The sequence below is a fragment of the Aegilops tauschii genome, chromosome 6 (assembly GCF_002575655.3).
Source record: "Aegilops tauschii subsp. strangulata cultivar AL8/78 chromosome 6, Aet v6.0, whole genome shotgun sequence".
Classification (NCBI taxonomy): Eukaryota; Viridiplantae; Streptophyta; class Magnoliopsida; order Poales; family Poaceae; genus Aegilops; species Aegilops tauschii.
Genome location: NC_053040.3, coordinates 113,344,346 through 113,416,434, shown reverse-complemented (window position 1 = coordinate 113,416,434; position 72,089 = coordinate 113,344,346). Strand labels below are relative to the sequence as shown.

Below are 72,089 nucleotides of genomic sequence, written 5' to 3'. Positions count from 1 at the left end.
TTTATAGATACGTTGGAGACGTATCAGCTAGGGAGAGAGATCGGGCAAAAATGAGCTTTGGAGCAATAATGGAGCTTGGGGGAAGAGAGAGGTGGTCTTCTTGGGGAAGAAGACCCCCTTTATATAGTGGGGAAAAGAATCAACCCGTTACCCCCCACTTTCAGCTCGTGCACTGCGGTACTACCGCACCATGTCGCGGTACTACCACACCATGTCGCGGTACTACCGCACCACGTCGCGGTACTACCGCAAGAGGTTGCGGTACTACCACTGCCTGGTGCGGTAGTACCGCACGCACGGTAGTGACTAGAGGATGGACTACTGCACGAGGCAACATGCGGTAGAACCGCTGGATCGATACTACCACAGGCCCTTACGGTACTACCGTAGGGTAGTTTCCAACGGCCACAGGAGGTACACGGAAGTAAAAAATTACTTCCGTGTCAACCTTCGCTGAAGTGGAGACTGTGCAAAAATCCGGCACGGTAGTATCGGATGCAGTTTTGCGGTACTATTGCTCGAGAGCGGTAGTAAAGAACTACATCCACAACTACTACCGTAGGCGCACGCCACAGGTGCTGGCGATAGCGGTACTACCGCTGGCACCTGCGGTAATACCGCTCTCTTGAGCGGTACTACCGCTAGCCACTGAAAACATGCACCTTGTTTCCTTCAATATGCCCAGACTGGAAGACGGACTGGAGCTCCAATGAAGCGAAGGAAAGGTGGTGCAAAAGAACAGATGTGTATGTGTGATTCCACCCTAACCTTCCGAAGCAGACTCCCTCTTAATAATGCGGCTTTCCTACGACTCAAATCCACCGAAAAGAAATGTAGAAAGCAACCGTCTTTGATAGGCTCCGAGGGGCACCGAATCGTCTTGTGCCTAGACATAAGATATTTGAAATGCTCAATGCACACGATTAGTCCGCAAAAGCATGGTCATCAATCACCAAAACTACTTAGGGAGAAATATGCCCTAACATCCGGGAATTTTAAAAACGGTGAATGGCTAGAAACAGGGGTCGCGAAACAGAAGAGAAACAGAGAGATAGATCCAATCTCGAGGGGCTCCCGCCCCTCCGCCACCATGGAGACCATGGACCAGAGGAGAAACCCTCCTCCCATCTAGGGGGAGGTCAAGGAAGAAGAAGAAGGAGGGGGGCTCTCTCCCCCTCTTTCCCGGTGGCGCCGGAGTGTCGCCGGGGCAAGGATCATGACGACGATATAAATCAACAACCTCGCTACCGTCAACACCAACTCTCTCCCCTTCTATGCAGCGGTGTAACACCTCTTCTCCCTGCTGTAATCTCTACTTGAACATGGTGCTCAACACTATATATTATTATCCAATGATATGTGGTTATCCTATGATGTTTGAGTAGATCTGTTTTGTCCTATGGGTAGATTGATGTTGATGATTAGTTTGATTTGTATGTTTTATTATTGGTGATGTCGTATGGCCGAGAGATATCTCTGGGCCCTCTCGGTAATACAACATCGTAAAGATCTTGCAAGCGATGTGGCTAATGAGTTAGTCACAGAATCTTGTATTTCGGAACGAGTAAAGAGACTTGCCGGTAACAATATTGAACTTGGTATGGAGATACCGACGATCGAATCTCAGGCAAGTAACATATCACTGGACAAAGGGAATTGCATACGGGATTAACTGAATCCTCAACATCTTGGTTCGACCGATAAAAGATCTTCGTCGAATATGTAGGAACCAATATGGGCATCTAGGTCCCGCTATTAGTTATTGACCGAAGAGGTGTCTCGGTCATGTCTACATGATTCTCGAACCTATAAGGTCCGCACACTTAACGTTCGATGACGCAAGAGTAGTATTGGGATATTGCATTATTAATTGAATGTTGTTCGGATTCCTGGATGAGATCCCGGACATCATGAGGAGCTCTGGAATGGTCCGGGGGTAAAGATTTATATATAGAAAGTCATGTTTTGGTCGCTGAAAAAATTTCGGTCTTATGGTATTGTACTGGGCCAGGTGCACCAGCCCCAAGAGGCCGATGCGCCTAGAACATGGAAAGGGAAGAGTCCTAAGGGGAAAGTGTAAGTGCATCTAGTGCCACCCCTAGTTGGTTTTGGAGTATTGACGACAAACCTGGTTGAGGGACTAATGTGTTTGTGAGAATTGCTGGATAACACAGGTAGTAGTCCCTCATTGATTCGGTTTACCTACCGGAGATGACCCCTAAAAATGTATGAAGACATTGAAGACAATGGTGGTATGTGAAGATATTCACATTGAAGATTATGACAAGAGAAGACATCGTGTGAAGACTATGGAGCACGAAGATTTAGTTGTTTTGTTGTTTCATTTTCTTCTTTGTGAGTCATAGGAACCACCGTACTGTTAAGTGGGGTCCCAGTGAACAAAGTCAGAGTGACTGAAGTGATGCTCAATCAAATCCTATGTCTTCGAGCAAAGACAATGAGAGCAAATCTTATCCAGAGCTGGATGAGTCAGCTTTACTTGTAGCCCAAGTCAAGTTGCCGCGTGTGTTTGAAATCTGACCGTTGGAACACGTTTCAGTTCCTTAGTGACCCAGGGTCATTTCAGACAAATCAGGTCGGGTTGACTAGTGGCTATAAATAGCCCACCCCCTACACCATAAATTGGTGGCTGCTCAGAGTTAGTGCACGGCTTTTGTCGTTTGAGAGCAACCCACCTCCGAAGCTTTTGAGAGAGAGAAATCCTTGCGAGGACAAAGCCCAAACACCCAGAGCCAAAGAGTGTTAGGCATCACTAAAGTCTTTCTGTCCGCGTGACCTGAAGACTAGTTACACTTGAGGACTGTGAATCCTCCAGCCGGTTAGGTATCGCGTTCTGAGCATCCAAGAGTCATTGGGGATCGCCGGTGAACAAAGTCTGTGAAGGTTTGGAAGTCTACCTTGAAGACTTACAAGAGTGATTGGGCGAGGACTGGGTGTCCTTAGCTCAAGGGGAATAAGGTGAAGACACGGTCTTCTGAGTTAAATCTCAGCCTCCCTAACCAGACGTACAGTTGTCACAACAACTGGAACTGGTCCAACAAATCCTTGTCCTCACCAAGTGACTGGTTCTATCCTCTCCCTCTCTTTACTTACAGTTTGTCTTCGTGAAGTCATTGCCTGCTTGCACTACCTGTTTGACTTCACTGTGTGACTACTATCGTTGTTTGGCTTCATACTATCTTCCATCCTGATCTTTACTACCTAGCTGCTATTAGTCTTCGTGCTTTCACTTCATTGAATACTTGACTATGGCTTGCTTAGTGTAGTCTACCTTCCACTGCATTTCAATAGGTTCATTTCTATTGTTTGTCTTCGAAACTCTCATGTTTTGAAGACTTTCATAAAAATCGCCTATTCACCCCCCTCTAGTCGATAACTAGCACTTTCAATTGGTATCAGAGCAAGGTACTCTCTTGTTCTGTGTGATTTGGTTTAACCACCTAGAGTTTTAGCTATGTCGACTGCAGGGATAATCAAAGTCTCCGCTGCTTGCCCCGTCTTCGATGGAACTGAATATCCCAACTGGAAGAATAAGATGTGCATGCATCTTGAAGCCATTGATGTCGACCTCTGGTATGTCGTCAAGAATGGTGTCCCCAAGACTGGTGAAGGTGTCACCCCTGCCGATGTCAAGAAGTTCATTCAACTGGATTCTACTGCCAAGAACATCATATGTGGTCATCTGACCAAAGGACAGTATGGTCGTGTGAGTGCTCTGGAAACGTCGAAGCTAGTCTGGGACTGGCTCTCCAAGGTCAACGAAGGCGTCTCAACCCAAAGAGATCAAAGGATCAGTGTTCTTCGCAACCTCTTCAACTGCTTCAAGAGAAACGACAATGAGAAGTCCAGCTCACGTTTGATCGCCTCACTGACATCACAAATGAGCTTCGTGCTCTCGGCGCCACTGAGATCACCAAGCATGAAATCGTCAAGACACTGCTGAGATCACTTGATAGCTCGTTCGACACCCTTGCCCTGATGATACAAGAATGCCCTGACTTCAAGACACTCGATCCGTCTGACATACTTGAGAGGCTCAACACACATCAGTTCCAGCTGTCTGAAAAAAGAGATATCTATGGTCCCAACTATGGCCGAACTCGTGCTTTGAAGGCAAAAGCTGTTTCCTCATCTGAAGAAGAATCTGACTGCAGTTCTGGTGATCCTGAAGACATTGGAAAGGAGCTTGCTATGCTTGTGAAGAAGTTCCAGAAGTTCACTAAGAAGAAGGGCTTCAGAAAGTCTTCACGATCCAGCTCAAGAAATGATGAAGCTTCCACTCATGATTACAAGAAGAGAACATGTCACAAGTGCAAGAAACCTGAACACTACATCTCTGAATGTCCACAGTGGGACAATGAGAACAACAAGAAGAAGAAGAGCAAGGAATATGATTCTGATGACAAGAAGAAGAAGAAATCCTCAAAGTCTTCTTCCAAGTCTTCGTCCAAGTCTTCATCACACAAGAAGAGCTCATCTGGATAGGCTCATGCTTTTGTTGGCAAGGAGATGGATTCAGAGGAGGAGTCTGCTTCTGAGGAGGCGGAGGTGGAGTCTGAGGAGGAGTCCGACTCTGGCGTTGCAAGTTTGGCTCTAGCTACAGCCTACGTTGCCAAGTCCATCTTCAACACTGAAGACAATGGCCCCGTCACCAACGCTGATGCTAATGACAAGGACGACTCTGCTCCCACCTACTGCTTCATGGCACGTGGTGCCAATGTAAAATCACGCGATGCTTACTTTCAAACATCAAGTGAAGATGTCTCTGATTGTGAATCCAAACCCAGCTACAAAACACTTGCTAAAATTGCAACTGAACAACAGAAAGCTATGGAACATACTCAAAAACTGTTAGACAAAAGCGATGACCTGTTGGACGCGGAAATGACCCGTTCTCAGTCCTTAATTGAAGACATAAAAAATCTTCATGTTAAGTACCAGGAACTTGAAAGTCGTCATGAAACGCTCTCAACCACTCATGAAAAGCTTTCCTATGATTATCTTCAAAGGAAGCAAGAGCTTGAGAAATTGAGAGCGGCTCATGAAGATCTTCAAAAAGAGAATGAGTCACTTCGCGCTCAACATATCAGTCCCGCTCAGGAAGGATTTGAACCACCATGTCTAAAATGCCTTGAGCGTGATAACGCTACTTCTGTTGCTGAATGTTCTACTGCTGCTACTGTTGCAATATCTTCAACTGTTGATGTGGTAACTAACCCCTCTACTGAGGATACCACTACTATTGCTGATGAAAATGCTAGGTTGAAGACATTGCTTGAAATAGGGATGTACAAAAGTCTCAAAGGGCATCAGACACTATGCGATGTCCTCAAAAAGCAGATTCTGAACTGAAACCCTAGGAAAGAGGGTGTTGGGTTCGAAAGGAAAATGAACGTCGATGGTTCTAACTGGAAGCCTGAGCAGTACCCCAAAACCACATGGGTTGCTGCAAAGGAACCTTCAGTAGATCCATCCACCTTATCTGGCTTCACTTGTGCTAACCCTATTATCATTGATGAATCCTTTGATGCAAACTATAAACTGTTTAAGAATCAGAATGGTGAAGTGTTTGAAGGAAATATGACCTAGAGGCAATAATAAAGTATTATATATTTCCTTATATCATGATAAATGTTTATTATTCATGCTAGAATTGTATTAACCGGAAACATAATACATGTGTGAATACATAGACAAACAGAGTGTCACTAGTATGCCTCTACTTGACTAGCTCGTTAATCAAAGATGGTTATGTTTCCTAGCCATAGACATGAGTTGTCATTTGATTAACGGGATCACCTCATTAGGAGAATGACGTGATTGACTTGACCCATTCCGTTAGCTTAGCACCCGATCGTTTAGTATGTTGCTATTACTTTCTTCATGACTTATACATGTTCCTATGACTATGAGATTATGAAACTCCCGTTTACCGGAGGAACACTTTGTGTGCTACCAAACGTCACAACGTAAATGGGTGATTATAAAGGTTCTCTACAGGTGTCTCCAAAGGTACTTGTTGGGTTGGCGTATTTTGAGATTTGGATTTGTCACTCCGATTGTCGGAGAATTATCTCTGGGCCCACTCGGTAATGCACATCACTATAAGCCTTGCAAGCATTGTGACTAATGAGTTAGTTGCGAGATGATGTGTTATGGAACGAGTAAAGATACTTGCCGGTAACGAGATTGAACTAGGTATCGAGATACCGACGATCAAATCTCGGGCAAGTAACATACCGGTGACAAAGGGAACAACGTATGTTGTTATGCGGTCTGACCGATAAATATCTTCATAGAATATGTGGGAGCCAATATGGGCATCCAGGTCCCGCTATTGGTTATTGACCGGAGACGTGTCTCGGTCATGTCTACATAGTTCTCGAACCCGTAGGGTCTGCACGCTTAACGTTACGATGACAGTTTTATTGAGTTTTGACGTACCGAAGGAGTTCGGAGTCCCGGATGAGATCGGGGATATGACGAGGAGTCTCGAAATGGTCGAGACGTAAAGATCGATATATTGGACGACTATATTCGGACTTCGGAAAGGTTCCGAGTGATTCGGGTATTTTTCGGAGTACCGGAGAGTTACGGGAATACGTATTGGGCCTTATTGGGCCATACGGGAAAGAAGGAAAAGGGCCTCAAGGTTGGCCGCACCCCTCCCCTTGGTCTGGTCCGAATTGGACTAGGGAAGGGGGGCGCCCCCTTCCTTCCTTCTCTTTTTCCCTTCCTCTTTTCCTAATCCATATGGGAGGTGGAATCCTACTAGGACTAGGGAGTCCTAGTAGGACTCCACACTTGGTGCACCCCCTCCTAGGGCCGGCCTCCTCCTCCCTTGCTCCTTTATATACGGAGGCAGGGGGGCACCCCAGAGACACAACAATTGATCCTTGAGATCTCTTAGCCGTGTGCGGTGCCCCCCTCCACCATATTACACCTCGATAATACCGTTGCGGAGCTTAGGCGAAGCCCTGCGTCGGTGGAACATCATCATCGTCACCACGCCGTCGTGCTGACGAAACTCTCCCTCAACACTCGGCTGGATCGGAGTTCGAGGGACGTCATCGAGCTGAACGTGTGTAGAACTCGGAGGTGCCGTACGTTCGGTACTTGATCGGTCGGATCGTGAAGACGTACGACTACATCAACCGCGTTGTGATAACGCTTCCGCTGTCGGTCTACGAGGGTACGTGGACAACACTCTCCCCTCTTGTTGCTATGCATCACCATGATCTTGCCTGTGCGTAGGAAATTTTTTGAAATTACTACGTTCCCCAACAGTGGTATCAGAGCCTGGTTTTATGCGTTGATGCTATGCACGAGTAGAACACAAGTGAGTTGTGGGCGATATAAGTCATACTGCTTACCAGCATGTCATACTTTGGTTCAGCGGTATTGTGAGATGAAGCGGCCTGGACCGACATTACGCGTACGCTTACGCGAGACTGGTTTCACCGTTCGGAGCACTCGTTGCTTAAAGGTGACTGGCGGGTGTCTGTCTCTCTCACTTTAGTTGAACTGAGTGTGGCTACGCCCGGTCCTTGCGAAGGTTAAAACAGCACCAACTTGACAAACTATCGTTGTGGTTTTGATGCGTAGGTAAGAACGGTTCTTGCTAAGCCCGTAGCAGCCACGTAAAACATGCAACAACAAAGTAGAGGACGTCTAACTTGTTTTTGCAGGGCATGTTGTGATGTGATATGGTCAAGACATGATGTGATATAATTTGTTGTATGAGATGATCATGTTTTGTAACCGAGTTATCGGCAACTGGCAGGAGCCATATGGTTGTCGCTTTATTGTATGAAATGCAATCGCCATGTAATAGTTTTACTTTATCACTAAGCGGTAGCGATAGTTGTAAAAGCAATTAGTTGGCGAGACGACAACGATACTACGATGGAGATCAAGGTGTCGCGCCGGTGACGATGGTGATCATGACGGTGCTTCGGAGATGGAGATCACAAGCACGGTGCTTCGGAGATGGAGATCACAAGCACAAGATGATGATGGCCATATCATATCACTTATATTGATTGCATGTGATGTTAATCCTTTATGCATCTTATCTTGCTTTGTTTGACGGTAGCATTATAAGATGATCCTTCACTAAATTATCAAAGTATAAGTGTTCTCCCTGAGTATGCACCATTGCGAAAGTTCTTCGTGCTGAGACACCACGTGATGATCGGGTGTGATAGGCTCTACGTTCAAATACAACGGGTGCAAAACAGTTGCACACGCGGAATACTCAGGTTAAACTTGACGAGCCTAGCATATAACAGATATGGCCTTGGAACACGGAGACCGAAAGGTCGAGCGTGAATCATATAGTAGATATGATCAACATAGTGATGATCACCATTGAAACTACTCCATCTCACGTGATGATCGGACATGGTTTAGTTGATATGGATCACGTGATCACTTAGAGGATTAGAGGGATGTCTATCAAAGTGGGAGTTCTTAAGTAATATGATTAATTGAACTTAAATTTATCATGAACTTAGTCCTGATAGTATTTTGCAAATTATGTTGTAGATCAATAGCTCGCGTTGTTGCTTCCCTGTTTTATTTTTGATATGTTCCTAGAGAAAATTATGTTGAAAGATGTTAGTAGCAAAGATGCGGATTGGATCCGTGATCTGAGGATTATCCTCATTGCTGCACAGAAAAATTATGTCCTTGATGCACCGCTAGGTGACAGACCTATTGCAGGAGCAGATGCAGACGTTATGAACGTTTGGCTAGCTCAATATGATGACTACTTGATAGTTTAGTGCACCATGCTTAACGGCTTAGAATCGGGACTTCAAAGACGTTTTGAACGTCATGGACCATATGAGATGTTCTAGGAGTTGAAGTTAATATTTCAAGCAAATACCCGAGTTGAGAGATATGAAGTCTCCAACAAGTTCTATAGCTAAAAGATGGAGGAGAATCGCTCAACTAGTGAGCATGTGCTCAGATTTTCTGGGTACTACAATCGCTTGAATCAAGTGGGAGTTAATCTTCCAGATAAAATAGTGATTGACAGAATTCTCTAGTCACCATCACCAAGTTAGTAGAACTTCGTGATGAACTATAGTATGCAAGGGATGACGAAAGTAATTCCCGAGCTCTTCATGATGCTGAAATCGACGAAGGTAGAAATCAAGAAAACATCAAGTGTTGATGGTTGATGAGACCACTAGTTTCAAGAAAAGGGCAAAGGGAAGAAGGGGAACTTCAAGAAGAACGGCAAGCAAGTTGCTGCTCAAGTGAAGAAGCCTAAGTCTGGTCCTAAGCCTGAGACTAAGTGCTTCTACTGCAAAGGGACTGGTCGCTGGAAGCGGAACTACCCCAACTATTTGGTGGATAAGAAGGATGGCAAAGTGAACAAAGGTATATTTGATATACAGATTATTGATGTGTACTTTACTAGTGTTTATAGCAACCCCTCGGTAATTGATACTGGTTCAGTTGCTAAGAGTAGGAACTCGAAACGGGAGTTGCAGAATAAACAGAGACTAGTAAAAGTGAACAAAGGTATATTTGATATACAGATTATTGCTGTGTACTTTACTAGTGTTTATAGCAACCCCTCGGTAATTGATACTGGTTCAGTTGCTAAAGAGTAGTAACTCGAAAACGGGAGTTGCAGAATAAACAGAGACTAGTAAAAGGCGAGGTGACGATGTGTGTTGGAAGTAGTTCCAAGATTGATATGATCATCATCGCACACTCCCTGTACTTTCGGGATTAGTGTTGAAACTAAATAAGTGTTATTTGGTGTTTGCGTTGAGCATGAATATGATTTGATCATGTTTATTGCAATACGGTTATTCATTTAAGTTGGAGAACAATTTTTGTTCTGTTTACATGAATAAAACCTTCTATGGTCATACACACCAACGAAAATGGTTTGTTGGATCTCGATCCTAGTGATACACATATTCATAATATTGAAGCCAAAAGATGCAAAGTTAATAATGATAGTGCAACTTATTTGTGGCACTGCCGTTTAGGTCATATTGGTGTAAAGCGCATGAAGAAACTCCATACTGATGGGATTTTGGAATCACTTGATTATGAATCACTTGATGCTTGCGAACCGTGCCTCATGGGCAAGATGACTAAAACGCCGTTCTCCGGAACTATGGAGAGAGCAACAGATTTGTTGGAAATCATACATACAGATGTATGTGGTCCGATGAATATTCAGGCTCGTAGCAGGTATCATTATTTTCTGACCTTCACAGATGATTTGAGCAGATATGGGTATATCTACTTAATGAAACAAGAGTCTGAAACATTTGAAAAGTTCATATAATTTCAGAGTGAAGCAGAAAATCATCGTAACAAGAAAATAAAGTTTCTATGATCTGATCGTGGAGAAGAGTATTTAAGTTACGAGTTTGGCCTTCAGTTAAAACAATGTGAAATAGTTTCACTACTCACGCCACCTGGAACACCACAGCATAATGTGTGTCCGAACGTCATAACCGTACTTTATTGGATATAGTGCAATCTATGATGTTTCTTACCGATTTACCACTATAGTTTTGGGGTTATGCATTAGAGACAGCTGCATTCACATAAAAAAAAGGGACACCATCGAAATCCATTGAGACGACGCCTTATGAACTGTGGTTTGGCAAGAAACCAAAGTTGTCGTTTCTTAAAGTTTGGGGTTGCGATGCTTATGTGAAAAGGTTTCATCCTGATAAGCTCAAACCCAAATCGGAGAAATATGTCTTCATAGGATACCCAAAGGAGACAGTTGGGTACACCTTCTATCACAGATCCGAAGGCAAGACATTCATTGCTAAAATGGATTCTTTCTAGAGAAGGAGTTTCTCTCGAAAGAAGTGAGTGGGAGGAAAGTAGAACTTGATGAGGTAACTGTACCTACTCCCTTATTGGAAAGTAGTTCATCACAGAAATCTGTTCCTGTGATTCCTACACCAATTAGTGAGGAAGTTAATGATGATGATCATGTAACTTCAGATCAAGTTACTACCAAACCTCGTAGGTAAACCAGAGTAAGATCCGCACCAGAGTGGTACGGTAATCCTGTTCTGGAGGTTATGTTACTAGACCATGACGAACCTACGAACTATGAAGAAGCGATGGTGAGCCCAGATTCCGCAAAATGGCTTGAGGCCATGAAATCTGAGATGAGATCCATGTATGAGAACAAAGTGTGGACTTTGGTTGACTTGCCCGATGATCGGCAAGCAATTGAGAATAAATGGATCGTCAAGAGGAAGACGGACGCTGATAGTAGTGTTACTATCTACAAAGCTAGAATTGTCGCAAAAAGGGTTTTTCGACAAGTTCAAGGTGTTGACTACGATGAGAGTTTCTCACTCGTATCTATGCTTAAGTCTGTCTGAATCATGTTAGCAATTGCCGCATTTTATGAAATATGGCAAATGGATAAACAAAACTGCATTCCTTAATGGATTTATTAAAGAAGAGTTGTATATGATGCAACCAGAAGGTTTTGTCAATCCTGAAGGTGCTAACAAAATATGCAAGCTCCAGCGATCCATCTATGGACTGGTGCAAGCATCTCGGAGTTGGAATATACACTTTGATAAGTTGATCAAAGGATATAGTTTTATACAGACTTGCGGTGAAGCCTGTATTTACAAGAAAGTGAGTGGGAGCACTACAGCATTTCTGATAAATATATGTGAATAACATATTGTTGATCGGAAATAATGTAGAATTATTCTGCAAAGCATAAAGGAGTGTTTGAAAGGAGTTTTTCAAAGAAAGACCTCGGTGAAGCTGCTTACATATTAAGCATCAAGATCTATAGAGATAGATCAAGACGCTTGATAAGTTTTTTCAATGAGTACATACCTTAACAAGATTTTGAAGTAGTTCAAAATAGAACAGTCAAAGAAAAGAGTTTCTTGCCTGTGTTACATGGTGTGAAATTGAGTAAGACTCAAAGCCTGACCACGGCAGAAGATAGAAAGAGAATGAAAGTCATTCCCTATGCCTTGGCCATAGGTTCTATAAAGTATGCCATGCTGTGTACCAGATCTATTCTATACCCTACACTGATTTTGGCAAGGGAGTACAATAGTGATCTAGGAGTAGATCACTGGACAGCGGTCAAAATTATCCTTAATGGAATAAGGATATGTTTCTCGATTATGGAAGTGACAAAAGGTTCGTCGTAAAGGGTTACGTCGATGCAAGTTTTGACACTAAATCTAGATGACTCTAAGTCTCGGTCTAGATACATATTGAAAGTGGGAGCAATTAGCTAGAGTAGCTCCGTGCAGAGCATTGTAGACATAGAAATTTGCAAAATACTTACGGATCTGAATATGACTGACCCGTTGACTAAAATTATCTCACAATCAAAACATGATCACACCTTAGTACTCTTTGGGTGTTAATCACATAGCGATGTGAACTAGATTATTGACTCTAGTAAACCCTTTGAGTGTTGGTCACATAGAGATGTGAACTATGGGTGTTAATCACTTGGTGATGTGAATTATTGATGTTAAATCACATGGCGACGTGAACTAGATTATTGACTCTAGTGCAAGTGGGAGACTGAAGGAAATATGCCCTAGAGGCAATAATAAAGTATTATATATTTCCTTATATCATGATAAATTTTTATTATTCATGCTAGAATTGTATTAACCGGAAACATAATACATGTGTGAATACATAGACAAACAGAGTGTCACTAGTATGCCTCTACTTGACTAGCTATTTAATCAAAGATAGTTATGTTTCCTAGCCATAGACATGAGTTGTCATTTGATTAACGGGATCACCTCATTAGGAGAATGACGTGATTGACTTGACCCATTCCGTTAGCTTAGCACCCGATTGTTTAGTATGTTGATATTACTTTCTTCATGACTTATACATGTTCCTATGACTATGAGATTATGCAACTCTCGTTTACCGGAGGAACACTTTGTGTGCTACCAAACATCACAACGTAAATGGGTGATTATAAAGGTGCTCTACAGGTGTCTCCAAAGGTACTTGTTGGGTTGGCATATTTCGAGATTAGGATTTGTCACTCCGATTGTCGGAGAGGTATCTCTGGGCCCACTCGGTAATGCACATCACTATAAGCCTTGCAAGCATTGTGACTAATGAGTTAGTTGCGGGATGATGTGTTACGAAACGAGTAAAGAGACTTGCCGGTAACGAGATTGAACTAGGTATCGAGATACCGACGATCAAATCTCGGGCAAGTAACATACCGGTGACAAAGGGAACAACGTATGTTGTTATGCGGTCTGACCAATAAATATCTTCGTAGAATAGGTGGGAGCCAATATGGGCATCCAGGTCCCGCTATTGATTATTGACCGGAGACGTGTCTTGGTCATGTCTACATAGTTCTCGAACCCGTAGGGTCCGCACGCTTAACGTTACGATGACAGTTTTATTGAGTTTTGATGTACCGAAGGAGTTCGGAGTCCCGGATGAGATCGGGGATATGACGAGGAGTCTCGAAATGGTCGAGACGTAAAGATCGATATATTGGACGACTATATTCGGACTTCGGAAAGGTTCCGAGTGATTCGGGTATTTTTCGGAGTACCGGAGAGTTACGGGAATACGTATTGGGCCTTATTGGGCCATACGGGAAAGAAGGAAAAGGGCCTCAAGGTTGGCCGCACCCCTCCCCTTGGTCTGGTCCGAATTGGACTAGGGAAGGGGGGCGCCCCCTTCCTTCCTTCTCTTTTTCCCTTCCTCTTTTCCTATTCCATATGGGAGGTGGAATCCTACTAGGACTAGGGAGTCCTAGTAGGACTCCACACTTGGTGCGCCCCCTCCTAGGGCCGGCCTCCTCCTCCCTTGCTCCTTTATATACGGGGGCAGGGGGCACCCCAGAGACACAACAATTGATCCTTGAGATCTCTTAGCCGTGTGCGGTGCCCCCCTCCACCATATTACACCTCGATAATACCGTTGCGGAGCTTAGGCGAAGCCCTGCGTCGGTGGAACATCATCATCGTCACCACGCCGTCGTGCTGACGAAACTCTCCCTCAACACTCGGCTGGATCGGAGTTCGAGGGACGTCATCGAGCTGAACGTGTGTAGAACTCGGAGGTGCCGTACGTTCGGTACTTGATCGGTCGGATCGTGAAGACGTACGACTACATCAACCGCGTTGTGATTAAGCTTCTGCTGTCGGTCTACGAGGGTACGTGGACAACACTCTCCCCTCTCGTTGCTATGCATCACCATGATCTTGCGTGTGCGTAGGAAATTTTTTGAAATTACTACGTTCCCCAACAGTGTTTGCCAGGTATATTGGTACTAATTGCAGGAATGGGCCACCTATGAAGAAGATCTGGGTCCCCAAAAGTTGTCTTGAGAATCTTTCTATGAATGTCATCATGACATGGCCTGGGAAGAAGAAAAATCCCAAACCAAAAGCTTCATATGGTCCAAAGGCTTCATACAGATACAGGACTCAACTGAGTCACCCTAACGCCAATGTTTTGCAGGGAAATCATACTCAAACTTATGAATATGAGCGTGTGTCTTCAAACCGCTATGTTCATAAAACTAAGAACTTTTCTGCTTATTCATATGAGTATCATTCATCTCCTGCAAGGCTATTTGCTAGGGCTCCAAAGCTGAAGTTCTCAGATGCTGCACTTAGACTCATTGCTTCTAAGCCACCCCTGAAGATGTGGGTGGTTAAGAAGAATTAACTTTCTTTTGCAGGGAAAGGTCTCCAGCCAGAAATCAAAGGCGTCTGATGCTATTGCTGGGGACCTAAAACATCTTGTAGGGGGCAAGATCAAATGCCCAAATGGTCTTACTATGTATTTTGTTCCTGAATCGCTTGCCAATCATCCTATCAGTCCTAATCTTGATCTGAGCTTTGATAATCCTCTTGCCCGTCAAATGTTTATGCTTCACAATACTCTTGGTGAAGCCTATCCCCCTAACTAGACTGTAGGGTATGACACCTCATGCTTCAGAATGGATTATGGACAGCGGATGCACTAATCATATGACTGGTGATCGAAGTATTCTCATGGACTCAACCTTACGTCCATCTGACAAGAGTCACATCACATTTGTTGATACTGGTAAAAGCAAGGTATTGGGTCTAGGTAGAGTTGCAATCTCAAAGGATCAGCACATGGATAAAGTGATGCTTGTTGAATCCCTTGGTTTCAACTTAATGTCTGTCTCAATGCTTTGTGACTTGAACATGATTGTGATATTTGGAAAATATCGTTGCCTTGTACTAATGGAATCTGACAAGTCTCTAGTCTTTGAAGGGTATCGGAAAGATGATCTGTATATGGTAGATTTCTCAGCAGGACCATAGATGGCCGTATGTCTTCTAGCAAAAGCTTCAGAGTGCTGGCTCTGGCATCGGAAGCTAGGGCATGCTGGCATGAGGAACTTACACACTCTCGCAAAGAAGAAGCATGTCATAGGCATCGAGGGCGTCAAGTTCAAGAAGGATCACTTATGCGGTGCCTGTGAAGCTGGAAGGATGACAAGGGCCAAGCATCCCTCGAAGACAATCATGACGACATCTCAACCCTTCGAGCTGCTACACAAGGATTTATTTGTCCCTACTCACTACTCTACTCTCACTACTACTGCTTGTCTCTATGGCTTCGTCATTGTTGATGATTATTCAAGATATACGTGGGTGCACATAATTCTCTACAAGACTGAAGTATAGGATGTCTTCAGACGCTTCGCCAACCGTGCCATGAACAACTATGGCGTCAAGATCAAGCACATCAGAAGTGACAATGGCACTGAGTTCAAGAACACCAGCCTCGACCTTTACTTGGATACATTGGGAATCACTCATGAGTTCTCCGCTCCGTACACACCTCAGCAGAATGGCATCGTGGAGCGCAAGAACAGAACACTCATTGAGATGGCTCGGACGATGCTCGATGAATAAAGACTCCAAGAAAGTTCTAGCCTGAAGCTATTGATACTGCATGCCATGTCATCAACCATGTTTATCTTCACAAGCTTTTGAAGAAAACATCCTATGAAATCCTCACTGGTACGAAGCCAAATGTCAGTTACTTGAGAGTATTTGGTGCTAGGTGCTGGATCAAGGATCCACATCACACTTCAAAATTTGCACCGAAAGCACATGAAGGTTTTATGCTTGGTTACGGAAAGGATTCGCACTCCTACAGAGTCTTCAACCTCTTTCACTATAAAGTGGTTGAAACTGTGGATGTGCGGTTCGATGAGACTAATGGCTCGCAAAGAGAGCACCTGCCAAATGTTCTAGATGAAGTTCCACCTAGTGAATCCATCAAGCTCATGGGAATTGGAGAAATCATACCAAATGAAGCACAACCTGAAGAGCAACTTATCATTTCTGCACCTAATCAACCTGAAGACAATGCTCAGCCCGAAGACAGTCCTCCTAACGATGACAATGATCAGCAAGAGCAAAATCTTCATCCGGTTCATCCTCGTGTTGCAAATGAAGTATAGATTGAGAAGATAATTGATAGCATCAATGCGCCTGGTCCACTCACTCGTTCTAGAGCAACACAGCTAGCAAATTTCTGTGGGCACTTTGCATTTGTCTCAGTATCTGAACCCAAGAAAGTTGCTGAAGCCTTCATGGAACCTGAATGGATTCAAGCTATGCAAGAAGAGCTTCAACAGTTCAAGTTGAACAATGTCTGGGAACTTGTCAAGCGTCCTGACCCCCGCAAGCACAACTTAATAGGCACAAAATGGATATATCGCAACAAGCAAGATGAGCATGGTCAAGTTGTCAGAAACAAGGCTTGTCTGGTTGCTCAAGGATACACTCAAGTTGAAGGGATTGACTTCGATGAAACATTTGCTCCTGTGGCTAGGCTTGAAGCTATTCGCATATTACTAGCCTATGCAAATCATCACAACATCCTGCTGTATGAAATGGATGTGAAGAGTGCATTTCTCAATGGAAAGATTGAAGAAGAAGTGTATGTTGCACAACCTCCTGGTTTTGAAGATCCAAAACATCCTGATATGGTGTACAAGCTAAACAAGGCACTGTATGGCCTCAAACAAACCCCTCGCGCTTGGTATGACACACTCACAGATTTCCTGAAGAGCAAAGGCTTCAAACCTGGTTCCCTGGATCCCACACTCTTCACGAAGACATATGATGGTGAACTGTTTGTGTGCCAAATATATGTGGATGACATTACCTTCAGTTGCACCAACCAGAAATACAGTGATGAGTTTGGACATATGATGCAAGAGCAATATCAGATGTCCATAATGGGTGAGCTGAAGTTCTTCCTTGGTCTTCAAATTCGTCAGCAAAGCAATGGCATCTTCATATCTCAAGAGAAATATCTCAAAGACTGCCTGAAGAAGTTTGGAATGCAAGACTGCAAAGGTTATACGACGCCAATGCCAACCAAGAGTCATCTGGGTCCTGACGCCAATGGTAAAGAGTTCGATCAAAAGGTATACCGCTCCATGATTGGTTCTTTACTTTATTTATGTGCATCTAGGCCAGATATCATGCTTAGTGTTTGCATGTGTGCTCGATTCCAAGCGGCACCAAAGGAATCGCATCACTTAGCTGTGAAGCGAATTCTTCGATGTTTGGCTTACACCCCAACATTAGGATTATGGTATCCAAAGGGCTCAGAGTTTGATCTAGTTGGATTCTCAGATGCTGATTATGCTGGTGACAAGGTGGATCGCAAGTCTACATCAGGCACATGTCACTTTCTGGGACGATCACTTGTCTGTTGGTCTTCAAAGAAGCAGAATTGTTTATCACTCTCCACTGTTGAACCCGAATACATTACTGCTGGATCTTGCTGCGCTCAGCTTCTATGGATGAAGCAAACACTCAAGGACTATGGCATCCATCTGAAGCAAGTACCACTCTACTGCGACAACGAAAGTGCCATCAAGATTGCCAACAACCCAGTTCAGCACTCGAAGACAAAGCACATTGAAATTCGTCATCCCTTTCTCAGAGATCATGTCATCAAAGAAGATATTGATATCATACACGTCAACACTGAAGAGCAATTGGCAGATATCTTCACAAAGCCCTTGGTTGAGAAAAGGTTTTGCAAGTTGCGGTGTGAGCTAAATATCTTGGAATCCTCAAATGTCCTGTGATCAGGCACACATCCTAACACTTATGCATGTTGATGACTTAGATGTGCAACACACGAAGTAATGTATGTCTTCAATTCAATGAAGACTTACACTCTGAGTGTGAATACATTAATGCGGAATTTGACTTCGGAGCGCCACGATAATTGTGCGCCGTGTCTGGGTCTAATACTTCCTATACGTTGGGTAACGCCACCACCAAAGTCTTCTTTTTGAAGTGTTTTTCTCATGGCGTTACATTTGCTATGTCTTCGCATTTGGTTTGTCTTCAATATCAACATGACTTCATGTTTATCTTCACAATGTTGATTTGGTCTTATTCTGATATATACATATATTAGTGTTCTGTCCTCTACAGCATTCACTTATAGCTATGTCTTCTCATTTGAATCTTTTGAACTAAGTGAATGTGATCGGACCCTAACCTCTCTATGCTTCCTATCTCAAACTCTATCTATCCAAATCATATGCATTCTGTTGAAACTGTCGAATGTCTTCTCTGCGCCCTTGTCAGCAGAAGATACAGAGACAAACATTAAATCTGTTTTAAATGATCAATTCTTATTGCCTAAAACCCGGAGAAGCCAGAACGACCACCCGACAGTCCAGGCGTGCGTGGGAACATGGAACAACTCCAAATGTGTTGCATGTTCGCCACGTGTCCCTCAGATGCGAACCGCCAGGGGCACCTGCGTAATTGCGCTGTGTCATCCCTTTCCCTATAAATGCACATCCAATCGCGGTCAGAATCTTTCTTCCACCTCTCCACCTCGATAAACCCTAGCGCCACCGCTAGCTCTCGACGACGCCGGCGACGAAGCGCTTAGCTACTGCAACCTCTCCGACGCCGTCTTCACGCCGGCCGCGGACATCGTCTTCTCCGCCGCCGCCGTAGGTGTCCTCCGTCGCCAAGTTAGGGCACGGAAGATCGAACTGCTCGGCCTCATCTTCTACTCCGTCTAGAAGTTCATCATGTGGTAAATTAAAACCCTCTTTTTACCGTCTTTTTGATCCTATAGATTCATCCTTTCTACCAAAAGTGGTTTCTGCCTCCACAAATTTGGATCTATCCTGTCTGCATCTCATATGATGCCTAGTATATTCACTTATGCTTCACACGTAGTTAGATTCCTCACATGTACCTATTCTTGGATTCGTACAAATCTAGAACCAACTCTCAACATATAAGTGAATGTCTTCGCGCTATGAGGTCAATGTCTTCTAAACTAATTTATCTTCAAAATCTTCTAAGAATGCATATGACCTCTTCCCCTTCCCTCGCATCTCTAATGTTGTCACAGGTACATGTCCGTGGGGGAGTCCCTTGGTTCTCATAGTCTGCATTCATTTGCAGAATTCTTACAGCATCATATCAATTCTCCCGAAGCCAGTTCCTGTCTGACCAGCAGACGGAAGCCTTTGACAGTTTTGAAGCCATTCAGTCTGAACTTCATGTCAACAGATAAGTCAGCAAGGAAGGGTGGCAGACAGCGCTGTGGGAATACATCGAAGGATTTGCCACCAGACCTCTATGAGCTGTACAAGACAGATCCAGAAGAGGATTACAATCAGCGAAAAACCCGAATCCAATGGATTCGAAGATATTGGGCAGAACAATGGTACAAGTACAGGTTCGTGACCCAGGAGTATGCTGAGAAGAATGCCATCAAGCGACCCTGGGGAGACATCTTGTACAAAAATCTTCCACCCAGGTCCAGAGCTGAAGCCATTGAACAAGGCTTCTACCCTTGCATGGTCCGTGGACCGCAGCCTGCTGATGCCGACCCATCTTCATTGCTATGGTGTCGTGACGACAATCTGTTCAAGCGCAACTTTCAGTTTGCCGAGAACTCGGCCAAAGAGAACAAGAAGTCACGGGGATTAGACTTCAACCCCGGTCCCTCTGCTCCTCGTGCCGATGGCACACGTGAAGCTGAACCCAATCTTATTGGGCCCTTCTACAACCTAGAAGGTCTCATCACTCATATTATGGTTCAAGGGACAGTCGTGGATGAACCTGCAAAAGACGCTGATTCTAACGAAGCGCCTGCACCACCGAAGGCTAAGAAGCTGAAGAAACCCAAGGCTTCGAAGCCTTCCCCTGCACCAAAAGCTTCGCGAGCGAAGCCTCTGGCCACTGCTCCTCCTGCACCAAGTGTGCAGACAGAAGATCTCTCACGCATCTCCAAGTCTGAGAAGAAGAAAAAGAAGCCCATGCACACCACTAGTCCAGCTCTGACCCCTGCTGCCATTCTGAGGAATGAGAACGACGCCATTGATCTGTCGAGTGACGACGATCTTGCTGATGATGCTCTTGAGCTGCTGATAAAGAGGAAGCAAGAGACGGAAATCTTCAATGATCTTCCCCTCTTCGATGTGGACATTCTAAACAAGTTCATTGACGAGTGGTTTGATAGCCCAAATCTCAGCTTTGATGATCTTCAACTTCCGATTGGCCTCAGCGTCTCCTTCCATGGAGCCATTGCTCCTGAGCTGGCTCTTGCTCAGAAAATTGTTGAGCTGAAAAGGCTCAGTTCAAGAAGCATGTGGCCAAGCTCAGCGTGACAGATGTCCAAAACTTCAAGACTATGATGCATGAGCTCAAGAAAGCGTTTCACAAGAAGCGCGATGAAGCCAAAGGTTCTCGAGAGCGCATGAAGATCCTCGCTGCCAAGTGTGTTCTAGCTTACAATGAAGCTGAGAAGCGCAAGGCACTTGGGCGTCCTGGCATCGACCCCAAGATGGCTACCAAGCAGAAGAAGCCATCTGTGGACCAAGCTGATACATCCAGGCGGGAAGCACCTCGCATTGTCTTCCCCGCTAGTATGACAGGCGTGAAGCCTAAGGTCCCCACAGTGGCTTCAGAGCTTCAGAAGACAAGGGCAGCTGAAGCCAAAGCCAGAAAGCGCAAGACCAAGAACACCATTGACGATGCTCCACCCACCAAGAAGCGTAAAACCAAGAAGAAAGATCGGGCTGCTCCCACAGAGCCCCTTGTCGTCGAGCCAATTTCTGTTGCTCGTCCTGCATCTGCACAACAAGAACTTTGTATGATAATTCATGAGCCTGCTTCCCCAGAGGCTCCTGAAGCTGAAGACATTCCAGTTGTTGACCCCACCGCAGCTGAAGACATTGGTCATCAAGACAATGTTGAAGATGATGAAGTCCTTCCTCAGATCGAGCATCATGTGGTATCATCGCCTGTTCTCACGAACAGCGAACTCATCAGCATTGGTCGTCCTTTGACGCCAATTGCTCAGGATGACTCGTGGGCTGATCACCCACAAGACTCACCCCGTGAAGAAGAAACACTAGCTACTCCCCCAACTCAAGTCACCACTCCGGTACTTGAAGATGAAGACTTTGTGGCCCAACCAACTCCATCTCCACAAGTGTCGCTAGCGTTCCGCAGGCTTCGTAAAGGACCTAGGCCACAAGTCACTCTGTCAAGTGTTCCAGAAGGAGAAGAGCGCCAATCAGTATCTCGCCAAGTATTTCCTGAAGCCTCTCCAACTGTGAACAACCCCGAGTCTGAAGCCAAAGCGGCTGAAGATATTCCGGCTGCATCAGCCGATGAATAAGAAGAGCCAAGTATTGAAGAAGAACGTGTTGCTACACCCCCAACCAACCCTGAAGTTGTTCTCGAGGAGAACGTGTCCGACCCTCCAGCTACTCAAGTGGAGGTTAACAACATTGAGGCGACCACCAACACCAACACTGAAGCCAATGACGTTGTCATGGCTGAAGCTAATGTGGTGCCGGAAGTTAATGTGGTGCCTGAAGTGATTGCACCTGAAGCCAATGTTGCACCTGATGCAAATCTGCAGCCTGAAGTCAATGCCACTGCTCCTGTACCGCCCCCAAGGACACACACAATCGAGCAAGCATATGATCATGGTCAGCTGGTCACTGTCAGATGGCCCATCCTGGTTCCTCCGCCTGCTGCTGGTCCTGAATTTGACTATCATGTCGAGCACATGCCTCAGGTCTAGAAGCCAAAGCCAAGACTGCCCAGGTTTCCAGGTACTGCCACATCACCAGGGTCATTCAATGCAAATGGCTTCCTTGCGCACAACACTTCCTTTGATAGCGCCAAGAACCCCTATTCCAAGCCAAGGATTTCATCAGATCGGTTCTGGAGCTATTAGCAGCGCAGTTATTATTCTTGTGTTCTTTATGACCAAGGGCGCATCTTTCCACATATGCGTCTAGACTGTGAAGCCATTGCTGGATTGCCATGCCTAGAAGAAGCCCTTGATTGCTTTCGTGATGCTGGACTGCTGAACTTTGTGACTGATAAGGAGCATTGGAATGAAGAGCTACTGCTACAATTTTATGCTACCCTCCACATTCGCGGCTACAACAGGGATCCGAAGACTTGGGTCCTTGAGTGGATGACAGGCAATATCCGTCATGAAGCCAAAGCTCTTGACATCATTGAGCTAACTGGCCTGCCCACTCCAGGAGAACTATATGAGCCTGATTGTCAACTTCATCGCAATGCATTGGAGAGTATCTTCCATAAGCCAGAGCCCAACATGAGCCAAATGCTCAGCATGATGAAGCCTCTGCCACGTGACGCTGAATACCCAAGAGAGTTCTTTGTTGAAGACCTAGAGTATCTGCCCCGCACTATTTACAATATCATCAGGCGAACTCTGTGGCATGTCAAAGGACATTCTTCTGCAGCGAAACTTGAAGGAGAAATGAAGACTTTGGTCTTTTATATCTTCAATGGCATCAGCTTCAATGCTCAAGACTTCTTTATCAGGCAATTGGCTGCACCAGGCTCTGATCTCTTTGGACTGAAATTCTACGCTCCATGGGTTATGCGCCTTATCAAGCTTCATTCTGCTGTCAACTATCAGGCTTCTGCTCGCAACCATGTGATCTTTTTGCCTGAGGTTGATATGTTAGTTGAAGCCATATACCCAGAGCTTGCCAAGGAGCCTGTTTGTCTTCACAATGCTGATCACCAAAACTTCACACAGCCCATTGAAGGAGTCCAGGCAGTCACTCGTGTTTATCCTTTGGCTGGCAATACAGGCTTACCTCACCGTGCTCAAACTGAAGCCACTGAAAGCACTATTGCTCAAAGGCCTCGGAAGCGATCTCGTGTTCTCAATGACCGAGAGCTTCTCGTTGCCCTTCATCAGAAACAGAATAAGCATCACTACTGGCTGAAGCGACAGATGCAAAGTCTCTTGGTGGATGTCAATCGCATTCGCAATCTTGCCACCAAGAATGCCTTTGTCACTCATGAAACCTGTCGGAGGTCATGGAAGAGTTTGACATTGCTGAGTGCTGAAGCAGATCTTCAAGACGATGACTTCACTGAAAGATTCAAGTTTGACTCCACTCCTCCAAGGAATGTTGTCTTGCGTCGAACTCCCTCTCTTGATGACTCTGATTATTCCTCCTCAGCTGCAACAGTGAATGACAGAGTCATAGATGATCAAGATGATGCTACCTCACCACCTCCTACTTCAGCACGTATCGACACTGCACCAAGTTCTTCTGCACCGCCAAACCCCGACGCCGACCCTGCAGCTTCACCTACTCCTTCTAGGAATGAGTAGAGACTCTATGTCTTCAAACCTTTTTGGTCCTTACTGACAAAAGGGGGAGAAGCATATGAGTTGATAGTCTTCAAGCGGGTCCATATGGGTGGTTGCTTTATACTTTGCCAAGTGTTTACAACTCTCGCTTTTGATACATTTGGTTCTTTGAGTTGTAACACTTAAACTTGATGGTCGTCTGCTACTTGTTTGCTATTCTATGATGCGATGATAAATTCTGCATGTGCAATGATAAATCCCGCACAAAGTCATATTGCAGATGTCCATTTTTCATTATGCATGTCATTATCTTCGTTATATCAAATCACGCATGATGAATTGTCTTCATAAGTTGAAGAGGATCTCCACAAGTACAACCTGCCATGTGCATTTGCATTCCAAAAGCAAATTACTTATATGCACATCTTCAGGGGGAGCCTTTTGCTACTTATGAAGACAATACCTTTATCCTTTACAATTTCACATACTTTTATACCCGTTGAAAACTTCAACCAGTTTGTCATCAATCACCAAAAAGGGGGAGATTGTAAGTGCATCTAGTGCCACCCCTAGTTGGTTTTGGAGTATTGACGACAAACCTGGTTGAGGGACTAATGTGTTTGTGAGAATTGCAGGATAACACAGGTAGTAGTCCCTCATTGATTCGGTTTACCTACCGGAGATGACCCCTAAAAATGTATGAAGACATTGAAGACAATGGTGGTATGTGAAGATATTCATATTGAAGATTATGACAAGAGAGGACATCGTGTGAAGACTATGGAGCGTGAAGACTTAGTTGTTTCGCTGTTTCATTTTCTTCTTTGTTGAGTCATAGGAACCACCGTACTGTTAAGTGGGGTCCCAGTGAACAAAGTCAGAGTGACTGAAGTGATGCTCAACCAAATCCTATGTCTTCGAGCGAAGACAATGAGAGCAAATCTTATCCAGAGCTGGATGAGACAGCTTTACTTGTAGCCCAAGTCAAGTTGCCGCGTGTGTTTGAAATCTGACCATTGGAACACGTGTCAGTTCCTTAGTGACCCAGGGTCATTTTGGACAAATCAGGTCGGGTTGCTTAGTGGCTATAAATAGCCCACCCCCTACACCATAAATTGGTGGCTGCTCAGAGTTAGTGCACGGCTTTTGTCGTTTGAGAGCAACCCACCTCCGAAGCTTTTGAGAGAGAGAAATCCTTGCGAGGACAAAGCCCAAACACCCAGAGCCAAAGAGTGTTAGGCATCACTGAAGTCTTTCTGTCCGCGTGACCTGAAGACTTGTTACACTTGAGGACTGTGAATCCTCCAGCCGGTTAGGCATCGCGTTCTGAGCATCCAAGAGTCATTGTGGATCGTCGGTGAACGAAGTCTGTGAAGGTTTGGAAGTCTACCTTAAAGACTTACCAGAGTGATTGGGCGAGGACTGGGTGTCCTTAGCTCAAGGGGAATAAGGTGAAGACACGGTCTTCTGAGTTAAATCTCAGCCTCCCTAACCAGACGTACCGTTGTCACAGCAATTGGAACTGGTCCAACAAATCCTTGTCCTCACCAAGTGACTGGTTCTATCCTCTCCCTCTCTTTATTTACAGTTTGTCTTCGTGAAGTCATTGCCTGCTTGCACTACTTGTTTGACTTCACTGTGTGACTACTATCGTTGTTTGGCTTCATACTATCTTCCATCTTGATCTTTACTACCTAGCTGCTATTAGTCTTCGTGCTTTCACTTCATTGAATACTTGACTATGGCTTGCTTAGTGTAGTCTACCTTCCGCTGCATTTCAATAGGTTCATTTCTATTGTTTGTCTTTGAAACTCTCATGTTTTGAAGACTTTCATAAAAATCGCCTATTCACCCCCCCCCCCCCCCCGTCTAGTCGATAACTAGCACTTTCAGAAAGGCACCCTCTAGGTGCCTTGGGAGGGAGGAAACCTCCCTAGGCCCTCCTCCTTGCCTCCTATATATAGTGGGGGCGAGGGAGGGGCTGAACACACCAATTCTTACGCCCAGGCATCAGCCCTACCTTTCCCATAACTCCGCTTTCTTCTCAGATTGGTTTCGGCAGCGTTCGGCGAAGCCCTGCCGGTACTGCACCACCACGATCTCCACCACGCCATCGTGCTGGGTGGGAGCCCATCTACTTCTCCTCTCTTGCTTGCTAGATCAAGAAGGAGGAGACGTCACCGAGCCGCACGTGTGCTGAACGCAGAGGTGCCGTCCGTTCGGCGTTAGATCGTGATCGGATCGCGAAGAGTACGACTACATCAACCACGTTATATACGCTTACGCTTTCGTCTACAAGAGTATCTAAACACCCCCCTCTTGTTGTTATGCATCTTCTAGATTTGATCTTGGATGATCGTAGGAATTTTTTTCATTTTCATGCTTCGTTACTCATCATGATGAGCATACATGCATGTATGAGACAGACCGTGGAACGAGCCGTACATAATACAATAGTATTAAAAGAAGCGACTGACCGAAAATTAGAATTCAGTCACCTGATGAATAGCCGGTCCCTACTCGGTGTCATCAATAGGCAAATTCGAGAGCTAGTGAGATTAGAAAGGTAGAACCTATTATGGTTACTGAGCAATTGATCATGCAGTAGCGACCATGTAGCGAGATTGTGATTTTTCTTTTCTTTTTTGCGGAAAGATTGTGATTTTTGTTTGTTTGTAATACTTCATTGACAAGTTTGACATGAAACAAAGGGAAAAAAATTACAAGATGAGTGTATGCTAAGATCAATTCTACAACACCAGGATTAACATCAACTAATTTAGCTTGCTGGTCGGCCGATGAGCATGCGTAGTCAATTTCTGCACTCTAGCTATGTACGTCTTGTCAGCTGGGTAATCATCAAGCGTGACTGAGCCTGCACCGATCTGTTTCTGATCTGCCTACCGATGTATACCTCCATCTCCATGCATGCATGCATGCATGGCTCCAGACGGACGTGGATCAGCTCATCTCTAGCGCTATCCTCTTCCTCATCTCGGCCCCGCGCGCTTCGGCGCTGGTGTCGACCACGTACTTCCTCCAGAACCAGTGCTTCCTGAAGACGTGCGACACCTCCTCGAGCGGCACGCACTTGGTCTCCGGCAGCAGCACGGCGATGAAGATGGTCATGAGCAGCAGCCAGGCGCCGAAGAAGTAAAAGAGGCCGAACCTCAGGTGGCACAGCAGCGTGAGGAACACCTGGCCGATGAAGGCCGTGAAGCACATGTTGACGGCCACCGTGATGCTCTGCGCCTGCGACCGCACCGCCAGCGGGTACACCTCGCTGGGGATGAGCCACCCCATGGGCCCCCATGACCATGCGAAGCCGGCCACGTACACGCACACGAACAGCACGATGCACATGGCGTACTGCTCCGAGATGGCCCCCGTCCCGCTCAGCCCGAACTGGAGCCCGATGAAGGTGCCCACCAGGATCTGCGAGATGATCATCTGCGTCCCGCCCTGCAGGAACAGCGCCCGCCGCCCCACCTTGTCCGCGGTCACCACGGCCACGAAGGTGGAGAACACGTTCACCAGCCCCGTGATGACGGACGACATGAGCGACGCGTCGTTCCGGAACCCCACCGTCTTGAACAGCACCGGCGCGTAGAACATGATCACGTTGATGCCCGTCAGCTGCTGGAAGAAGGGCACGCCCAGCGCGAACGTCAGCTGCGGCTTGTACTTGCCGGTGAAGAGCAGCTCCCACCACGGGTTCGCCACCGCCTTGCTCTCCTCGCACGCGGCGGCGAGGTCGTCGAACTCCTGCCGCACGTCGTCGGGGCCGATGCCCCTGATCTGGGACAGCGTCGCGCGGGCGAGCTCGGTCTCGCCCCGCGACAGCAGGGAGATGGGGGTGTCTGGGATGGCGAGGGAGCCCAGCGCGATGACGGACCCCGGGACGGCGCCCATCCCCAGCCCGACCCGCCAGCCCCACCCGCCCAGGAACCTGGACGTCCAGTAGTTGGTCAGGCTGGCCGACAGGATCCCGATGGTGATCATCAGCTGGAAGAGGATGTTGAGCATCCCGCGCTGCTGCGCCGGCGCCATCTCCGAGAGGTAGAGAGGCGAGGCGTGGATGCAGAGGCCGACACCGACGCCGAGGAGCAAGCGGCCGGTGATGAGCATGGCGAAAGTGGTGGCTATGCCGCCCATGCAGGCGCCGATGACGTAGGCGACGGCGGCGTAGAAGAGCGTCCACTTCCTGCCGAAGGCGCGGGCCATGGGGCTCGCGAAGAGAGACGCCGTCGCCGCAGACAGGAAGAGGGAGGAGCCGAAGAGGGACAGCTCCTGGCTGTCAAACTTGCAGTACTGGTTCGTGATCACCTGATCCTTCTGCTGCTGGTAGATGTCCGGGAAGAACAAGAGCAGGAACGACTCCGTCGACGTCAAACTGGCTGCAGTCATCCGCAGCGGCGCCAGCGCAGAAAACAGAGTCAGAGCCAGGAAACCAACACCCACACCCAATTACGCATGCGTGCACAGGGCGGCGAGGCGACGGATTAATTACCGGCCATGCCGATGTCGTAGCCGAAGATGCAACCGCCGACGGAGGCGACGAGGCAGGAGTAGAAGACGAAGCCGGTGACATCGCCGGGGTACGTCTTGTACCTGTTGTGGTGGTGCACGATCACGGCCCCCGCCATCTTGCCCGGCCAGCCGGCGGCAGAAACGACGGCGACGACGGCCTAGCTTAATTGGCGCGCGAAAGGCCGGGAGCAGCGATGGTGGTGGGTACGTGCGGCTAATTAAGCTCGGCCCCTCCGGTTGGTCGACGCTGCGTGGCGGAGGAGGGGGAATGCGTCAAAGAGGGAGGTGGCGAGTTACTTAAGCGGGGAGAGGCCCCGGCGAGCGGTACCACGGCAATGTCGGTGCATGTGCGGGGACATGGCGTCTCGGCCTAAATCGTAGGAGGCGTGGCCTGCATGCATGCATGCATGCAGTTGTCGGGAATGGATGTCTGTCTCCTCCGTTTCATGGTCAACCACGGCTTCAGAGTTGAGACCAAGGTTTTTAGTTCCGGTCGCAATTTCCGGTAGAATACATACGATAAATTGCCATCCGACGCCTGTACGATCAGAGATGTTCAGATTGTGGGCCATAGGATACAACACGTACAAAACTGTTGTGCATACGATTTATTTGAGGGAAGTACCGCAGTGGTACGACAAGATGCACATGATAACCACTTTGATGCCTATAATATGTTGAGAAATACGTGAAACTGGTGCCTAAACATGTCTCGAGGTGCACATACGGTTCGTCTATAGTATGCGGAGTGTTTGACAAAACACTACCACATTTGAGGTATGCGTCTGAACTATCACATTTTAAAAACTGACCGGAAACTATCAAAAATTGTAATTTTGTGACAAAAAACTACCAAATCGAGTTGGTGACCGTTTTTACGATTTTAAAAGTGTTTATGACATGCGGGAACCATGTGCCAAGGCTGACGTGGCAGGAAAGTCAACGTCGTTCTATTTTGACCGTCAAGTTGGCTGTTATTATAGGTGGAGCCCACAAGTCAGCATTGACATTCTTCTTCCTCATCCTCTTTTTTCTCTTAGGCATTTCGACGCCCAGCCCACCGGTAACGTCCTGCCAAGCCACTATCAGTTCTTCCCATCCACCGCCGCCGCCCCCGTTGTCCTCATCGTTGTCGGCAGCGGAGATGGCTCGTTGGTGCACATGAGATGTTCGTTGAAATGCCTAAGAGCAAAAGAGGATGAGGAAGAAGAAGGTAGATGCTGACCCATGGGCCCCACCTGTAATAACTCTCAACTTGACGGTCAAAATAAATGTTGTTGACTTTCTTGCCATGTCAGCCCTAACACGTGGGTCCCGCATGTCATAAACAGGTTTAAAATCATAAAAACGGTCATCAACTCGATTTGGTAGTTTTTAGTCACAAAATTACAAATTATCGATAGTTTTCAGTCAGTTTTAAAAATGTGGTAGTTCAGTGGGACACATACCCCAAATGTTGTAATTTTTTGTCAAATACTCGAGTATGCGACATCAGCGCGGCATGACAGCATGGCGGCGGGAGGGGCTAGAGCCTGGATTTTTTTGGAAACCCCCTGCTTTTACACCAAATGACACAAATATGCCCCCGAAGCAGCGGGAGTGACAACACTTCATTTGTACAATAGGTTGCGCCAATATCACTGTTTGATCTTCCTAAAAGCACGAATTAATCCTAGTTTGAAACTTGGGCTGAAACATTTTCATGATCTAGATATCACCCATCACGGCGATAAATGGGAGACGTTGGGATCAATGGTGTTTCCGCCCGGCCCATGCATTGGGACACTCTCTGATGTCTTGCAAGTGCACAGGGTTGTTGTAGCACTTTCGTGTGATAAGTAGAGTGTCGAACCCATAGGGAGCTTATAGGAAGGCACCACAAACCACGCAACTACGTTGTCACTTTCAATAAGCCACGCACGCACCCAAACCGGAGTTTGGAAATAGTCTACTCTATCGTTGCTAGGAAAACTAGATAAAAGGATAACTAACTAAACTACTAACAAGAGTAAAAACAGGAAATAAAAAGATACAAAGTTAGTGGTGAAGGTGCTTGAGTCATAAACGTTCTCGAGGGGTCTAGAATCACTACCAGATATGAACTATCGTATCCTCTAGTAGCTGGTAAATTGCATAAGTAGGCGGAGCCGGGTACAGAACACGTCCTACTCGAAGTAGACTTCATGCCATGCACACCACCATCATGGTCTCCCCCATAGGATTACAACTCATGACAATTAAGGGTTGTTGGGGAACGTAGCCTGCAATTTCAAAAAAAAATCCTACGATCACGCAAGATCTATCTAGGAGATGCATAGCAACGAGAGGGGGAGAGTGTGTCCACATACCCTCGTAGACCGAAAGCGGAAGCGTTAGGTTAACGCGGTTGATGTAGTCGAACGTCTTCATGATCCAACCGATACAAGTACCGAATGTACGTCACCTCCGTGTTCAGCACACGTTCAGCTCGATGACGTCCCTCGAACTCTTGATCCAGTAGAGGGTCGAGGGAGAGTTCCGTCAGCACGACGGCGTGGTGATGGTGCTGGTGATGTGATCCGCGCAGGGCTTCGCCTAAGCACTACGACGCTATGACCGGAGGAGTAAACTGTGGAGGGGGGCACCGTACACGGCTAAGAGAATATCTGTTGTTCCTTTGGGGTGCCTCCCGCCTCCATATATAAAGGAGGGGAGGAGGAGCCGGCAGCCTAGGAGGGGCGCGCAAAGGGGGGAGTCCTACTTGGACTCCTAGTCCAAGTAGGATTCAGCCCCCCTCCCTTCCAACGGAGAGAGGTAAGGGGAAATGGGGGAGAGGGAGAAGGAAAGGGGGGGCCGCGCCCCCACCCCTTGCCCAATTCGGTTTGGGCAAGGGGGAGGCACGCGCCACCTCCTGTGGCAGCCTTCCCTCTCTCCACTATGGCCCATGAGGCCCACTAACTTTCCCGGGGGTTCCGGTAACCTCCTGCTACTCCGAAAAATCTCCGATCATCTTCGGAACCATTCCGGTGTCCGTATATAACCTTCCAATATATGAATCTTTACCTCTCGACCATTTCGAGGCTCCTCGTCATGTCCGTGATCTCATCCGGGACTCCGAACAAACTTCCGTCACCAAAGCACATAACTCATAACACAAATCGTCATCGAACGTTAAGCGTGCGGACCCTACGGGTTCGAGAACTATGTAGACATGACCGAGACACATCTCCGATCAATAACCAACAATGGAACCTGGATGCTCATATTGTCTCCTACATATTCTACGAAGATCTTTACCAGTCAAACCGCATAACAACATACATCATTCCCTTTGTCATCGGTATGTTACTTGCCCGAGATTCGATCGTCGTATCATCAGACCTAGTTCAATCTCGTTACCGGCAAGTCTCTTTACTCGTTCTGTAATGCATCATCCGTAACTAACTCATTAGTCACATTGCTTGCAAGGCTTATAGTGATGTGCATTACCGAGAGGGCCCAGAGATACCTCTCTGATACATGATAATCCCCAAGTGCAGGGAATCATCATAACAATTTTCAAAGGTGGAAGTGATAAGTATGGAGTGTCGAACCCACAAGGAGCTAAAGGTAAGATCAATATTCTCTCAAGCCCTATCTGCCACTGATACGACTCTACGTACACCGAACTTTTGCTTCCAACTAGAAACGAGAAATAAAACTACGTTGTGGGTATGAAGAGGATAACTTTGCATGATATCGGAGAGCTAAAATATAAAAGTAGGTGATGTTATCATAAAGTTAGAATATATTACTAAATATTATAAATAGCGAGTGTGGAATAATGATGGGTCGGTGTGCGGAATTGTCCTAGGCCATTGTTAACAAGACCGATAGTCGTCATTGCAATTTCATATGAGGGAGAGGCATAAGCTAACATACTTTCTCTACTTGGATCATATGCACTTATGATTGGAACTCTAGCAAGCATCCGCAACTACTAAAGATCATTAAGGTAAAACCCAACCATAGCATTAAAGCATCAAGTCCTCTTTATTCCCATACGCAACAACCCCCTTACTCGGGTTTGTGTTTCAGTCACTCACCAACCCACTATAAGCGAATCATGAACGTATTGCAACACCCTACTGCGGGAATCCCTCACGCTTGCGCGACACGGAGGGCACCATAGGACAGCACCGAAATAAAACATACAACTCGTACCAATCTAGATCATCAATCAACCCAAAGACAAAGGATATCTACTCAAAACATCAAAGGATGACAACACATCATTGGATCATAATATGTGGCATAAAGCACCATGTTCAAGTAGGGATTACAGCGGGGTGCGGGAGAGTGGACCGCGTAAAAGAGATGAGGATGGTGATGATGGTGGTGATGTTGATGAAGACGATCACCGGGGCGATGATTCCCCTCCCGGTGGCACTCCGGCGCCACCGAGAGAGTGGAGGAGAGGTTCTCCCCCTTATGCTTCCTCCTCCATGGCCTCCCCCTAGATGGGGAGAGGTTCTCCCTCTGGTCCTTGGCCATCATGGCGATGATGGCCCCTCCGGGATCCTCCCCCATGGCCTCCGGTGATGATGGCCCCCTCCGGCAGGGTGCCAGAGAGGGCCTAGATTGATTTCTCGTGGCTACAGAGGCTTGCGGCGGCGGAACTTCTGATCTCGGTTATTTTCTGGGGGTTTCTGTATTTATAAGAAATTTTGGCGTTGGTTTCACGTCAGGGGGGGTCTCCGAGTCGTCCACGAGGCAGGGGCCCACACCCAGGGGGGTGGGCGCGCCCCCCACCCTCATGGACAGCCCGGGACTCTTCTGGCCCAACTCTTTTGCTCCAGGGTCTTCTTTTGGTCCATAAAAAATCAACAAAAATTGGCAAGTCAATTGGACTCCGTTTGGTATTCCTTTTCTGAAAAACTCAAAAACAAGGAAAAAACAGAAACTGACACTAGGCTCTAGGTTAATAGGTTAGTCCCAAAAATCATATAAAATAGCATATAAATGCATATAAAACATCTAAGATGGATAATATAATAGCATGAATACTTCATAAATTATAGATACGTTGGAGACGTATCAGCATCCCCAAGCTTAATTCCTGCTCGTCCTCGAGTAGGTAAATGATAAAAGAAATAATTTATGAAGTGTGAATGCTAGCAGGTGCACAAGTTTGATCAATGATAATTGCAGTCACCTTTTCTAGCATCATTATATGTCATAACAGTAGCTCATCTCATAAAACTTCTCATGATAAAGTAACAAGCTATTCACATGTTAAAGTATAGATCATAAACTTTCTTGAAAACTAACAAACCGTGTTATCAGTCATCAAACAATTACAATTCATCTTATTTTCAGGAAGAGTCTATGTCAGAGCTTTGATTTAGCAAACTCCACATACTCAACTATCATTTAGTCTTTCACAATTGCTAACACTCACGTGATATTTATGGGTTCAAAGTTTTAATCAGACACAAAGAAAGATAGGGGCTTATAGGTTCGCCTCCCAACCTTTTACCTCAAGGGTAATGTCAACAATAATAGCTCATGATGCCTTACATCCAATTGGATATATATATATCAGAATCTTTCCAACACACTGTGCTTGCCAAAGGATAAAATGTAAAAAGGAAAGGTGAAAATCACCATGACTCTTGCATAAGGTTAAGAGATAAAAGTAAAAGATAGGCCCTTCGCAGAGGGAAGCAGAGGTTGCCATGCGCTTTCAGGGTTGGATGCACAAAATCTTAATGCGAAAGAACGTCACTTTATATTGCCACTTGTGATATGGACCTTTATTATGCAGTCCGTCGCTTTTATTTCTTCCACATCACAAGATCGTATAAAGCTTATTTCCTCCACACTAGTCAATCATACATATTTAGAGGGCAATTTTTATTGCTTGCACCGATGACAACTTACTTGAAGGATCTTACTCAATCCATAGGTAGGTATGGTGGACTCTCATGGCAAAACTTGGTTTAAGGATATTTGGAAGCACAAGTAGTATCTCTACTTGGTGCAAAGAATTTGGCTAGCATGAGGGGGAAAGGCAAGCTCAACGTGTTGGGCGATCCAAGACAATATACTTTATTTCGGATATAAGAAAACATAACCCATTACGTTGTCTTCCTTGTCCGACATCAACCTTTTAGCATGTCATATTTTAATGAGTGCTCACAATTACAAAAGATGTCCAAGATAGTATATTTATATGTGAAATCTCTCTTCCTTCAATATTCTTTCATGAATTGTTCAAGTCACCAATTCTGCGTTTGCTAACTTTCAATAAGTTTACTACCTATACTTATTCTATGTGAAGTCATTACTCGCCATGTTGTAAGCATACGAAACATATATAAATTCAGATTTATGACATTCAATTCATTCAACCTTTTACTCATAGGATATACATGAAGCACGTGAGTTATTAACAAACTACTCCAAAAAAATACGAGTGAAGAACACTGAGTAGTCAAATAATTAGCTAGCCATGGGAGGATTCTTTTTCATTCAATAATTCAGATCCAATGATTTTATTCAAACAGAAAGTAAAATTGAAAATACGCTCCAAGCAAAACACATATCATGTGACAAATAAAAATATAGCTCTGAGTAAGGTATACCGATAGTTTTGAAGACGAAAGAGGGGATGCCTTCCGGGGCATCCCCAAGCTTAGGTACTTGAGTCTTCCTTGAATATTACCTTGGGGTGCCTTGGGCATCCCCAAGCTTAGGGTATTTCCACTCCTTATTCTCCTCATATCGATATCTCACCCAAAGCTTGAAAACTTCAATCACACAAAACTTAACAAAACTTCGTGAGATAGGTTAGTATGATAAAGAGTAAACCATCCACTTTGGTACTGTCTAAGACAAGGTTCATAATTGTTCCCACACAATGTCTACTGTACCATATCATTTCTACAACTTATATTGAGAAATATAAGTCACAGAAATTAGAAAACAAGCAAACTATGCAATGAAAACAGAATCTGTCAGAAACAGAACAGTCTGTAATGATCTGAACATAAACCATACTTCTGCTACTCCAAAAATTATGAAATAAATTGTTGGACGTGAGGAATTTGTCTATTAATCTTATGCAAAAAGAATCAACTCAAAAGCACTCTTCTGTAAAAAATGAAAGCTAATCTCGTGAGCGCAAAGTTTCTGTTTTTTTACAGCAAGATCACATTAACTTTCACCCAAGTCTTCCCAAAGGTCTTACTTGGCACTTTATTGAAACAAAAGATATAAAACATGATTACTACAGTAGCTTAATCATGTAAACACACAAAAACAGTAAGGGTAAATACTGGGTTGTCTCCCAACAAGCACTTTTTTTAATGCCTTTTAGCTAGGCATGATGATTTCAATGATGCTCACATAAAAGATAGGAATTGAAGCACAAAGAGAGCATCTTGAAGAATATGACTAGCACATTTAAATATAACCTACTTCCTATGCCTAGGGATTTTGTGAGCACACAATTTATAAGAACAACAATCAACTAGCATAGGAAGGCAAAACAAGTATAACTTCAAAACTTTAAGCACATAGAGAGGAAACTTGATATTATTGCAACTCCTACAAGCATGTATTCCTCCCTCATAATAATTTCAGTAGCATCATGGATAGCAACTTTGTTCTCATACTCAATTGGAACCTCTTCCGAAATAGTGGAATCATTACTAGCTAAAGTTGACAATCTTCCAAATCCACTTTCATAAATATCACACTAAGATTCAACACCCTCCAAAATAGTGGGATCACTAATTCCTAAAGTTGACACTCTTCCAAACCACTTTAAATGATAGTATTATTCATACTCCAAAAGATATAAGTGAAGTTCATGGAGCATTCTACAATTAACATAGACTAACCAATATCCAAGCTCAAAATATATAAGTGAAGCACACGAAGCATTCTATAAAACCGTACTCAGAAGATTTAAGTGAAGCACAAAGAGTAATTCTATATGATCGTACTTAAAAGATATAAGTGAAGCACATGAAGTATTCTATAAATTGATGAAGGGACATCTCATACTAGCATGGTTCTTAAAGAAAAATAAAAACACAAAGGACACAAATCATGTGAACAAAACAAAAACCGAGGTATACCGATATTTGTTGAAGAAGAAAGATGGGATGCCAACCGGGGCATCCCCAAGCTTAGATGCTTGAGTATCCTTTGAAATATTTACTTGGGGTGCCTTGGGAATCCCCAATCTTGAACTCTTGCCTCTCTTTATTCTTCTCACATCGGTAACTCCTCGTTCTTTGAATACTTCAACCATAAAAACTTAACAAAAACTTTGTGAGATCCGTTAGTATAACAAAGCAAATCACTACTATAAGTACTGTTGCAAACCAATTCATATTTTGTTTTTGCATTGTAGCTACTGTAATATAACTTTTCCATGGCTTAATCCACTGATAGAAATCAATAGTTTCATCAAAACAAGCAATCAATGCATCAAAAACAGAATCTGTCTTAAACAGGACAGTCTGTAGTAATCTAGAAGTTTAGTATACTTCTGTACCTCCTAAAATTATGAACTAAATTTGAAAATTTGAACAATTTGTACAGAAGTAATGTGCAAAAAGTTTCAGACCCATTTGACCTTCCAGTAAAAAAATGTAAAATCACGCGCTACAGCCAAAGTTTCTGTTTTTGTTCTGCACAATGTAAACAAGCAACCTAATCATCCTAAAACCCAAGCTTGGCACATTATTTTTATAATACAATGGATATATACAAGGGGATAATTATTTACAGAGAAACTTCCATGAAAAATTCTACATTGTTTCCATGAGCATGAACACAATTGCTCAAGGTCGACCCTCACTTCTTCAATGCATAACTTTCCAATCACTTCTCTTTGTGAAAAACTTTTAGGCATGAGAGGCAAGTAAATTTTTTTTTGGTATTTTCATTCTTTAAATTTTTTTGTATGTTTCACCCACAACTAAACAGAAACAAAAAGGAAAAACAAAATCTACTTAGTGAAGAAAGCAAACAAGCATACACGAGAATATCAACCCCACGCTATTGCTCCCCGGCAACGGCGCCAGAAAAGAGCTTGATAATCCCCAAGTGCAGGGAATCATCGTAGCAATTTCCAAAGGTGGAAGTGATAAGTATGGAGTGTCGAACCCACAAGGAGCTAAAGGTAAGATCAATATTCTCTCAAGCCCTATCTGCCATTGATACGACTCTACGTACACCGAACGTTTGCTTCCAACTAGAAACGAGAAATAAAACTACGTTGTGGGTATGAAGAGGATAACTTTGCATGATATTGGAGAGATAAAATATAAAAGTAGGTGTTGTTATCATAAAGTTAGGATATATTAATAAATATTATAAATAGCGAGTGTGGAATAATGATGGGTCGGTGTGCGGAATTGTCCTAGGCAATTGTTAACAAGATCGATAGTCGTCATTGCAATTTCATATGAGGGAGAGGCATAAGCTAACATACTTTCTCTACTTGGATCATATGCACTTATGATTGGAACTCTAGCAAGCATCCACAACTACTAAAGATCATTAAGGTAAAATCCAACCATAGCATTAAAGCATCAAGTCCTCTTTATTCCCATACGCAACAACCCCCTTACTCGGGTTTGTGTTTCAGTCACTCACCAAACCACTATAAGAGAATCATGAACGTATTGCAACACCCTACAACGGGAATCCCTCACGCTTGCGCGACACAGAGGGCACCATAGGACAGCACCAAAGTAAAACATACAACTCGTACCAATCTAGATCATCAATCAACCCAAAGACAAAGGATATCTACTCAAAACATCAAAGGATGACAACACATCATTGGATCATAATATGTGGCATAAAGCACCATGTTCAAGTAGGGATTACAGCGGGGTGCGGGAGAGTGGACCGCGTAAAAGAGATGAGGATGGTGGTGATGGTGGTGATGTTGATGAAGACGATCACCGCGGCGATGATTCCCCTCCCGATGGCACTCCGGCGCCACCGAGAGAGTGGAGGAGAGGTTCTCCCCCTTGTGCTTCCTCCTCCATGGCCTCCCCCATAGATGGGGAGAGGTTCTCCCTCTGGTCCTTGGCCATCATGGTGATGATGGCCCCTCCGGGATCCTCCCCCATGGCCTCCGATGATGATGGCCCCCTCCGGTAGGGTGCCAGAGAGGGCCTAGATTGATTTCTCGTGGCTACAGAGGCTTGCGGCGGCGGAACTTCTGATCTCGGTTATTTTCTGGGGGTTTATGTATTTATAGGAATTTTTGGCATTGGTTTCACGTCAGGGGGGTCTCCGAGTCGTCCACGAGGCAGGGGCCCACGCCTAGGGGGGTGGGCGCGCCCCCCACACTCGTGGACAGCCCGGGACTCTTCTGGCCCAACTCTTTTGCTCCAGGGGCTTCTTTTGGTCCTTAAAAATCAACAAAAATTGGCACGTTAATTGGACTCCGTTTGGTATTCCTTTTCTGAAAAACTCAAAAACAAGGAAAAAAACAGAAACTGGCACTGGGCTCTAGGTTAATAGGTTAGTCCCAAAAATCATATAAAATAGCATATAAATGCATATAAAACATCTAAGATGGATAATATAATAGCATGAATACTTCATAAATTATAGATATGTTGGAGACGTATCAATACACGGAGTGACAAATCCTAATCTTGATCTATGCCAACCCAACAAACACCTTCGGAGACACCTGTAGAGCATCTTCATAATCACCCAGTTACGTTGTGACGTTTGATAGCACACAAGGTGTTCCTCCAGTATTCGGGAGTTGCATAATCTCATAGTCAAAGGAACATGTATAAGTCATGAAGAAAGCAATAGCAATAAAACTAAACGATCATTATGCTAAGCTAATGGATGGGTCTTGTCCATCACATCATTCTCTAATGATGTGATCCTGTTCATCAAATGACAACACATGTCTATGGCCCGGAAACTTAACCATCTTTGATTAACGATCTAGTCAAGTAGAGGCATAGTAGGGACACTCTGTTTTATCTATGTATTCACACATGTACTAAGTTTCCGGTCAATACAATTCAAGTATGAGTAATAAACATTTATCACGATATAAGGAAATATAAATAACAACTTTATTATTGCCTCTAGGGCATATTTCCTTCAGTCTCCCACTTGCACTAGAGTCAATAATCTAGATTACACAGTAATGATTCTAACACCCATGAAGTCTTGGTGCTGATCATGTTTTGCTCGTGGAAGAGGCTTAGTCAACGGGTCTGCAACATTCAGGTCTATATGTGTTTTGCAAATCTCTATGTCTCCCTCCTTGACTTGATCGCGGATGGAATTGAAGCATCTCTTGATGTGTTTGGCTCTCTTGTGAAATCTAGATTCCTTTGCCAAGGCAATTGCTCCAGTATTGGTCACAAAAGATTTTCATTGGACCCGATGCACTAGGTATTACACCTAGATCGGATATGAACTCCTTCATCTAGACTCCTTCATTTGCTGCTTCCAAAGCAGCTATGTACTCCGCTTCACACATAGATCCCGACTCGACGCTCTGCTTGGAACTGCACCAACTGACAGCTCCACCATTCAATATAAATACATATCCGGTTTGTGACTTAGAGTCATTCGGATCAGTGTCAAAGCTTGCATCGACGTAACAATTTACGACGAGCTCTTTGTCACCTCCATAAACGAGAAACATATCCTTAGTCCTTTTTAGGTATTTCAGGATGTTCTTGACCGCTGTCCAGTGATCCACTCCTGGATTACTTTGGTACCTCCCTGCTAAACTTATAGCAGGGCACACATCAGGTCTGGTACACAACATTGCATACATGTTAGAACCTATGGCTGAGGCATAGGGAATGACTTTCATTTTCTCTCTATCTTCTGCAGTGGTCGGGCATTGAGTCTGACTCAATTTCACACCTTGTAATACATGCAAGAACCCTTTCTTTGACTGGTCCATTTTGAACTTCTTCAAAACTTTTATCAAGGTATGTGCTTTGTGAAAGTCCAATAAAGCGTCTTGAGCTGTCTTTATAGATCTTGATGCCCAATATATAAGCAGCTTCGCCGAGGTCTTTCATTAAAAAATTCTTATTCAAATATCCTTTTATGCTATCCAGAAATGTTGTATAATTTCCAATCAACAATATGCCATCTACATATAATATTAGAAATGCTACGGAGCTCCCACTCACTTTCTTGTAAATACATGCTTCTCCAAAAGTCTATATAAAACCATATGCTTTGATCACACTATCAAAGCGTATATTCCAACTCCGAGATGCTTGCACCAGTCCATAAATGGATCGCTGGAGCTTGCACACTTTGTTAGCACCTTTAGGATCGACAGGAACTTCTGGTTGCATCATATACAACTCTTCTTTAAGATATCCATTAAGGAATGCAGTTTTGACATCCATTTGCCAGATTTCAAAATCATAAAATGCGGCAATTGCTAACATGATTCAGATAGACTTAAGCATCGCTACGGGTGAGAAAGCCTCATCATAGTCAACTCCTTGAACTTGTCAAAAACCTTTTGCAACAAGTCGAGCTTTGTAGACAGTAACATTACCGTCAACGTTAGTCTTCTTCTTGAAGATCCATTTATTCTCTATGGCTTGCCGATCATCGGGCAAGTCAACCAAAGTCCACATTTTGTTCTCATACATGGATCCCATCTCATATTTCATGGCCTCAAGCCATTTCACGGAATCTGGGCTCATCATCGCTTCCTCATAGTTCGTAGGTTCGTCATGGTCTTTGAACATGACTTCCAGAACAGGATTACCATACCACTCTGGTGCGGAACATACTCTGGTTGACCTACGAGGTTTGGTAGTAACTTGATCTGAAGTTTCATGATCATCATCATTAGCTTCCTCACTAATTGGTGTAGGAATCACTAGAACTGATTTCTATGATGAACTACTTTCCAATTCGGGAGAAGGTACAATTACCTCATCAAGTTCTAGTTTCCTCCCACTCACTTCTTTCAAGAGAAACTCCTTCTCTAGAAAGGATCCATTCTTAGTAATGAATATCTTGCCTTTGGATCTGTGATACAAGGTGTACCCAACAGTCTCCTTTGGGTATCCTATGAAGACGCATTTCTCCGATTTGGGTTCGAGCTTATCAGGTTGAAGCTTTTTCACATAAGCATCGCAGCCCCAAACTTTAAGAAACGACATCTTAGGTTTCTTGCCAAACCAAAGTTCATATGGTGTCAACTCAATGGATTTAGATGGTGCCCTATTTAACGTGAATGCAGCCGTCTCTAAAGCATAACCCCAAAACGATAGTGGTAAATCGGTAAGAGACATCATAGATCGCACCATATCTGATAAATTACAGTTACGACGTTCGGACACACCATTACGCTGTGGTGTTCCAGGTGACGTGAGTTGCAAAACTATTCCACATTGTTTCAAATGAAGACCAAACTCATAACTCAAATATTCACCTCCACGATCAGATTGTACAAACTTTATTTTCTTGTTACGATGATTTTCCACTTCACTCTGAAATTCTTTGAACTTCTCCAATGTTTCAGACTTATGTTTCATTAAGTAGATATACCCATATCTGCTCAAATCATCTATGAAGGCCAGAAAATAACGATACCCGCCGCGAGCCTCAACACTCATTGGACCACATACATCGGTATGTATTAGTTCTAATAAGTCAGTTGCTCGCTCCATTGTTTCGGAGAACGGAGTCTTAGTCATCTTGCCCATGAGGCATGGTTCGCAAGCATCAAGTGATTCATAATCAAGTGATTCCAAAAGCCCATCAACATGGAGTTTCTTCATGCGCTTTACACCAATATGACCTAAATGGTAGTGCCACAAATAAGTTGCACTATCATTATTAACTTTGCATCTTTTGGCTTCAATATTATGAATATGTGTATCACTACAATCAAGATTCAATAAAAATAGACCACTCATCAAGGGTGCATGACCATAAAAGATATTACTCATATAAATAGAACAACCATTATTCTCCGATTTAAATGAATAACCGTCTCGCATCAAACAAGATCCAGATATAATGTTCATGCTCAACACTGGCACCAAATAACAATTATTCAGGTCTAAAACTAATCCCGACGATACATGTAGAGGTAGCGAGCATCGTCTTTGGAACCATTTCCCACGCGCATCGTCACCTCGTCCTTAGCCAATCTTCGTTTAATCCGCAGCCCCTGTTTCGAGTTGCAAATATGAGCAACAGAACCAGTATCAAATACCCAGGCGCTACTACGAGCATTAGTAAGGTACACATCAATAACATGTATATCAAATATACCTTTCACTTTGCCATCCTTCTTATCCGCCAAATACTTGGGGCAGTTCCGCTTCCAGTGACCAGTCCCTTTGCAGTAGAAGCACTCAGTTTCAGGCTTAGGTCCAGACTTGGGCTTCTTCCCGGGAGCAGCAACTTGTTTGCCGTTCTTCTTGAAGTTCCCCTTCTTCCCTTTGCCCTTTTTCTTGAAACTAGTGGTCTTGTTAACCATCAACACTTGATGCTCCTTCTTGATTTCTACCTCCGCGGCCTTTAGCATCGCGAAGAGCTCGGGAATTGTCTTATCCATCCCTTGCATATTATAGTTCATCACGAAGCTTTTGTAGCTTGGTGGCAGTGATTGAAGAACTCTGTCAATGACACTATCACCAGGAACTCCCATCTGAGTCAAGTGGTTGTGGTACCCAGACATTCTGAGTATGTGTTCACTGACAGAACTGTTCTCCTCCATCTTGCAACTATAAAACTTGTTGGAGACTTCATATCTCTCAATTCGGGCATTTGCTTGAAATATTAACTTCCACTCCTGGAACATCTCATATGCTCCATGACGTTCAAAACGTCTTTGAAGTCCCGATTCTAAGCCATAAAGCATGGCACACTGAACTATCGAGTAGTCATCAGCTTTGCTCTGCCAGACGTTCATAACGTCCGGAGTTGCTCCTGCAGCGGACCTTGCACCTAGCGGTGCTTCCAGGACATAACTCTTCTATGCAGCAATGAGGATAATCCTCAAGTTATGGACCCAGTCCGTGTAGTTGCTACCATCATCTTTCAACTTAGCTTTCTCTAGGAACGCATTAAAATTCAAGGGAACGGTAGCACGGGCCATTGATCGACAACAACATAGATATGCAAAAACTATCAGGTACTAAGTTCATGATAAATTAAAGTTCAATTAATCATATTACTAAAGAACTCCCACTTAGATAGACATCCCTCTAGTCATCTAAATGATCACGTGATCCATATCAACTAAATCATGTCCGATCATCATGTGAGATGGAGTAGTTTTCAATGGTGAACATCTCTATGTTGATCATATCTACTATATGATTCATGTTCGACCTTTCGGTCTCAGTGTTCCAAAGCCATATCTGCATATGCTAGGCTCGTCAAGTTTAACCCGAGTATTCTGCACGTGTAAAACTGGCTTGCGCCCGTTGTATGTGAACGTAGAGCTTATCACACCCGATGATCACGTGGTGTCTCAGCAGAACGAACTGTAGCAACAGTGCATACTCAGGGAGAACACTTATACCTTGATATTTAGTGAGGGATCATCTTATAATGCTACCGACGTACTAAGCAAAATAAGATGCATAAAGGATAAACATCACATGCAATCAAAATATGTGACATGATATGGCCATCATCATCTTGTGCCTTTGATCTCCATCTCCAAAGCACCGTCATGATCTCCATCGTCACCGGCTTGACACCTTGATCTCCATCGTAGCGTCGTTGTTGTCTCGCCAACTATTGCTACCACGACTATCGCTACCGCTTAGTGATAAAGTAAAGCAATTACATGGCGATTGCATTTCATACAATAAAGCGACAACCATAAGGCTCCTGCCAGTTGCCGACAACTTTTACAAAACATGATCATCTCATACAACAATTTATGTCTCATCACGTCTTGACCATATCACATCACAACATGCCCTGCAAAAACAAGTTAGATGTCCTCTACTTTGTTGTTGCAAGTTTTACGTGGCTGCTACGGTCTTCTAGTAAGAACCGTTCTTACCTACGCACCAAAACCACAACGATTTTTCGTCAAGTGTGTTGTTTTAACCTTCAACAAGGACCGGCCGTAGTCAAACTCGATTGAACTAAAGTTGGAGAAACAGACACCCGTCAGCCACCTGTGTGCGAAGCACGTCGGTAAAACCAGTCTCATGAACGCGGTCATGTAATGTTGGTCCGGGCCGCTTCATCCAACAATACCGCCGAATCAAAGTAAGACGTTGGTGGTAAGTAGTATGAATATTATCGCCCACAACTCTTTGTGTTCTACTCGTGCATATCATCTACGCATAGACCTGGCTCGGATGCCACTGTTGGGGAACGTAGCATGCAATTCAAAAAAAAAATCCTACGATCACGCAAGATCTATCTAGGAGATGCATAGCAACGAGAGGGGGAGAGTGTGTCCACGTACCCTCGTAGACCAAAAGCGGAAGCGTTAGGTTAACGCGGTTGATGTAGTCGAACGTCTTCACGATCCAATCGATCCAAGTACCGAATGTACGGCACCTCCATGTTCAGCACACGTTCAGCTCGATGACATCCCTCGAACTCTTGATCCAGTAGAGGGTCGAGGGAGAGTTCCGTCAGCATGACAGCATGGTGACGGTGTTGGTGATGTGAACCGTGCAGGGCTTCGCCTAAGCACTACGCGACGCTATGAGCGGAGGAGTAAACTGTGGAGGGGGGCACTGCACACGGCTAATAGAAAATCTGTTGTTCCTTTGGGGTGCCTCACGCCCCCGTATATAAAGGAGGGGAGGAGGAGGCCGGCGGCCTAGGAGGGGCGCGCCAAGGGGAGAGTCCTACTTGGACTCCTAGTCCAAGTAGGATTCACCCCCTTCCTTCCAACGGAGAGGGGAAATGGGAAAGGGGGGAGAGGGAGAAGGTAAGGGGGGGGGCGCCACCTCCTGTAGCAGCCTTCCCTCTCTCCACTATGGCCCATGAGGCCAATTAACTTTCCGGGGGGGTTCCGGTAACCTCCCGGTACTCCAAAAAATCCCCGATCTTCTTCGGAACCATTCTGGTGTCCGTATATAACCTTCGAATATATGAATCTTTACCTCTTGACTATTTTGAGACTCCTCGTCATGTGCCTGATCTCATCCGGGACTCCGAACAAATTTCGGTCACCAAGACACATAACTCATAACACAAATCGTTATCGAATGTTAAGCGTGCAGACCCTACGAGTTTGAGAACTATGTAGACATGACCGAGACACATCTTCGGTCAATAACCAATAGCGGAACCTGGATGCTCATATTGGCTCCTACATATTCTACGAAGATCTTTATCGGTCAAACCGCATAACAACATACGTCATTCCCTTTGTCATCGGTATGTTACTTGCCCGAGATTCGATCGTTGGTGTCATCATACCTAGTTCAATCTCGTTACTGACAAGTCTCTTTACTCGTTCCGTAATGCATCATCCCGTAACTAACTCATTAGTCACATTGCTTGCAAGGCTTATAGTGATGTGCATTACCGAGAGGACCCAGAGATACCTCTCCGATACACGGAGTGACAAATCCTAATCTTGATCTACGCCAACCCAACAAACACCTTCAGAGAAACCTGTAGAGCATGTTTATAATCACCCAGTTATGTTGTGATGTTTGATAGCACACAAGGTGTTCCTCCGGTATTCGGGAGTTGCATAATCTCATAGTCAAAGGAATATGTATAAGTCATGAAGAAAGCAATAGCAATAAAACTAAACGATCATTATGCCAAGCTAACGGATGGGTCTTGTCCATCACATCATTCTCTAATGATGTGATCCCGTTCATCAAATGACAACCCATGTCTATGGTCAGGAAACTTAACCATATTTGATTAACAAGCTAGTCAAGTAGAGGCATACTAGGGACACTCTGTTTTGTCTATGTATTCACACATGTACTAAGTTTCCGGTTAATACAATTCAAGCATGAATAATAAACATTTATCATGATATAAGGAAATATAAATAACAACTTTATTATTGCCTCTAGGGCATATTTCCTTCAAGGTTGCCCCATATTTTGTTTGGAGATCGAGGTTGCCCAAAATTTTTAACGGCGGCGCCTAATCGAAGCAATGGACGCGTTCAATCATATCGGCTGGCGTCGGCCTTGCGTGTGCAACGCTGGCTCCCGAAGACTATACGCCTAGGTCGGGCTACTGCACGGGAGCCGAGGTTGATCCCGTAGCGACCGTCCAGGAAAATCCTTTCCTTCTCCTCTTCTTTACTACCTTTTTAATTCAACACTGCAAACCAGCGTCATGCTAGCCGTCGTTTCATCAGCGCGCCTAGACTTTATTTGTCCACAGTCCAGCGGACATCGCATCTGTAGTCAGATTGTATCGTAAAAATTTCAGCAGCGACGGATGTATCTACCGTCTGGCGACTCGCTGCATGGCTCAAAAGAAAACACGATCTAAAGCGGTGGCTGCCCTGCCGAGAAGATCACGAGCACTACTCACGCAGAACAGTTAGGGTGGGCCGGCCAACAGGAAGATTCCATCCCTTTTTCTCTTTATTATTTTGTTAAGCACTGGTTACGTACTAGTGCTTGTGAATTACATCTCCAATGGTCCGCGCTGCCTCCAGGCGGGCGGCTCGGGCGAACCCTAGCCGCCGCCGCCCCCGTCCTCCCTTCCCCTGACCTCCCCGCCGCCGCCGGAGGAAAGCCGGCGAGCAAAGCTCGTCCGACGGACGGCGGTGGCGGGCTCGCCTCCTCCCTCCACGAGGGGGCCTCCGGCTGCTCCCGCGGCGGCGTCCCTCGGCGCCATGCGCGACGGCGGAGCTTGGGCGCTGGGGCGGCGACCCCAGGTGCTCTCGGCGGTGGCTGCGCCGCCACGGCTGAGAGGGCAGCGTGGCGACCAGCGGTGGCGGCCGGTGGCGGCGGATCAGGGCTCCCCTTCTCGGATCCGTCGTGCAAGCTGGTGGGGCCGGTCCAGGGCCACGGCAGCACGAGGTGAGAGCGCACGGAGAAGAGGCGCGACAGCGTGTCTGTTCTTGGCCGGGAGCCAGCAGCGGTGCGAGGCTGGGTGTCTTGGCGGAGGTGCTGGCGTGCGTCCCCTATCCTTGGTGGCTGCAGCACGGGTCCTGCAGCAACGCGAGGTTGCCTGGGCCTGAAGGCGACTGTGTTGCGGGGAGAGGTTCTACGGTGGTGGGAGGTGGTGGCGCGGGTGTGCCAAGAGTTGGCGGTGCGAGCTGATCTGGGTCCAAATCCGGGCCAGATCCGGATCATGTGGTCGTGGTCGGCTGTCCGCCAGGAGTGGAGGGACAACCGCGGCTTGTGGGGAGCCCATGTGTGTACGGCTGCAGGTGGAAGATGACTCAGGGTTGCTGGATCTCGGCCGTGTTGGAGATGGTAAGAAGGGTGGAGTGCTCTCGTTCGTGCGGGTCATTGATGGACTATGGAGTTCCGGGCTACGATGGCGAGGTGTTGCAGCGACAGCGATGTGATGCAACATGGATTGTCTTGCCCCAATCCAATTGGCGGGGGTGGAGGTGTGCGATGCTACGGATGAAAGTCCTGCCCGTCTTTGGTCGGTGCTGGTGGCGACGACGCCCGCGGGTGTCGTTCCCCTCATTGGAGGCGTCGCCGAGGTGTGTTGACATCTTCCTCCTTGCTGTTGTGTTTGGGTGTGGTCTCCGGGCGAAAGCCTAGGTTCGGTTTCTAATCGACGATGGCGGCGCTCTTGGCGTCGTTCCTCTGTTGGGAGCATCGTGTATGGAGACACAAATTGGAGGTCATGTGTTGCTTTCCTTTGGTGCTTGTTGCTATCCAGATTGATCTTTGAAGGCGCTATGTACGCCATGGCTGGTGCGTCCAAGACAAGGCCTTTCTTCCAAGTCCTGCCACCTACTCGCCAACCTCTTTTAGGCATTCATGGGTGGATGGTGCGTCGGCGAGGGTAGTCCAAGTTGGTGTGTTGTCTTCGGAGGCGGCAGGTGTCGGTCGAGACGCGGCTTTGTCTTTTAGTTTTGGAAAGGCCCCTTGTGTAGTGGTTGTAATGGGTGTGGCGGCTTGTCATCAGACTGCCCTGGTGTGTGTTGGCTTGTCTTCGAACTTGCCTCGGTGGCACTGCACTTGTTGTTCGCAACATGTATAGTCTTCTTATAACTTATTTCTGCCTTTTATAGAAATATGGTACGCCTAGGCGTACTCTTGAAAAAAAATTACATCTCCAACATACGAGAGTATACCTACTTTTCATTAAGGTGTGCTAATCGTTTCATGATTTGAAGGATTGATCGATGAACAGTACGGCAAGTTTTGCACATAGATTGGTACTAGGAGAAACTGCATTCTCGACGGCCGGCTTCAGTGCGCCGTCATTGGGGCTCGCCAGCGTCGACCTGCATATGTCAACATCGTCCTCCTACTAGGCCACATCTATTTTAATAATTTATTTCACATAAATAAATTTTTCAGCTTGATCTATTCCACACAGATCAATTTTTTTGAAAATTATTGTTCTCGGTTCACTGTTTTATTTAGCAGGTTCGTTCGAGATCGATTCTGATCTAAGTTCGGCTGCATCCACACAGAGCCTTATTTGCGCCGGCTGCGGCCAAGCAAAAAAATTAGCATAGCCGAGAACTGCATGACGGCGACGTACAGACCACAACAATACGTGTCTCGAATAGGTCGGCTGAGTGTTAGCATCACCCACACAAGTTCCCAGCACCCCAAGCGAACCACGAGGAGCCGAGAACGGCCTGGCTCAGATCGTGCATACATAGTTTTTAATTGCTCTATGGCTGCTACATCACGTAGATGATCAGTGTTGCGCCATGCCTAAGACATCAGGAAGGCCCTTTTTTCTCCTTTTTCCTCTTCTTTAAATCCTGTATTTGCTCTGCCGCGGTTGGACTACCACTTCTCATTACATATGCGTCAGTTTTGCACGTATATATTAGTACTACTAATTTGCAACACTGTTTTCGAGGTTTGATTGATGAACAGTGCGACCAGTTTTGCACGTACAAATCGGTATGAAGGAAAGCTGCGTTCACGACGTCCGGCACCAGCGCGTGGTCATCGGGCCTCACCGACGTCGACCCATCTATGTCGACACCTCCCTTGCGCTACTCTATTGAATATCAGGTTGTATTTTTCCTAATTACTTGTATTGTATATACCGAATATATTTTCGCTGGTTTGCATGATTTTTCTGTGTAGATTTTTCTGCGACTGGATGCAATGGCCTGGTCGGTTTTAATTCGGACAACTTTTTGCCCAGCGGGCTTCATCCGAAGTCCGATGACCACTGCATCCGTGACTTGGTCTATCATACAAATCCAAGCTACCTCATATGGTCGTCGCGTCATACTGTAATCATCACCATCGTCTAGTGGATTTCCGACCTGCACAGACGTCTCCACACTGCCAGTCCACCGAGCCGACCTCAGCGCCCAGCTATATTTCTTTAACTATATATACCTCCTTAAATTAATTAAGTAGAGGAGATTTATTATTATTATTATTATTATTATTATTATTATTATTATTTGGCTTGCATTATATTATGTGTGCAGGTAGTCGACTTCGACTGCGTCACGCGGTCACTTCGGCGTCACCCTACCGACCTACTTTGTCTCCTCGGCTGTACCGGGGCTTCGCCTCGACACATCTACCGGATTGTGTTCTCACTTCATCAATCCAAACTCTTCGCTCTGCCACCTCGGGATCGGCTGGGGTCTGGGACCTCGTCCCGCCGTTAGTTCGAGTCGTGTCATCAACACCGAGCACATTAACCAGCTAAGTCACTTTCATGCACAATTTTTATTAAAATGTTTAATTTTTGTTCGGTTCGACCAAGTATTAAATTTGTGTTAAACAAAAAATTATTTGTTAGAAACACTTCTTTTACCCAAGTTAAATGGGGGCTCTTAAATTTATATGAGCCGTTTTATAATAAATTATTTTTTCTTAGTCGTTGCAAAGTCTTTTTCCGCCGCTCCTTTCTCGGCGCGAGTGTGTGGTCAATAGCCGGGGAGCCTAGTTTCTCTCTCAAAGCCGCTCGAGTTTAGTTCGCTAAACTGGCCTAACGAGAAGTACTCCGCCTTCGGGATAGGAGGTTGAAGCCATAGGCTGACCCGCTTGAAGTCTGGAGATTGGATGTGTCATGTTAAAGCACGACAGAAGCACAAAAATTTTGAAGACCAATTTCGGATTGGCAAAAAAAAAACTTGATTTAGTTCGGACGTCCAGTATTTACATAAGTTTATTTCTTTTGTATTTTCAAGCTTATGGCACTTTCAAGCTATCTGTGTGTTTTTGTTTTAGGAGGCGTGGCATCCTCATGACCGAGGTGCCCGGCATCATAATTCTGAAGGAAATATGCCCTAGAGGCAATAATAAAGTTGTTATTTATATTTCCTTATATCATGATAAATGTTTATTATTCATGCTAGAATTGTATTAACCGGAAACTTAGTACATGTGTGAATACATAGATAAATAGAGTGTCACTAGTATGCCTCTACTTGACTAGCTCGTTGATGAAAGATGGTTGAGTTTCCTAGCCATGGACAAGAGTTGTCATTTGATGAACGGGATCACATCATTAGAGAATGATGTGATTGACTTGACCCATCCGTTAGCTTAGCACGATGATCGTTTAGTTTGTTCCTATTGCTTTCTTCATGACTTATACATGTTCCTATGACTATGAGATTATGCAACTCTCGAATACCGGAGGAACACTTAGTGTTCTATCAAATGTCACAACGTAACTGGGTGATTATAAAGATGCTCTACAGGTGTCTCCGATGGTGTTTGTTGAGTTGGCATAGATCGAGATTAGGATTTGTCACTCCGAGTATCGGAGAGGTATCTCTAGGCCCTCTCGGTAATGCACCTCACTATAAGCCTTGCAAGCAATGTGACTAATGAGTTAGTTGCGGGATGATGCATTACAGAATGAGTAAAGAGACTTGCCGGTAACGAGATTGAACTAGGTATTGTGATACCGACGATCGAATCTCGGGCAAGTAACATACCGATGACAAAGGGAACAACGTATGTTGTTATGCGGTTTGACCGATAAAGACCTTCGTAGAATATGTAGGAACCAATATGAGCATCCAGGTTCCGCTATTGGTTATTGACCGGAGATGAGTCTTGCTCATGTCTACATAGTTCTCGAACCCGTAGGGTCCGCACGCTTAACGTTCCGTGACGATCGGTATTATGAGTTTATGTATTTTGATGTACCGAAGGTTGTTCGGAGTCCCGGATGTGATCACAGACATGACGAGGAGTCTCGAAATGGTCGAGACATAAAGATCGATATATTGGATGACTATGTTTGGACATCGGAAGGGTTCCGGGTGAGTTCGGGCATTTACCGGAGTACTGGGAGGTTACCGGAACCCCCCGGGGAGTATATGGGCCTTAGTGGGAGAGAGGAGGAGGCGGCCAAGGAAGGGGCGCCCCCCAAGCCCAATCCGAATTGGGTGGGGGGCCGGCCCCCTCTCCTTCCCCCTCTCTCCTCCTTCCTTCCTTCCTCTCCTACTCCAACTAGGGAAGGGGGAATCCTACTCCCACCGGGAGTAGGACTCCCCCCTTGGGCGCGCCAAAGAGGGCCAGCCCTCCCCCTCCTCCACTTCTTTATATACGGGGGAGGGGGGCACCCCATAGACACGCAAGTTGACAGTTGTCTTAGCCGTGTGCGGTGCGCCCCTCCACAGATTTCCACCTCGGTCATATTGTTGTAGTGCTTAGGCGAAGCCCTGCGTTGGTAACTTCATCATCACCGTCATCACGTTGTCGTGCTGACGAAGCTCTCCCTCGACACTCAGCTGGATCTAGAGTTCGCGGGACTTCACCGAGCTGAACGTGTGCAGATCGCGGAGGTGCCGTACTTTCAGTACTAGGATCGGTCGGATCGTGAAGACGTACGACTACATCAACCGCGTTGTCATAACGCTTTCGCTTTCGGTCTACGAGGGTACGTGGAAAACACTCGCCCCTCTCGTTGCTATGCATCTCCTAGATGGATCTTGCGTGTGCGTAGGATTTTTTTTGAAATTATTGCGTTCCCCAACAGTGGCATCCGAGCTAGGTCTATGCGTAGATGTTATATGCACGAGTAGAACACAAAGAGTTGTGGGCGATAATAGTCATACTGCTTACCAGCATGCCATACTTTGATTCGGCGGTATTGTTGGATGAAGCGGCTCAGACCGACATTACCCGTACGCTTACGCGAGACTGGTTCTACCGACGTGCTTCGCACATAGGTGGCTAGTGGGTGTCTGTTTCTCCAACTTTAGTTGAATCGAGTGTGACTACGCCCAGTCCTTGTTGAAGGTTAAAATAGCAAACTTGACGAAAAATCGTTCTGATTTTGATGCGTAGGTAAGAACGGTTCTTGCTAAGCCCGTAGCAGCCACGTAAAACTTGCAACAACAAAGTAGAGGACGTCTAACTTGTTTTTGCAGGGCATGTTGTGATGTGATATGGTCAAGACGTGATTATATAAATTGTTGTATGAGATGATCATGTTTTGTAACATAGTTATCGGCAACTGGCAGGAGCCATATGGTTATCGCTTTATTGTATGAAATGCAATCGCCATGTAATTGCCTTACTTTATCACTAAGCAGTAGCGATAGTCGTAGAAGCAATAGTTGGCGAGACGACAACGATGCTTCGATTGAGATCAAGGTGTCAAGCCGGTGACGATGGTGATCATGACAGTGCTTTGGAGATGGAGATCAAAGGCACAAGATGATGATGGCCATATCATATCACTTATATTGATTGCATGTGATGTTTATCCTTTATGCATCTTATTTTGCTTAGTTCGGTGGTAGCATTATAAGACGATCTCTCACTAAATTTCAAGGTATAAGTGTTCTCCCTGAGTATGCACCATTGCTACAGTTCGTCGTGCCGAGACACCACGTGATGATCGGGTGTGATAAGCTCTACGTTCACATACAATGGGTGCAAGCTAGTTTTGCACATGCAGAATACTCGGGATTAAACTTGACGAGCCTAGCATATGCAGATATGGCCTCGGAACACTGAGACCGAAAGGTGGACCGTGAATCATATAGTAGATATGATCAACATAGTGATGTTCACCATTGAAAACTACTCCATCTCACGTGATGATCGGACATGGTTTAGTTGATATGGATCACGTGATCACTTAGATGATTACAGGGATGTCTATCTAAGTGGGAGTTCTTAAGTAATATGATTAATTGAACTTTAATTTATCATGAACTTAGTACCTGATAGTATTTTGCATGTCTATGTTGTTGTAGATAAATGGCCCGTGCTGTTGTTCCGTTGAATTTTAATGCGTTCCTAGAGAAAGCTAACACTGGTGCGCGTCGGTCCTAAACAAACAGTTTTTAACCCCTTTCCACGACGGCATTTGGAACCATCGCCAAGTGAGTGTGTGCGATAGGGTGTCATTCCCACATGACCCAGAAATCATCGGGGATAGGCCATCCTGGGACCCAGGCTGGGGCCGTGTGCGATCGGGCGAGGCATTGAAACCCAATCATTTTCGTAGGTATGTACATCCCACACGGTAATCCGAGAAAATCATTTCCGTAGGTATGTACATCCCACATGGTAATCCCAGAAAATAATTTCCGTAGGTAAGTACATCCCACACGGTGAATCCCAGAAAAACATTTCCGTTCGTATGTATATCACACACAGTCAATCCAAGGATTACATTTCCGTTCTTATGTACATCCCACACAGTCAATCCAGGAAAAACGTTTCCATTCGGACGCACATCTCACACAGTTTTATGTGTAGGCTCGTGTGTGAAAGGTGTAACTATCACACACGGTCTTCCTTGGTTAATTGTTTGCTTTTATCAACTATATCACACCCGATTTGATGAAGAAAACGGTGTGGCATTGGGCTATCCATCGCAAGCGATTTTACTGCTAGAACCGTTTGCAAAGGTCCATGACACATTTAGCAGGTTTATTAGTTTACAATTAATAATTCCAGTATTACGAAAATTCATATTCATATCGAACAGCTGTTTGTGAATTTCATATCAGGCACATAAATATATTATAACATCACAGTACGGTAGCTACAAGAAAACAGCAAAGTACAACATATAGCTAGTTCAACTTCATAAGAACAATATATTCATTTCCCTAATCAAGATCATCCAGGCTCATCTTATCCACCTCTGCTTTCAGTTCAGTAAGAACCCGTTTTGCATAGGCCAACTGGGAAAGTGCTCCTCCTTCGCCAACACCATCTTAGCAAAGTCTGATTTAAAAAATCTAAGCTCATTCTCCACCTTCAACTTTTTATCCCGCATCTTGAAATATGCTTCAGCGTTGACAAGACTTTCTCTAAGCCTACGTGTGTTCTCTTCCTCATACGCTCCAGAGCTTCGTTAGGCACATCTTCAAAGACTGTGGCCACTCTTGATCAACCCAGTCCAAGTAAGAACACTTCCGTTCATCCTATAATATTTAAAACTAGATCAGTAACAATTGTAGGGAAATGGGTTTATAGCAACATAGAAAATCACCAATGCTTATTTTGAAAAACTGAAGAAACATGTTAATTATGACATATCTTCTCAAAAAGATCAATGTGCAAATGAAATAATTGATACTGAGACAACAACCAAATTTTGGAACATCAGAAGCTATAATTAACTACAACGACGCTACAAGTTCTTACTCATGTACAATAAAATAACAAACTGAACATTTTATGAGGAAGGTAAATATAACTGCAACATCATAGCGACAGTGTTTGGATGAAAGCAAATTGATACTAACAGGTGTGTAAATGCACAAATTTAGTAACATAGAACTAATAACACTAAGGCCGTCCACTATGTATGCCAAAACTGGGGTAAAGACAACTGTTGCTACATCTCGCACCGGTGCCCTGCACCGGCGAGCCGATGCAGCGGAAAAAAATCAGGGACCCGGACTCCAGAGCATGTAGTTGCTCTGATGCCTAGTTCCTTCGTGCCATAAAGATTTAGTATTTTACTGCTTGGCTGCTCGGATGTGTGGACCAAAGTTGGCTGCACAAACTGCTGAAGCGGTGCCAAATAATTTTTCTAATGGCACCGCTGATGAGATGGCAACAATTTAAGATACTAGGTACAAACTGTGACACTGTCTTAGGATGCGTTTGGTTGAAGGTGTGGTATGAATAGATTGGGACCGTGACAGTGTCTGAATCACATCTAACAAATGATTTGTAACAACGAAAGAGGGTATAACCTTCTCTACACATGCCAGAAACTTCCTCCCACTGTCCACAGAATCAAACGCAACTAGCTTCACGCATGGAGATTGATGGTGACAACGAGCAGATAGATCTTCAGCCACCCCGCTCCATTCGTTGCCACTGATGGTCTTAGGGAGCTACAAGAGGAAGAAATGACTCAAATCGACCTCTGGGTAAAAATCCTTCATTCCAAGTCATAGCCCGAGAGAGAGAAGAGAGGAATACCCGGGTGGTGAAGGAGTAGTTGCCGGAGGAGGAACCGCTGGAGATGTCTTTGAAGAAGACCATGGCGACCCCGGCGGTAGGATGCGAGACGGCGAGAGCGAAGAAGCGGCTATAGCTTAGCAAGGAAGGAAGGAAGGAAGGAGGAAACAGGGGAAATGTGACTTGTGGTCGGGAAGAAAAGGGGGTGGGGAAGGGGGAAGGGGGGCGGGGGTAGATATTTTGGCAGTAGGCCAAAATTTTGGAAATTTGGAGGGAAACTTTGCGTGCGGTGCCGCCGGACCCTTCACTTTGAACGATTGTGTGCATCGCAAACGATTCTTCTGCTTTACGCGCATGGGATGAGTTTGATAATTCAAATTTTGGTCTTAAGGCATGGGCACATTCAATTTGAACATGCGCGGTGCCGCCAGACCATTCACTTTGAACGACTATGTGCATCGTAAATGATTCTTCTGCTTTACGCGCATGGGATGAGTTTGATAATTCAAATTTTGGTGGAAATTTCCCTGGGTACGTCATTGCATAATTTAACATCACTTGCTAATTTGGGCACACAAAAGAGCGTACAGCAGACAGACCACACTTACTGAATCGAGAAATTTTAGTAATTACACAGAGCCAGTTGACCTAAACATTCCTCTAACAAAAGACCAGCATTAAAAACAAAGCCTAAGTACGCATAATTAAAAATCCGCCGCCGTGCCGGCCTATGCATCGCCGGTGTGAGATGAGACGTCGATGACTTGTCCTGGTGACATGCCGCCGTTGGTGGACTCTTGCGTCCCCCCTGCTGAAGTCGACCGCGTCCTCGTCCTCGTCCTCCTTCTCGGCGCCACCCTCAAGGTTGTAGTACTCGTAGTAGTGGCTACACCAGAGCTCGCGTTGGTACTCCACCGCCGATTCCTCGACGGACAGACTCTTCTCTACCTCGACCTCGGCCACGCGCAACTCCTCCTCCCGGCGCTCCTCGATCTCCGCCGCCTCCTGCATCTCCAGCTCCCGCTCGGCGAACTCATGAGGAAGCAGGTGCTCCATGGCCACCGCCGCCTTTTCAGACATGGGTTCCATGCTGGAGTCCGAGGTGGCCTGGAATATCTTGGCGTGTGCATCCTCGATCTTGGCGTGGATGGCCTCGACCCGGGCCAGGGCGACATCAGTGGCACGGACGGCAGCTCGAGCGCTCTCGGCGTTTGCAGCCGCTGTCTCGGCTGCTGCAGCTGCCCTGTCGGCTGCCGCGCGCAGACGCCCTCTCGGCGGAAGCGGCCGCGCTCAATGTGGATGCGGCGGCACTCTCGGCATAGGTGGCCGCGCTCTCGGCGCATGCGGTGGCGCTCGGGGGGGGGGGGGGGGGGACGCGGCCATCGTACGGGCCTTCATGAAGCGTTTCCACGGCGTCATCTTTGCAAGAAGGGGTGCGGGAATTGGGATCGGGATTCGTGGATTTGGGTTTGCCGGCAATAGAGCAGACGAGCCAGCGAAGCTTAAGGAGGGAGACTTAAATAGACCCAGATATTTTCATCGCAAACGGTTCCTAGAAAACAACTGTGTGTGATGTTGTAGATATTTTTTATTAGCTGTGAAAGAGAATTTGGAATAAAGTGCCAACAGATGGTGTTTTAAATGAACGAGAAATTTTGTAGTACTAATACAACCGTCATGTCAAATTTTGGAAAATTTCAGGGGTCATTTGACCTTCTAAGACATTTAAGTGATTTTCTAGCCATTTAAGGACCGTAATTGAAATTTGAACTACATGTACATGCAACAGCTAACCATAACGGTTTGAAAACTCATATTCCGTGACTTGTGTGCGATTTAATTCCATGTGCAGTAAATTGGAAGGAATTTTCAAACATATTGGTTCAACGGCTATGACACAATTAAGCATGGAGTGACATGGCATTTTAATTCCAAAAAATAAAAAAATTCAGAAACACATGAAACCTTGGTTGATGTAATGTCATGCCACCAAGATGATGTGGTAAAAACATTGGCATGTTTGACCAAAGTTTGGACACACACCTCTCACCAACCGGAGCAACTCACTAGAAGGCTCGTGGTTCCGAGAGGGAACAATGCATGTTTGATGACGAACGGGAGATAGCTTCCTCTTACGGCCTTCAAAATTTTTTCTACGTCTAACATGCACTACTACAAATGTAATGTGAATTTTTGAAAATTCTAGGGGTCATTCTAGCCATTTAATGACCGTAGTTCAAATTTAAACTACATCTACATGCAACGCCTAACCAAAACGGTTTGAAAAATCTTATTTGTGTACTTTTGTGCGAGTTAATTCCATGTGCAGTAAACTAGAAGGAATTTTCAAACATATTTGTATCACGACATGGACACATATGCATGAATACGTATGCATGGAGTGGCATGACATTTTAATTCCAAAAAATGATCAGAAACACATGAAACCTTGGTTGATGTAATGTCGTGCCACCAAGATGATGTGGTAAAGAAATTGCCATGTTTGACGAAAGTTTGGACACACACCCCTCACAAACCGGAGCAACTCGCTAGAAGGTTCGTGGTTCCGAGAGGGAACAATGCATGTTTGATGACAAACGGGTGATAGCTTCCTCTTACGGCCTTCAAATTTTTTCTACGTCTAACGTGCAATACTACAACTATAATGTGAAATTTTGGAAAATTCTAGGGGTCATTTGACCTTTTAAAGACATTTAAATGATTTTCTAACCATTTAATGATCGTAATTCAAATTTGAACTACATCTACATGCAACACCTAACCAAAACGGTTTGAAATATCATATCTATGTACTTGTGTGCGAGTTAATTCCATGTGCAATAAATTAGAAGGAATTTTCAAACATATTGGTCTCACAACATGGACACATGCATGCGTATGCATGGAGTGACATGGCATTTTAATTCAAAAAATAGAAAAATGATCAGAAACACATGAAACCTTGGTTGAGGTAATGTCATGCCACCAAGATGATGGGGTAAAGAAATTGGCATGTGTGACGAACGTTTGGACACACACCCCTCACAAACCGGAGCAACTCGCTAGAAGGTTCGTGGTTCCGAGAGGGAACAATGCATGTTTGATGACGAACGGGAGATAGCTTCCTCTTACGGCCTTCAAATTTTTTCCTACGTTTAACGTGCACTAATACAACTGTATGTGAAAATTTGGTAAATATCAGGGGTCATTTGACCTTTTAAAGACATTTAAGTGATTTTCTAACCATTCAATGCCTGTAATTCAAATTTGAACTACATCTACGTGCAACGCCTAACCATAACGGTTTGAAAAATCATATTCTTGTGTACTTGTGTGCGAGTTAATTCGATGTGCAGTAAATTAGAAGGAATATTCAAACATATTGGTGTCAAGGCATGGACACATGCATGGAGTGCATGCCATGGCATTTTAATTCCAAAAAATTAAAAAATGATCAGAAAAACATGAAACCTTGCTTGATTTAATGTCATGCCACCAAGATGATGTGGTAAAGAAATTGGCATGTTTGACGAAAGTTTGGACACACATCCCTCACAAACCGGAGCAACTCGCTAGAAGGTTCGTGGTTCCGAGAGGGAACAATGCATGTTTGATGACGAACGAGAGATTAGCTTCCTCTGACGGCCTTCAAATTTTTTCTACGTCTAACGTGCACTACTACAACTGTAATGTCAAATTTTGGAAAATTCTAGGGGTCATTTGACCTTTTAAAGACATTTAAGTAATTTTCTAACCATTTAATGACCGTAATTCAAATTTGAACTACATCTACATGCAACGCCTAACCAAAACGGTTTGAAAAATCATATCTGTGTACTTTTGTGCCAGTTAATTCCATGTGCAGTAAATTAGAAGGAATTTTCAAACATATTGGTCTCACGACATGGACACATGCATATGTATGCATGGAGTGCCATGGCATTTTAATTCAAAAAAAATAGAAAAAAGATCAGAAACACATGAAACCTTGGTTGATCTAATGTCATGCCACCAAGATGATGCGGTAAAGAAATTGGCATGTTTGACGAATGTTTGGACACACGCCCCTCACAAACCGGAGCAACTCGCTAGAAGGTTCGTGGTTCCGAGAGGGAACAATGCATGCTTGATGACGAACGGGAGATAGCTTCCTCTTATGGCCTTCAATTTTTTTCCTACGTTTAACGTGCAACTGTCATGTGAAAATTTGGTAAATTTCAGGGGTCATTTGACCTTCTAAAGACATTTAAGTGATTTTCCAACCATTTAATGACCGTAATTCAAATTTGAACTACATCTACATGCAACGCCTAACCAAAACGGTTTGAAAAATCATATTTTTGTGTACTTGTGTGCGAGTTAATTCCATGTGTAGTAAATTAGAAGGAATTTTCAAATATATTGGTGTCAAGGCATGGGCACATGCATGGAGTGCATGCCATAGCATTTTAATTCCAAAAAATTAAAAAATGATTAGAAAACATGAAACCTTACTTGATTTTAATGTGATGCCACCAAGATGATGTGGTAAAAAATTGGCCTGTTTGACGAAAGTTTGGACACACACCCCTCACAAACCGGAGCAACTCACTAGATGGTTCGTGGTTCCGAGAGGGAACAATGCATGTTTGCTGATGGACGGGAGATAGCTTCCTCTTATGGCCTTCAAATTGTTTCCTATGGTTAACGTGCACTAATACAACTGTCATGTGAAAAATTGGAAATTTTCAGGGGTCATTTGACCTTTTAAAGACATTTAAGTGATTTTCTAACCATTTAATGACCGTAATTGAAATTTGAACTACATCTACATGCAACGCCTAACCAAAAGTGTTTGAAAAATCATATTTTTGTGTACTTGTGTGCGAGTTAAAAAATCATCAGACGATGTAAATATCTGGTGTTCAAAAAAGAAAATGTAAAGATCTGGCAAGACAACTGGCCCCCACACGATTGGCACTCTATCTCGCGGCTCGAGGTTTCGTAGGTGATTGGCGGGATCATTAATCAGACGCGGTTCTGTATTGGAAACAGTCGGCTATTATGTTCACACACGGATTTGCTGCGGGAATTGTGTGTAATTCAAACTACAGTACTCGTAAATTCCAGCGACCGGTGTGTGTACTATCCCCGTCGATCTAGATTTCGACCGCCAATAAACACTACCTTGCTCACGTCGTCCCGCCTGCATTCTCATCTACATCCTCCCCTCGCTCGCCCTCTCTCTCTCTCGCCCTCTCTCTCTCAAATCTCTGCCATGGCGCCGCCGGTCTGCCCACGCGCCGACGAGGAGTCGCTACCCCCCGAGGACGCTCACTCGATTAGCAGCGACGACGACCCCTACGCGCCGCCTGATGAGGTTGCGCTGGACCCCTCAACTTTGGATTGGTTTTGGGGCCAGTACAATCTTTGTCTGTGGAAGTCGCTCCCGCCGGCTGAGAAAGCCAGGCAAGTGGCATTCTAGAAGGAGATGGCGGAGGAGGAAGCCAGGTACCAGGCGGCCTGTGAAGCCCGTGATGCCGCCTAGAAAAAGGAGGCGGCGGAGCTTTGGGGGCTGGCGCGTCGTTGTGTCGAGGAGGTGTATGAAGACGGGTACTTCACGAGGAAGGTCATAGGCGCTGGGCGCCTCGTCGCTGTGTGGAGGTGGGCCGATAAGCTCTAGCATGCCACCGGTGAGGAGCTCCGGTGGGCGCCCAATGAAATGGCAAGATTGGCCGCGCGCGTCCGCGAGCAAGAGGCAGATCGGTACGTCAAGCGCTACGAGGCAGAGTCGGAGTACTACCTCCGCACTGGGAAGACGCCGCGCACTAGGGAGCTGCTGGCGAGGGGCTGCCGAAATACTGGCCCCAGGAGGGATTATTAGTTTTAGTATTGTTCGTTTTCAATTTTATGCATTGTACCTAGTAGTTAAGTATCATCACGTATATGTGATGATATTATATATATATGTATATATATATATATATTCTGTGATGATCTAACGAACAATTAATATATATATATTATGAATTCCATTTTCTATTTGTTTTTGTATACTAATTTGAATCTAGCTGTTATCATTCACATATACAGAATGGAAAGCGTATATACACACGTTGAAACAAAACATATAAGAATGGAAAATAGAGTACACACATTGAAACGGAGCAATAAACAGAGCAATACTATGATTGCTGTGAATACATAGCTATCCACGTCAAAATGACTTTTCAAAATAAAACGCGTCCATGAGACCATGACCAGTAGCCCTCGTCTAGGGTAGCTCTTGGCTCTGCCTGAACTCGTGCAGGCGTTCGTCCAAGCGGTCGACACGCTCGCGATACATCTGGAGCGCGATCTCGAGCTCCAAGTTGGCTATTTAATCGGAGATCACCAACTCGAGGATGCGACGTCCATGTTCCTCTACTGCGCCCAGGTGGACACCTGGGCCAAGGAGGCGGTCGAGCCTACGGACCAGCGCGTTGGCATCCAGCGGGCCACGGACAAGGCGAACGGCGGCACCCATGCGAATGGCGCGGCGGGCGTCCATTGCAAGTACGGCGCGGCCGACCTCTGGTGCAAGTATGGCGCTGAGGGCCTCTGCCCACTCCTGGCGAGGAATGGTGGTACTGACGGGACGTGTACCCAGCTGCGATGCCGTGTCGACAGCAGGCAAGCGCCGATGGATCCGCTCTTGCTGTGCGGCGCGCCGCGCCTCTCGCTCTGCGGCGCTCCAACGGTCTCGCCGTGCGGTGAGCCGCAGCCTATCGGCGCGGACGCACCTAGCTTGCTCTGCGGCGTGCCATCGGTCATGTTGTGCGGCGAGCTGCAGCCTGTTGGCGCTGACATGCCTATCTTGATCCGCGGCGCTCAAGCGCCATGCGCCAAAGGTCTGCTCAACCCTAGCGATGATGCGCATCATGGTGTCGTCCATCGCGTTGCCGGGGAGCGCCTCGGCCTCGAGGGGCCGTGGCGCCTGCTTGTTTTCCTCGTCGACGAGGTTGATGGCAGAGGCGGTGCTTTGGTGGGTTGGCATGCTTGGAAAAGGTGGATGTGCTACAGGCTGCGCTTGTCGCCTCCATGCATCGCGCACCCCCTATGCGCAATATAGCAGGGTGGCAGGAAACAGGTGAGGAAAATGCGGGAAACGGTGGCGTGTTCATAAAACGCCATCAATTAATGGAAACTTAGCATCGAGCTAGCACAAGAAGTAGATGATGATTAGATGAACACCGACCACACTAGGGAACCCGTCGGTGATGAGTTCATCAATCCCAAATCGTTGAATACTAGCAAGCGTTTGCCCACAACACACGGCCTATTCCATCACAAATAGGTCAGATGGATCAACTGTATGCCACGTATCGCACATTGTCAAAAAGTAATGCGGTAGACCTTATTTAACATGTGTTAAAAAACAAGGACCTCGAGGTTAAATTAGCTGAGGGAATGGGGCATTTCGGTCATTTGATCAAAATGACCCATCCGATCACCTAATTTAACATCGACACAACTTCCCATCCAGTCACCCATCCGATGCCTGCTCCGTCCTGAGCACACTTAACTTGAAAGTTTTGTTACATGAGCTACTGGTGGAACAGCTAGTCCTTGCTGATAGGAATGCCTCTTCACATCCTTATGGCGTATCCGGATGACCGCCCGTCCCATAATGCCTAATAGATGTTGTGTAGATAGAGCATATCACATACGTCTTATTAGAAGCAATTGTCTGCGTTATTATCGGTCTTCGCACACATTTCTGATTACAGACCTGTTTGCCGCGTATCACACACATCTTGTTATATTGAACCATTTCTGTTCTCTTGCCTAATCACAAAAAGTTCATCCGAGTGAACCGTATGATGTACATCGCACACACCTTGATTGGGCTAACCGTTTCTTTTGTGTTGCCTAATCACAAACAGTTCATCCGAGTGAACTGTATGTTTTACATCGCACACACCTTCATCTGGCTGCCCGTTTCTTTTGTTCCTCCTCATCGCAAATAGTTAATTGAGCTGAACCGTATGCCCTGCATCGCACACGCAACTAAAATCTGAACCGTGTTTGATGCATCCTCCATCGCAAACGTTTTGCACCTTTTTTGACGGTTATTTTACACCACCGCTTGCGATTATGGCATCGCACACAGTTTTGTCGAAGGGTCTCTGACCGTAGTGTCGCGTTAGCAGCATCCTGCAGTAGTGTAAGTTGAAAGATGATGGTAGCAATTACACGGACTGGGTCCGTAACTTGAGGATTATCCTCATTGCTGCATAGAAGAATCACGTCCTGGAAGCACCGCTAGGTGCCAAACCCGCTACAGGAGCAACGCAAGATGTTATGAACGTCTGGCAGAGCAAAGCTGATGACTACTCGATAGTTTAGTGTGCCATGCTTTACGGCTTAGAACCGGGACTTCAACGACATTTTGAACGTCATGGAGCATATGAGATGTTCCAGGAGTTGAAGTTAATATTTCAAGAAAATGCCCGGATTGAGAGATATGGAGTCTCCAATAAGTTCTACAGCTGCAAAATGGAGGAGAATGGTTCTGTCAGTGAACATATACTCAGAATGTCTAGCTACCACAACCACTTGACTCAACTGGGAGTTAATCTTCCTGATGATAGTGTCATTGACAGAGTTCTTCAATCACTGCCACCAAGCTACAAGAGCTTCGTGATGAACTATAATATGCAAGGGATGGAGAAGACAATTCCCGAGCTCTTCGCAATGCTAAAGGCTGCGAAGGTAGAAATCAAGAAGGAGCATCAAGTGTTGATGGTTAACGAGACCACCAGTTTCAATAAAAAGGGCAAAGGGAAGAAGGGGAACTTCAAGAAGAACGGCAAACAAGTTGCTGCTCAAGTGAAGAAGCCCAAGTCTGGACCTAAGCCTGAGACTGAGTGCTTCTACTGCAAAGGGAGAGGTCACTGGAAGCGGAACTGCCCCAAGTATTTGGCGGAGAAGAAGGATGGCAAAGTGAAAGGTATATTTGATATACATGTTATTGATGTGTACTTAACTAATGCTCGCAGTAGCGCCTGGGTATTTGATACTGGTTCTGTTGCTAATATTTGCAACTCGAAAGAGGGGCTACGGATTAAGCGAAGTTGGCTAAGGACGAGGTGACGATGCGCGTGGGAAATGGTTCCAAAGTCGATGTGATCGGCGTCGGCACACTACCTCTACATCTACCTTCGGGATTAGTTTTAGACCTAAATAATTCTTATTTGGTTCTAGCGTTGAGCATGAACATTATATCTGGATCTTGTTTGATGCGAGAAGGTTATTCATTTAAATCAAAGAATAATGGTTGTTCTATTTATATTAGTAATATCTTTTATGGTCATGCACCCTTGATGAGTGGTCTATTTTTACTAAATCTTGCTAGTAGTGATACACATGTTCATAGTATTGAAGCCAAAAGATATAAGTTTAATAATGGTAGTGCAACTTATTTGTGGCACTGCTGTTTAGGTCATATTGGTGTAAAGCGCATGAAGAAACTCCATCCTGATGGGCTTTTCGAATCACTTGATTATGAATCACCTGATGCTTGCTAACCATGCCTCATGGGCAAAATGACTAAGACTCTGTTCTCCGGAACAATGGAGCAAGCAACAGACTTGTTGGAAATAATACATACTGATGTATGCGGTCCGATGAGTGTTGATGCTCGCGGCGGGTATCGTTATTTTATGACCTTCACAGATGATTTGAGCAGATATGGGTATATCTACTTGATGAAACATAAGTCTGAAACATTTGAAAAGTTCAAAGAATTTCAGAGTGAAGTGGAAAATCATCGTAACAAGAAAATAAAGTTTCTACGATCTGATCGTGGAGGAGAATACTTGAGTTATGAGTTTGGTCTTCATTTGAAACAATGAGGAATAGTTTCGCAACTCACGGCATCCGAAAGACCACAACGTAATGGTGTGTCCGAACATCGTAATCGTACTTTATTAGATATGGTGCGATCTATGATGTCTCTTACTGATTTGCCGCTATCGTTTTGGGGTTATGCTTTAGAGACGGCTGCATTCATGTTAAATAGGGCACCATCTCAATCCGTTGAGACGACACCATATGAACTGTTGTTTGGCAAGAAACCTAAGTTGTCGTTTCTTAAAGTTTGCGGATGTGATGCTTATGTGAAAAAGCTTCAACCTGATAAGCTCAAACCCAAATCGGAGAAATGTGTCTTCATAGGATACCCAAAGGAGACTGTTGGGTACACCTTCTATCACAGATCCGAAGGCAAGATATTCATTGCTAAGAATGGATCCTTTCTAGAGAAGGAGTTTCTCTTGAAATAAGTGAGTGGGAGGAAAGTAGAACTTGATGAGGTAACCGTACCTGCTCCCTTATTGGAAAGTAGTTCATCACATAAATCAGTTCCAGTGATTCCTACACCAGTAAGTGAGGAAGCTAATGATGATGATCATGAAACTTCTGATCAAGTTACTACCGAACCTCGTAGGTCAACCAGAGTAAGATCTGCACCAGAGTGGTACGGTAATCCTGTTCTGGAGGTCATGTTAATTACTTGACCATGACGAACCTACGAACTATGAGGAAGCGATGATGAGCCCAGATTCCGCAAAATGGCTTGAGGCCATGAAATCTAAGATGGGATCCATGTATGAGAACAAAGTGTGGACTTTGATTGGCTTGCCCGATGATCGGCAAGCCATAGAGAATAAATGGATCTTCAAGAAGAAGACTGACGCTGATGGTAATGTTACTATCTACAAAGCTCGACTTGTTGCGAAAGGTTTTCGACAAGTTCAAGGAGTTGACTACGATGAGACCTTCTCACCCGCAGCGATGCTTAATTCCGTCCGAATCATGTTAGCAATTGCCGCATTTTATGACGAAAGTGCGTTATATCGACTAGAGGGGGGGTGAATAGGCGATTTTTAATGAATTCTTCACTAAGGAATTTGCGGGTGAGGAAATACCTTAGCGAAGAACTACTTGCAGCGGAATAAGTACTCAGAAGTAAACATAACAGAACACAAGCATGGTCATCATGATGAAATGAAGACAAGCACAGAGTACAAAAAGCGTAAACACAGGATAAAACATGATGAAGACAAACAGACTGAAGAAATTGTACTGAGGAAATTGAGAAAGGCTTCAGTCAAAGTCTTCAAACACAGAAATGAACAAGTGCACAACACAGTTGTGAGGAAATGAAAGAGTTGAGGAAATAGAACCAGTAGGCTTGGTGAAGACAATTATTTGGTAGACCAGTTCGAACCGCTGTCTCAGTTGTACATCTGGTTGGAGCGGCTAGGTATTTAAACCTGAGGACACACAATCCCGGACACATAGTCCTCACCGTATTCTCCTTGAGCTAAGGTCACACAGAACTCGCCCAATCACTCGTGGTAAGTCTTCAGGTGACTTCTGAACCTTCACAAACTCGGTCACTCGGCGATCCACAGTTTCCTCTTGGATGCTCTAGACCATGACGCCTAACCGTCTGGAAGAAGCACAGTCTTCAAAGGTAACAAGCGTCGGATCCACGCAGGATCAATCTCTTCAGTGATGCTCAATCACTTTGGGTTTGTAGGTGTTTGGGTTTGGGTTTTCCTCACTTGATGATTTTTGCTCAAAGTCCTCGGAGGATGGGATGCTCTCAAATGACAAGTGTCAGTTTCTCTCGGAGCAGCCAACCAGCTAGTGGTTGTAGGGGGCGGCTATTTATAGCCTAGGGAGCAGCCCGACATGATAAGACATAAATGCCCTTCAATGATATGACCGTTAGGTGGGTAGATATTTTGGGACAGCTGGCGCATAGCACAACAACGGTCGGAAATTTGAGTATCAAATTCCTCAGGGCTATCATGTTCCTCACTGTGTAGGCAATCCGCACTGGCGAATTCCTAACTCTTCAGTCAGAACAAATTCCTCAGCGACCAGAAGAACTTCGTCTCTGTCACTGAAGAAATTGACTGAACTATATGAGATTTCCAATGGCTTCACTCGAAGGGATTGGTAGGTGTAGGATTTTGAGTTGAGCATCACTTGGAAATTTTTCCTTAGTATTTCCTCGACCCCCTTTAACAGTACGGTGTTTCCTATGACTCAAGAAAGAGAAAATGAAACTACGAAAACAAAAGTCTTCACGCTTCATGTTCCTCAAATGAATACCAAGTCTTCAAGGTCACACCAATTTCTTCACTTTCAAAGTCTTCAGAAAGTCTTTAGAAATCCAAAGTCTTCAGTTGAAGAACTTCATTTTTAGGGGTCGAATTTCTCTGTAAATATCAAATTCCTCATAGACTTATAAACCTGTGTACACTCATAAACACATTAGACCCTTAACCTATAAGTCTTCAATACACCAAAATCACTAAGGGGCACTAGATGCACTTACATATGATTATGAAATTTGGCAAATGGATTACAAAACCACATTCCTTAATGGATATCTTAAAGAAGAGTTGTATATGATGCAACCAGAATGTTTTGTTGATCCAAAAGGTGCTAACAAAGTGTGCAAGCTCCAGCGATCCATTTATGGACTGGTGCAAGCCTCTCGGAGTTGGAATATATGCTTTGATAGTGTGATCAAAGCATATGGTTTTATACAAACTTCTGGAGAAGCCTGTATTTACAAGAAAGTGAGTGGGAGCTCTGTAACATTTTTGATATTATATGTGGATGGCATATTGTTGATCGAAAATGATACTGAATTTCTGAATAGCATAAAAGGATACTTGAATAAGAATTTTTTAATGAAAGGCCTCGTTGAAGCTGCTTATATATTGGGCATCAAGATCTATAGAGATAGATCAAGACGCTTAATTGGACTTTCACAAAGCACATACCTTTATAAAGTTTTGAAGAAGTTCAAAATGGATCAAGCAAAGAAAGGGTTCTTGCCTGTGTTACAAGGTGTGAAGTTGAGTCAGACTCAATGCCCGACCACTGCAGAAGATAGAGAAAATGAAAGTCATTCCCTATGCTTCAGCCATAGGTTCTATCATGTATGCAATGTTGTGTACCAGACCTGATGTGTGCCTTGCTATTAGTTTAGCAGGGAGGTACCAAAGTAATCCAGGAGTGGATCACTAGACAGCGGTCAAAACATCCTGAAATACCTGAAAAGGACTAAGGATATGTTTCTCGTTTATGGAGGTGACAAAGAGCTCGTCATAAACGGTTACGCCGATGCAAGCTTTGACACTGATCCGGATGACTATAAGCCACAACCGGATACATATTTTTATTGAATGGTGGAGCTGTCAGTTGGTGCAGTTCCAAGCAGAGCATCGTGGCGGGATCTACGTGTGAAGCGGAGTACATAGCTGCTTTAGAAGCAGCAAATGAAGGAGTCTGGATGAAGGAGTTCATATCCAATCTAGGTGTCATACCTAGTGCATCGGGTCCCATGAAAACATTTTCTGACAATACTGGTGCAATTGCCTTGGCAAAGGAATCTAGATTTCACAAGAGAACCAAGCACATCAAGAGACGCTTCAATTCCATCCGCGATCAAGTCAAGGAGGGAGACATAGAGATTTGCAAGATACATACGGATCTGAATGTTGCACACCCGTTGACTAAGCCTCTCTCACGAGAAAAACATGATCAGCACCAAGACTCCATGGGTGTTAGAATCATTACTGTGCAATCTAGATTATTGACTCTAGTGCAAGTGGGAGACTGAAGGAAATATGCCCTAGAGGCAATAATAAAGTTGTTATTTGTATTTCCTTATATCATGATAAATGTTTATTATTCATGCTAGAATTGTATTAGCCTGAAACTTAGTACATGTGTGAATACATAGAAAAACAGAGTGTCACTAGTATGGCTCTACTTGACTAGCTCATTGATCAAAGATGGTTGAGTTTCCTAGCCATGGACAAGAGTTGTCATTTGATTAACGGGATCACATCATTAGAGAATGATGTGATTGACTTGACCCATCCGTTAGCTTAGCTCGATGATCATTTAGTTTGTTGCTATTGCTTTCTTCATGACTTATACATGTTCCTATGACTATGAGATTATGCAACTCCCGAATACCGGAGGAACACTTAGTGTGCTATCAAACATCACAACATAACTGGGTGATTATAAAGATGCTCTACAGGTGTCTCCGATGGTGTTTGTTGAGTTGTCATAGATCGATATTAGGATTTGTCACTCCGAGTATCGGAGAGGTATCTCTGGGCCCTCTTGGTAATGCACATCACTATAAGCCTTGCAAACAATGTTACTAGTGAGTTAGTTGCGGGATGATGCATTATGGAACGAGTAAAGAGACTTGCCGGTAATGAGATTGAACTAGGTATTGAGATACCGACGATCGAATCTCGGGCAAGTAACATACCGATGACAAAGGGAACAACGTATGTTGTTATGCGGTTTGGCCGATAAAGACCTTCGTAGAATATGTAGGAACCAATGTGAGCATCTATGTTCTGCTATTGGTTATTGACCAGAGATGAGTCTCGGTCATGTCTACATAGTTCTCGAACCCGTAGGGTCCGCACGCTTAACGTTCGGTGATGATCGGTATGATGAGTTTATGTATTTTGATGTACTGAAGGTTGTTCGGAGGCCCGATGTGATCACGGACATGACGAGGAGTCTCAAAATGGTCGAGACATAAAGATCAATATATTGGATGACTATGTTTGGACATCGGAAGGGTTCCGGGTGAGTTCGGGCATTTACCGGAGTACCGGGAGGTTACCGGAACCCCTCGGGGAGTATATGGGCCTTAGGGGGAGAGAGGAGGAGGCGGCCAAGGAAAGGGCGCCCCCAAGCCCAATCCGAATTGGGTGGGGGCCGGGCCCCTTTCCATCCCCCCTCTCTCCTCCTTCCTTCCTCTCCTACTCCAACTAGGGAAGGGGGAATCCTACTCCCACCGGCAGTAGGACTCCTCCCTTGGGCGCGCCATAGAGGGCCGGCCCTCCCCCCTCCACTCCTTTATATACGGGGGAGGGGGGCACCCCATAGACACACAAGTTGACAGTTGTCTTAGCCGTGTGCGGTGCCCCCTCCACAGATTTCCACCTCGGTCATATCGTTGTAGTGCTTAGGCGAAGCCCTGCGTGGGCAACTTCATCATCCCCGTTGTAAAACCCACGATGCGGCTATATCTCCCACGTGTCGAGGCATGACTTAGAGGCATAACCGCATGGTGGTTTTGTCGCAAGAAGGGTCATCTTCACACAATCCCATGTAATGAACAAGAATGGGATAAAGAGTTGGCTTACAATCGCCACTTCACACAATACATAAATAAAATCATACATCATTCAAGATACACACATAGACTGACTACGGTCAAAACCAAATACAAAGGAGACAACCCCAAATGCTAGATCCCCGATCGTCCCAACTGGGCTCCACTACTGATCAACAGGAAACGAAACAACACAACGAACAAGAGCTTCATCGAGCTCCCACTTGAGCTCGGTTGCGTCATCTACACTGGTCTCGTCGGCACCTGCAACTGTTTTGGAAGTATCTGTGAGTCACGAGGACTCAGCAATCTCACACCATTGAGATCAAGACTATTTAAGCTTATGGGTAGGAAAGGGTAAGGTGGTGAGGTTGTAGCAGCGACTAAGCATATATGGTGGCTAACATACGCAAATAAGAGCGAGAAGAGAAGCAACGGAACGGTCGTGAAGTTAGCAATGATCAAGAAGTGATCCTGAACTCCTACTTACGTCAAACATAACCCAAAAGCCATGTTCACTTCCCGGACTCTGCCGAAAAGAGACCATCACGGCTACACATGCGGTTGATGCATTTTAATTAAGTCGAGTGTCAAGTTCTCTACAACCGGATATTAACAAATTTCCATCTGCCACATAACCGCGGGCACGGCTCTCAAAAGTTTATACCCTGCAGGGGTGTCCCAACTTAGCCCATTATAAGCTCTCACGGTCAACGAAGGATAAACCTCCTCCCGGGAAGACCCGATCAGTCTCGGAATCCCGGTTTACAAGACATTTCGACAATGGTAAAACAAGACCAGCAAAGCCGCCCGATGTGTCGACAATCCCGATGGGAGTCGCACCTACCTCGTTCTCAGGACACACCGGACGAACACTACGTACAACTAAAACCAGCCCTCAAGTTTCCCCGAGGTGGCGCTGCAAGTGGCTCTAGTTTGGACCAACACTCCTAGGAGCACTGGCCCGGGGGGGGGGGGGGTAAAATAAGATGACCCTCGGGAGCGCGACTCCCAAGGGAAAAAGGCTAGGTGAGGCAAATGTAAAACCAAGGTTGGGCCTTGCTGGAGGAGTTTTATTCAAAGCGAACTGTCAAGGGGGGTCCCATAAATCACCCAACCGCGTAAGGAACGCAAAATCAAGGAACATAACA

The 72,089-nt window shown here is 45.1% G+C and overlaps 1 protein-coding gene across 1 annotated transcript; it reads right to left on the bottom strand.

The window, feature by feature from the left end:
* Positions 1 to 26,374: 26,374 nt before the first annotated feature.
* Positions 26,375 to 28,358, bottom strand: LOC109784840 (sugar transport protein MST5-like). The gene is made up of 2 exons (XM_020343446.2): positions 28,223 to 28,358; positions 26,375 to 28,109 (listed from the first exon to the last, which is right to left on the bottom strand). Exons 1-2 carry the CDS (start codon positions 28,356 to 28,358, stop codon positions 26,674 to 26,676), a joined length of 1,572 nt encoding a protein of 523 aa, XP_020199035.1. The 3' UTR covers positions 26,375 to 26,673.
* Positions 28,359 to 72,089: the final 43,731 nt, after the last annotated feature.

Coding starts and splice junctions, on each gene's coding strand:
- LOC109784840 (XM_020343446.2), bottom strand. CDS start 28,358: ATGGCGGGGGCCGTGATCGTGCACCACCACAACAGGTACAAGACGTAC. Junction 28,110..28,222: donor CTACGACATCGGCATGGCCG/GTAATTAATCCG, acceptor GGATGACTGCAG/CCAGTTTGACGTCGACGGAG.